General features: G+C 42.4%; 1 long non-coding RNA gene and 2 pseudogenes across 1 annotated transcript; 2 read left to right on the top strand and 1 right to left on the bottom strand.

Annotated features, from left to right (window-relative positions):
- Positions 1-12,972: 12,972 nt before the first annotated feature.
- On the bottom strand, positions 12,973-52,722 carry LOC149870143 (uncharacterized). Its single transcript, XR_016440425.1, has 4 exons — positions 52,607-52,722; positions 19,154-19,265; positions 14,926-15,080; positions 12,973-14,638 (listed from the first exon to the last, which is right to left on the bottom strand). It is a non-coding gene; the product is annotated as an uncharacterized LOC149870143 (long non-coding RNA).
- Positions 41,575-42,405, top strand: LOC149870144 (uncharacterized; annotated as a pseudogene).
- A 5,138-nt stretch (positions 52,723-57,860) lies between the features above and the next one.
- Positions 57,861-59,055, top strand: LOC149870142 (uncharacterized; annotated as a pseudogene).
- Positions 59,056-72,089: the final 13,034 nt, after the last annotated feature.

Here is a 72,089-nt window from a genome sequence, read left to right as displayed (position 1 = left end):
GATGACTAGATTTTTCTAAAACCCCATTGAAAGTAGTATATGTCAGGAAGTCTTTTTAGAAGACCCTGAAGTTTCTTTAGTGGGAAATCATTTCCTTGCTCAAGTTCCTTTGACAGTGTCGGATGAATGGCTGTGTTCTCTAGCTAAGTTCAGTAGTAGCAGCAGCACAGAGTTATGCTTCCCACTGCTGCTGGGCGGGCAAGGAGGATCTCATGTTTGCACCCATGCCGATGTGGTGCTCCCTCCCAAGCCAGGTCCCACCCAGTAGAGCTGGGCTGTCCAGGCTGCAGCCCTGCACTGCACACCTTGCTGTTGGCACAGAAATCAGTGGGGGACATTTGCCCCTCCACCTGCCAACACTTTGCCTGTGCACCCCCATCCCCCACGTATCCCCTGTGCACCCCTGCCCCACTCACATGTGACCTGTGACCCCTCCACCCCATAGACATATCTGAAGGAAGCTGCAGGAGCTGCTCTCCACCATATTGCCTGGCTGCCACCTGCCCCCTGCATTCTGCTCCCCCAAGCTCCAAGCAGCTCCTTGCAGGCTTGAATTCTGTCCACCTAAAAAGGGAAAGCCATGGTTTCCTGAATTTTTCTCCTTTAAAGGGGAAAATCCATGTTTTTCCATGGCAAAAAAAAGACCTGGATCCCTGTTGATCACATATCCCAAGCTTCCCATGTTTTTATCTGGGAAGAAGAGAATAATCCCAAAAGCAGGCATAGTAACAACAGATCAAGCTTTTAAATGAATAGAGGTCAATACCAAAGGAAATTCCAGATGCAAGTCATATGCACACTTTTAGTTCTGCTCAACAGATCAGTGCATCACTGTCTGGCTGGTCGCAAGCAGCTTCCTTTCTGTACTCATGCTTGTCTTCCATGTCTTTGTCTCTCCTACTCACAAATAAAACCTCACAGCCTCAGTTTTCTTCCCACAATCTCTCAGCTTATTTGCAACAACTCCACAGGTGGTCCCACAACCAATGGCCTGCAATGACATCCCTGTCCTAAAATCAGTTGGCATTCCCAAACAGCTTAAATTCTGCTAAACAGACACAGTGAGGGGGAGAGAGAAAAATAAAAATAATGTGTTTCATGTAATCTGATACCACAAACACTAAGATTTCTTAATTATAGTTATATAGTTATATCAGGGTAACACTACACTGCAAAGTTAAGGTTGTTTGGATACCTTAACTATGCATACTTTAACATGTTTGGATTTTTTTTCCAACTGATTTTATCAAAAATATCATGAGAAGCTTGGGGATGAAACCAATGTCCTTCTAACATATTTAACACTAAATACAGATTCATACTCTTGACTATACCTCCATTTTAACTAAGCTTTTTCTTCTGGGACTAGATATAGATTTGGAACACTTCTCTAGTGGTCATCTTAATCCTATGTTTGTATCATGTCCACTCATTCTGTGTGTTCTCTCCTGCATGCATACACACGTGCACATTTTGTATACTAATGATTCTATTTTAAATGGGAGCTGCCTCCAGAAAGTAAAGATAAAACAGGTGCAAAAACCAAGTATAGTAACAGAATGTTATTTGAATAGTTTCATAGTTTCATAGTAGCTAGAGTCGGAAGGGACCTAGGTAGATCATCTAGTCCGACCCCCTGCCTTGGCAGGAAAGAGCACCGGGGTCAGATGACCCCGGCAAGGTGCTCATCTAACTTCCTTTTAAAAATCCCCAGGCTAGGAGCCTGCACCACTTCCCCTGGAAGCTGGTTCCAGGCCCTAGCCGCCCTGACTGTGAAGTAGCGCCTCCTAATATCTAATCTAAACTTACCCTCCGCCAGCTTGTGACCGTTATTCCTGGTCACTCCTGGCAGTGCACGGGGGAACAGGGACTCCCCCAATACCTGCTGATCCCCCCTGACCAGTTTGTAGCAGGCCACAAGGTCCCCCCTTAACCTTCTCTTGTGGAGGCTAAATAGGTTCAGGTCCTGTAGCCTCTCCTCATAAGGCCTGCCCTGCTGACCCCGATCATACGAGTGGCCCTCCTCTGAACTCTTTCCATATCGTCCACGTCCCTCTTGAAGTGCGGCGCCCAGAACTGGACGCAGCACTCCAGCTGCGGCCTGACCAGTGCCGCATAGAGGGGGAGGATCACCTCCCTGGACCTGCTCGAGATGCATCTGTGGATGCATGACAGGGTACGGTTGGCCTTCTTGACTGCCTCCCCACACTGCCGGCCCATGTTCATCGTGGAGTCAATGACGACTCCAAGATCCTTTTCCGTCTCCGTGCTGGCAAGAGGGGAGTTCCCCAACCTGTAAGTGTGGTGCCGGTTCTTCCTCCCCATGTGCAACACCTTGCACTTATCAGTGTTAAACCCCATCCTATTCTCCTCCGCCCACCGTTGCAACCTGTCAAGGTCAGCTTGTAGCCTATTGCACCCTTCTAGTGCACCCACATCCCCCCACATCTTAGTGTCATCAGCAAACTTGAACAGGGTGCTTTCTACCCCGTCATCCAAGTCACTAATGAAGATGTTGAACAGTGCGGGCCCGAGGACCGAGCCCTGCGGAACCCCACTGCCCACGTCCTTCCAGGTCGAGAAGAACCCATCCACTACCACCCTCTGGGTGCAGCCCTCCAACCAGTTGGCGACCCATTTGACCGTGTGGGCATCGACACCACAGTCTCCCAGCTTTTTGATGAGGACAGGGTGAGAGACAGTGTCGAAAGCCTTCCGGAAGTCCAGAAAGACTACATCCACAGCAACCCCTGCGTCTAATGATTTGGTGACCTGATCGTAAAAGGCCACCAGGTTGGTCTGACAAGACCTGCCACTGATGAACCCATGTTGGTTGCCCCTGAGCATGCATTCCCCCGCAAGGCCCTCCTGGATGTGTGCCAGGATAATTTTTTCAAAGAGCTTACCCGGGATTGAGGTAAGACTAACTGGCCTGTAATTTCCCAGGTCCTCTTTTTTTCCCTTTTTGAAGATAGGGACCACATTGGCCCTCTTCCAGTCCTCCGGCACCTTGCCAGAGCACCACGAGTGCTCATAGAGCCGTGCCAGGGGTCCCGCAATGACCTCGGCCAGTTCCTGTAGAACCCTAGGGTGAAGATCGTCCGGACCAGCGGACTTGAACACGTCCAGCCTCTCCAGAAGTACCCTAACTAACTCCTCGCTAACCCCTGGCCCAGGCGTGTCTCTCCCGGGGCCCGAGGGGGGCCCAGCAGGGAGGTGGCTGAACTGGTCCCTACTTAGGAAGACAGAGGCAAAGAAATCGTTAAATATGTTAGCTTTATCATCTGGCGTGATGACTAAGTTGCCCATCGTGTCCTGCAGGGGCCCCACATTACCCGGGACCCTCTTTTTACCCCCTATGTATTTGAAGAAGGACTTCTTATTGTCCTTAATCCGGGAAGCTAGTCCTATCTCCATTAGTAGGGTAATAAAAACAGAAAGATAAATCCGAACAAGGCTTCAAAGCACAGCAATAGAAAAAAATGCTTGCAGTGCATTTGCTCATACAAGGTATAAAATCAACAGTAAGGGAATCCATGGTCTGAAGACATCTTGAAGTACTTGGGGAAAAAGGGTTTTGTGACTTTTGACAAAGTTTTATGACAAGGTTTTATGATAACTTTTTCCAGTTCACATATTTTTCCATACTGGCGTTGACTTCCTTTCCATTCTATTGTGAAGGGGACCCTCTGCCAACATTATCATGTTTTGCACCTATATATAACTCAAGGTCCTTTTATTTCTAGAAGTTTCACCAAATACAAGGGCTGCAGTGAAGTGATAGGACATCATTTAAACCTGAATAAAATGGACATTCTCATGAGTATAGAACCCACTTCCTGGATCACCTGACAAGAACAAGGAACCTAGTTATGTCTACCATCATTCTTTGCACTGTACAACACATTGCCTTCCTCCATGTCAAATGTAGTTCCTCAAGGGATGTATAAGAACTATCAACTTTCTGTTTGGAAGCAGCTGACAAAGTATTAAGTAAGCATTTGGAAACTGCTAGTTACAATATGAAATGTTCCCTCCCCAGAATGAACTGACAGAGGCATGTGTTCAATTTTAGCTGCTGAAATCATAGACATTGCTATGACTGAATAAGTGCCATTGGGAGTATGGTGTGATATATGGAACTTTGAAAATAACCAAATTATTGAGATTTGTCTCAATATTTGAACTGCCTGAGGAAACTACAGACAAATAAGTCTTAATGGGTATTTCATAAATATGAATAGGTTCTCTCTAAGTTGGTTGGGTTAATGTTATGAAAGTTGCTCCAGAGTAACAAGAAAATAAAATGACATCTATGTATTCACCTACTGTAGAAAGACTGAGGAATGGTTGTATGTTTCATTTATGAGAGCCAAGCCTGACTGTTAACAACCTAAACAACACAAGATACATCTGTGAAACACGCCAAAGTGACTGGGCAAATATTGCATTTTATTTACAAGAGAAACCTAAGAAGGCAGTTCATACTTAATGTGTTATCTGAAAGAGGTTAAGAGGGAAAATACAAGACATTCCTGTTTTTAGAAAAAAATAATGTGATACTCACATGCAGCTGGAAAACCTTTTCCCTGCAGAAAAGACCAGACAGTTTGTACATCATTTTTTACACGCAGTAGGTACCTTGCCCTTCATCATGAACTTGGTCATTATGAATTACTCTTTCATGCTTTTGTCAGTGGCTCAAAACAGGATCACATCAAAAGAAGCAGTAATAGCAGTCATATATTTCCAGCTCTTGCTTAAAAAATAATCTTGCTTCTATTAAAGCATCTCTACCTTTAAGCAACCTTCATCATACCATGTTTTATGCCACTTATTCACTACAAAAATGCCCTAGATTGTAAGAGCATTTTCCAGTTACTGGACAATAGCTTCTTATTGAGTAACTGCTTCTTGGGTTTCTTTTTTGTTGAGAATGGCAGATGATTTTCCTGAGACAGTACATTTGAATACAGCAACACATTTCTCTCAACTCACTTTTCCATTTATTTTTCTTTTTATTAATTATTTGTAATCTGAGGGCTACTTGTACAGTTAGTGGGAAGACTTCATAAAATTATAATGGAATTTTTAAAGAGAGGGAGGGTAGTCACTCTTCACATATGTCAATATTTCATAAGATTTATATGTTCCTGGGTATGACCATTAGCTGCATCTGGCCAGAGGGCTTATGGAAATTTAATGGGGCTTGTCATGGTGGGGTAGCACCTATAAAATACCTCTGTAGGTGGTTCAGTGGCTTTGCTTAGCTCAACCAGTCAATTTATGTCTCTCACACTATGTTTATTCCTGGGCACCCTTGCCACACAGGAATCATCATAAAGCAGTTTGTGCTAAGGGACATCACCCTGACAAAAAAACATTCCCTCACTGAGACATTAAGTAGTCAGCAACAGCTTTAATCTGTTTCTCTCTGGCAGAAGCTTCAACTATTGAGGCATTAAATCTCTGGACTTGGTCTGGCCTTCCAGTTCTGTCTCAATGATCTTAAGTGGGATGGCAGGTCTAGGGCAGTCTCTATTCCTCCATACTCTTGCCTAGGTGTACACACTAAAGGTCTTGGTGTGATCCATACTGGTCAAAATGATAAAGTGACTTGCATGCTGGAGTGTTCAGACTCTGACTCTTGGGTTTGATTTGGATTCAGACTTATGGAAAATGGCACTACTAACCTATGAATTCGTTAGACTCATTGACATTGCTTAATTATCAGACTCAGCTCAGAAATATAGGTTCTATCCAAGAGAATGATTATACCATATTCTGGCATGGGAAACCAATAGGTGAAAGGCAAGAGCAGGGAACAGGCTTTTCTATTTGAAAAATTTTATTATCTTTCTGTGAAAACCCATTGCTATATCTATTTGACTCAAGAACAGCTTCATCAGGTTGTTCAGGGTCTATGCACCTATCCTTCAAACTATCCTTGAGACAAAAATGTTTTCTACCAACAACTTGAAGAGACTGAGAAAACTCACAGAAATTAGACCATTAAAATACTTGGTGACCTCAATGCAAGAGTTGGATGTAGTTTTAAGAGCTGGCCTGGTATTCTGGGTAAACATGGAAATGGTAGAATGAATGAAAATGACCAGCGAGTGTTAGAACTTTGCACAAGTCAAATCTATGTGTTACTACCACCTTCTGTACTGGGAAAATCACAAGAAAGACATAGTGGAAACATCCAAGAGCAGGGCACTGGCACCAATTAAATTTAATACTGACCAGGCACAACCACCTGAAAGAAATTCTGCACACAGGGTCTTATCACAGTGCTGACTATGACACTGACCATACTTTAATCTGCTGTAAAGTCAGCGTCTATGTCAAAAAGACCCACCATAGCAAAACTACCAGTCATCCTCAGATAAGCATCAGCCAAACTAAAGATATAGAACTATGTAGATGATTCAAAGAAGATGTAAAAGCAAGTTTACCTTGCTTTTACAAGTTATGATGGATTTAGGCAGTGAGCCTACATTAGAAGATCTGTAGAAAGCCATTGAATTGATTCCTAGGAACAAGGCATCTGGCAACAACTGTTTGCTTGATGGAATCTACAAATGTGCCAATGATTAATTATTTTGGAAACTTCATGAAGTTATACTATTCTGTTAGAAAGAGGAAGCAGTACCACAAGATTTCAAAGATGCTCAGTTTATACAATTATAGAAAAACAAAGGGAATAGAGGTGACTGTGAAAACTAGAGATATATCTCCCTGTTGAACACCATCAGAAAAAGTGTCATTCCCATCATGCTCCCTAGGCTACAATCTCTAGGTAAAACAACTATCCTGAGAGTCAGTGCAGCTTTCACTCAAAATGCCCCATTATTGATATGACATTTTCAGTCAAACAACTACAAGATAAATGTGGAGAAAAATAAATACCAAAGTATATAGCTTTCATCTATCTGTCAACCGTCAATCAACAGACATGGCCCTTTCATTGTTCTGAAGAAACTGGGTTGTCCCCCCAAACTGTTGAATGGAATTCGCTCATTACATCATGGTATGAAGGCAACTGTAGTGTCTGAAAACAAAGAATCAAATGCCTTTGGTATCTACTTTTCATTCCTGCTTGTTAATACATTCAAGGACAGCAATGGTGGCATTTATCTTCAAACCAGGCTAGATAAGGGCTCATTCAACACTGCCAGATTTAGAGTAAATACCAAGGTGTAAGAACTGGTTCTGAGACATTTCCTGTTTGTTGATGACACAGCCTTGGTTGCCCACAATAAATCTTCCCAAATCTCTTGGACAGATTTTCTGAGTCATGCAAGAGCTTTGGGATGGCAATTGATCTCAAGAAAACTGATTATGTACCATGGGGAGAAAGAACCAATAACTGACATCATTCTGGAGGATAAATCTCTTGGTGACAATTTTTGCTACTTGGTTTATACAATCAGCAGGAATCTTGACCTTCAGACTGAGCTTCTTCTTTCATATGGCTGACTTGGACCAACAATTATAAATCCAGTTTAAGGTTAGTTAATCAGTCTAATGCTCTTGAGGAAAGGGAATGTATGTCTGCAATGTCACCATCAAATTTGTGTAGAAGGCAGAGTGTTGTTATGTGATCCATAGTTTGATCAGGGTTGTCACAGTCACATTCTGCAGAACTCCTGCTACCCCACCTGTGCATCAAATGACCACAGCAGCCATGTCCAGATAGGATCTGATTTAGAACCCTCCATGTTCTTCGCAGAAGGTCAAAACCAGGAGGCTTAATTGTTGGGTCAGAAATTAGATGTTTATTCCAAAAAGTGGCTAAGAATTTCAGGGTATTCCAAAAACATGCCTGGAATAGCAGTGAGATATCAGCTAGGGTGAAGATGCGAATCTACAAGATTTATGTGCTATAATCCTTGCTTTATGGTTCAGAAATATGGACTACATATGCTAGGCACACCAAAAGACTGAACAGCTTCTACATGAGATGTCTGCCTAAAATCCTGAAAATAAAGTGAGCAGAGGTACTGGACCATGCAGGACTGACACGCTTAGAAATACTATCAAGAAGAGGAGATTGTGATGGATTAGCTATATCAGGAGAATGGGAGACCATACCTGCAAGAATATTTTGAATAATTAGATTCGAGACGGTGCTAGAAAGTGAGGTTGCCTCTATGGTGGTACCACGGTGTGAAAATATTATATGAAGTCATTGAACATCAACATAGAAATCTGGAAAAAGCACGCAGAATCCCATGCAATCTGGAGGGAACATCTGGCACTGGGTGTAGCTCAACATGAAGCAACTTTGATCCAGAAGATGGAAGCAAAGCGAAAAAGAAGAAAGCAGCATGATGTAAATTTGGGCTCTAACTCAGAGAGCATATGGATCCGTGAAAATTGTAACAAGTTGTGTCACTCTCAAATCCGGCTTGTTAGCCACAAATGGATTCATCAGGTCTGATTAGACCTCTTACATATACACCATGATCCAGAGGATCGATGGTTGCCTACATATGTGGTTCTATATAATCTAGGATGCTTGCTCCTTTAGTTATAACAAAGGTGAATGCCCCAGGCATATCATTTCCAGTTTGTCCATTAAGCATTCTAATATTCTCTTCTGCAATAAATTTCAAGAAGCACCTAACTCCTTCATTTAGTGCCTTACCACCTAAAATTTCTGGGTGATTCCCTATATTTCATTTATGTCTTTATTATCATGGATCGTATAGCACCAATTAAAGCACTGAAATCACCTGTTATTATTATTTCTAAGTCTGGAAATTTATTTCAGATTATCTCCAGAGCATTATGTAGCAATTCTCATTTATAGACTGTATCCAGTCTTTATATAAACACTGACACATAAACATTAATAAGAATAATGTGAGCTCTACCATGAAATTTAATAAGTGCTGCTAAAAGACACACTCTAATTCCATTTTTAATTCCTCAGTCATACTCCTTAATGAGAGAAGAGTAACCAAGCCTCCCTGCAACTGCCCTTTAGTTTTATCTTTCCTGCCAATAATTTTTATAGAATGAAAAAATACAGGAATTGACACTAGGGCTGTGCTAAGCTTCAGTAGCTGATTCAATTTGGAGGAGATTTGGCCTGATTCAGGGACTGAATCTCCAAATCCAAATCAAATATCAATTGAAGCATCTGAAGCATCGCATGCATCCTACCCCCCATCCAGTATGGTGGGTGGGATGTGGGCACAGCTCGCCCCAGGTAGAAGGGAGCAAGTGGCAGCACGGCATAGCCCCCACTCCCAGTGCTGCCGTGCCCATACCCCATGCCCCCTACACCAACTGGCAAGCGGTGACAGGGCAGAGCCCCTGCTCCCAGCACCGATGAAGTGGGCACAGCAGCACTAGGAGTGGGGGCTATGCCTTGCTGCCACCTGGAGCGAGCTGCACCTGCCACCAGTTGCACAAGCAGCAGCAGAGAATAGCCCCCGCAGCTCCCCCCAACCAGGGCAGAGGCAGGCACAGCTGGAGGAGCCATGGGAGAAGCTCCCAGGTGGCACGTGGTGCCCTGCCAAGCCGCACTGCACCCACGCCATGGAACAGCTGCCATGTGGGTGCCAGGCAGGGGGGCAATCTCTGCTGCCCCCCACTGCCTCACATTGCATGGGGGGGCTGTGCCATAAGCACTCAAAGGCCCCAATCACCACTGCTGTAGCCGGTGAGTGCATGGCTTTTTTTTTCTTTTTAATTTCTGGGACTAGGCTGGAGCCAGGCAGTGGTGGAGCTGGGCAGGGAAGCCCAATCCAAATCACTGAATCTTTCTGAATCAGTGCCAAATCTTCCGAAGCCGATTTAGCCAAATTGATTCAGGACAGTGATCCAAATCTCCAAATCAAATCACTGTTTTCCTAATTGGCTGAATTTGAATCTGAATTGAATACTTCCCTATTTGCATGGGCCTAATTGACACTATCATACCATGCCACATCTCTTGTAAAATCACAATATTAAAACCATTAATAAACATTCTCCACAATGGGTAAAATAATGTATTTGTCAAACCAATAATCAGTCTCACCCAGAGATGAAGCAAGTAGTACTTTTTTAGGATCAAATCAATCCCTGGAGTCCATGGATACATAAGTAGGACAATCATGGGTAAGAACTGAAGCCCTTGGCTATCATATTCCTTGCTTAGGAGAGGCAGAGTCTCTTCTTTAATGTCCACTCCTGTAAGGGTACAATTGGCTGCCTCAATGCTTATCAGGTGCCTAACATATAAATTCATAAAACCTGCTCTTGTGGGAGGCAGGGGGTGGATATCTGGCTGATCCTTCAAAGACTTCAGAGCTTGGATACATGAATAATACTGTTTTCCAATAGTTGAAGAAAAATAAATTATTTGGCTGGGAATCATGCAATTCTCTACTTCATATTTAAAAAGTTCTCTCTTTTGAGGATAAAATTAAATAATAAAATATATTGCTGCCTTAATTTTTTTTCTATGTTTAGTAGAAATACTCTCTATATATAAAGGACTTGGTCAGTCTGCTTGTATGTCTGTCTGTCCATAATGCTTTCGGCCAAAGCATATGCACTGCAGAGAGGACAGGCAGTGATTGGCTGCGTGGGCCCAGGCTGCAAGGGCCCAAGTTTGAGCCACTGCTGGGGAAGTTTGTGGTGGTGGCAAACATGCCCCGGCTGCCCAAGCACCAGGACTTCCCCATGCCTCTCTGCCTGAGGGCAAACAGGAAGGGATCATGGTGGCAGCACCCCCACCACCACCTGTCCCTGACACCCCCAAGAACAGCTGTCAGGGAGGGGGAGGCAGTGGGCAGGGAGGAGGGAGGGGAGTGGGGCAGGAGGCGGCAAAGTGGGGATCACGGTGGTAGCAATTGTCAGAGCCAGCTAGCAGGGAAGGAGAGAGGGAGGAAGGGAAGCAGGAGGGGGGCCCTGACAACACCTGGCAGGGAGGGGGAGGCAGTGGGGAGGGAAGGAGGAGGAAGGCTGCACGGGCCTGGGAAGGCACGGGGCAGGTGGAGGCGAAGTGGGGGGTCATGGTGGCAGATGTTGTTAGGGCCCGGCAGCAGGGAAGGAAAGAGAGGGGAGGGAATGGGAGGGGAGAGGAGGGGGCAGTCCCATCCCCAACAACAGCTGGCAGGGAGGGGGAGGCAGTGAGGAAGGAGGGAGAGGAGGGGAGGGGAGGGGAGGCAGGGGGAAGCCCTGCTGTGAGGCGGAAGCAGGTGGGGAGAGGGAACCCCCACACTGGAGGCTGCAGGAGGAGGTGAGGGCAGCAGAGGGAGTCTTTACATCACTGGCCCCAAAGCACAGGCGGGGGGGTGAGGTGGGACCATGTCAACACTCCCTGAAACCTGTCATTCTTGATGGGCAATTAATTAGTTCCTAATAAACAGAGAAAGAAGGCTTTTTGTTGGTCAAAAAATTGCAATAAATTCCTTAGTGGTCTTTGAAATTGCTTTCTAATTTGCTTCTAATAAATTGCATGTTCTTCTCTGTATGATTTTAAATAACAGATTAATTTCTTGATTTCTATTAATTAATTTAGAAGTTGAATATTTCTTTTTTCATTTCCATTAATCTTAGCATCATTAGAGGGTATGTTGGAGATTTGATAATCTGAAGCATCCTTATTGCCTTCATTCTCCCACTGTAGGGCTGTTTCATGTATCCAGGTCTCGTCTCCTGAGAGGATAGAGCTAGGCAGTGAATTAGAACTCTCATTCAAATTAGAATCAAAAGTAAGGGATAGTTTTATATTTGAAAAATCTGTATTAAATTTTCCTTTCTTCCCACCAAATTTGTAGTTGGTAATGTGGTAAAAAATACATTTTCTTTTTCATTGATCTTTTATTCTGACATCTTGATTTGTCAAAATTGTATCATTGGACAATTAGCAAAGGTATTCCCGGAAAACGGGTGGAAAGAAAAGGTTCTTCTAAGCCGTTCTCAATAATTTCTGTGATTTTCAATTGGGTAGAAAGAGCTCTATTTACTGAAGGCAAGAATATAGCACAAGGGGTGCTTTCATTATGGATGAACTATTTACAGTGATCAGAGCTCTCAGTTATAAACCTATAAACTTTGATGATGAATCCTCCTTTTTTTTTTTTTTATCTACCAGACAACTCTGACAGAATTTACTATGACTGCCCCCTTTCTGCACCTCAGAATAGCCTGGTAGCTAGGGTACTCTTCTAAAAGATGAATCCACTAAGGTATAAGTTAAAAAAGATCAGCCATGGCACCACTTGCAGTAGCCACCACTAAATCTTAGATGAAGCCCAAACCCAGAGGTGTGTTTTGAAAACACCTACTGGAATAAAGGAAGCAGGCAGAGAAATGCCTAGTTTCTGGATGCCGACAGGCAGTAAGAATAAGCTAGTCACTGAGCAGCTCTGTCTTGTCAAGAGTGAGGATTTGTCAGAGGCAGACAAGATTCTTTTGATTAATGTGATATATTTTATTACACCAACTAAATAGTTGGAAAAATTGTTCTTTACAACAGGGTGGATTTAATTTAAATCAAATCAATTTAAATCACGATTTAAGTCACTAATCAGGAAGCCTCAATTCAATCATTGTTTTCTACAAAAAGTGCAGTCTTGTTGTTTGATATAATCTTAATATATATTAGTTAGAACTCACAGATAGATTTGGGTTTCATTTTAGAAGGCACACACTATACATTTTAAAGCAGTGATTTATTTTGATATTTTTTCCAATTAATTTTACAGCTACATTAGAAAACTGAATTATAATTTGGTTATTGTATTTACCAAAGCTAATTGAAGCAGATACTTGTGAAGTCATTGGGAGGTGAACTATCTCCAGTTCTCTACATTAATCATGCATATCTGGGGGATATTTTTGCCACGCTGCATTAGGACAAAAACAACTGTCACCAGAAACAACAAACATTTAAATTGTTTTATTTAACTACAACAACCACCTTATATATTTTGGATATTTTTCTTCAACAACAAATATGTCTACTTATTTTAACAAAACAAACATATGTGTTTTGGAATTTTTAACTATTTTAATTATAAGTGTGAAATGTGTTTTTAACAAAAATTAAATAGATTATTTCAGCCAGCTCAACATGAAAAACTTAAAATACTGGGTTATGCAGCAAAGTTTTCCTACTTTTTCAGGTCCCAAGTGATTTTTCAATTTAGAATGAATTAGTCCAAAGGAAGAAAATATTCTTTCTATACCTACAGAAGAAGCTACTGCTGTTAAAATCTGGATTATCACTTCAATAGTCTCTGATGGATCCAGGTGCTTCAGTAACTTCCACGATTTCACAGTTGTGACTTTCTTTAAAACCTCATCAGCAAACGTGTATTTTTTTAATGGCTCACCCTTAGCCCTGACATTTATTGAATGATTGCTGGATGCCCATGTCATAGCCAACTCTTCTTCAGCAGTTAAGGATTGACCCCGGTCCCGAGTATTCAGAATATTGGCAAGAAAATGAGCAGGAGATAGTGCTTGATCCGTTTACTTTTTAACACCTGCAATTTAACTCTGTCACTGCATATTTCTCTTTTCAAAGTCTCACTCAGTTCCTTCCAAATTTCAATAGCATCAGGAATAAAACAGTGATTTCCCTGCACTTTGCTCAAAGCTACAGAAATAGGCTTCAGGATAGTCAGCATACATTCTACATTTCTCTTTAGCCCAATGTTGAAAACTTTGGCTATGACAGTTCCACCTACTTTGTCATGATTTTGTTCACAAACTATCATCAAACTAGGCCAGTTCTCAATATACCGCTCAAAACAGTCCACTACTGAGTTTCATCATACGTCTTGTGTGAGAGTTAGTTTGGTTCCTCCTGCTATCTTCAGAGCAGCTGCTGCAAAGTAGCTGTTAAGAAAGTATTTTGCAATTTCAACAACATTAGGCTTTATTTCTGGAGCACTGAAGTCTTTGGCTAAGAAGTGAGTGCTGCAGCCACATGTTATTAGCTTGGGGCTTGCTGCACTTTCTTCTAGATTTCTTCTCACCTTTGATACATTTGCAGCATTGTCTGTGACAAAGCAGCAGTACTAGACATTTGAATTTTTTTCAGTTTGTTATAGATTTACTGCTACTTCTTGTAACTGTTCTGCTATGTGTGCATTTCCTGAGGTATCAATTGTTTCTTTAAAGTAGACAGTCCCTTCTTTTGTTGTCACACAAGCATATATTACTGGATCATTGTGGACATTGCCCAACCCACCGAGACTCAGGTTAACAAGTTTTCCCTCTAGACTTTTTGCATAGTGTTCAATTTCTTTCTCATACACTTTATCCAGCAATTTGCCAGCAATTTGCCTGCTACGTCTGCTCTCTTGGGTGGACTGGTCTGAATGACCGAACCATGTTAGTGAAGTGTGTGTTCTCAACCATATGGAACGGAGAGTTTGTTGCATAAACAAACTGAGCGTTTTTTCATCAATTACCTCTTGCTGTAGTCTGCTTGTCCTTATAACAAACTCTTCTGTGGTTGTTTCTAAATGATGGAGACTGTTTTTTCTTTTTGCTGTAAGTGATATACTAGGTGACATACATTTCACTGGAACACTGGTGTATATATCATCTGAACCTGAAGACAGTGATAATGATGTTGAAGATGGATAGTCAGAATCCTGTACGATGAGGATGGATCCTCCTGAACAGAAGAAGTCAATGCAGTCATTACAGTACTGCTCATTTAGTATTACTCATTGCACTCAGTACTACTTTAGAAGTGAAACTGTAAAAGGAAATCTGCCTATTTAAACCTTTATTTTATATCACAACTGCATTAAAATATAATAGTGCCATGAAGTAACAACTATATTTATGCTCAAACATTTTTATGAGAATTCAAGTAGTCCAGAAGTCCACTCAAAAGATATGGAAAGGGAAGACGGGCAGTCCGTAAGAAAGAAGTATGAAATAAGAATGGTTACTAACCTGGAGATCCTGCATGTTCAGACATGTTCCATTCATTATTTTCAAAGCAGGTTCCTCCTGGGAAGGAGCACTTCTCATGGTGTTGTTTCATTTGGGCAACCAGACCTGGTATTTCTTGGCTGCACGTGTGCATTTTGCACACATATCTGTATTACCTGCAGGTAGAGGAACTTAATTAAAATATTCCCACACAGTGTCTCTTTTATGGCCTGATAAGCCTGCTGCCATTATAGGTTTTCCCTTCTACCATACCATTCCCTCACTAGATCTCAAATCAATGGAGAGGCTATACTCAATAGAAAGGAAACTTATCCCTCAAGACTTCTGGAATATTCTGGTTAAAATGTTTCTCTTTCATTTCTACTGTCCTTCCCTCCCTTCTTGCATTTATCTCCAGACTCCTCTTTCTTGCCCAGATTCACTTCACCTCCAACAATCCTCTATTCATTTAGCTTCTTGAAACTTTGCACTTTTACAGAGAGGTAAGGGCTTGACTCTGTGTACACAAACTTGCAGAGACAATAAAGCTGATGGATCTGTTATCTCTCATCTCCATATACTGCTGTTAACAAAGATGTTATTTTGGAGACGCGAATCCAGTTTGAGAACTGAAACTAAGCATCATGGGGATGCTTAATGGGATCTTCTAGGCTGAGCACTGAGTCCCATTGGGTAGAGTGGTTCTCTTTCATCTTTACTAATCTGTAGAGGAGCCTCTGGGAACCTCATAAGATAGGATCCCTAATATAGTCTATGGCCTGTTGTGACTTATTTATAACACTTTTCTAAAAAGGGTACATGAATACATTGTCTCAGATAGTACACCGTTAGAAGTTATAATCCCTATTCCATGATGACATCTTTGAACTTTAATGCATCTTAAATTAAAACTCTTTATATATATTTGATTTTTTTTGTTAAAATAGTTTTTTTAATGATTTAAAAATCCATTTTTTAATTTTTAAAAATCATTGATTTTTATCCACCCTCCTTTGCAAGCTTTCAGGCACAAACACCCTTCTTCAGGCACAGGGAGAGTCTGCTATTATTTTGTATACTCCTGGATGAACTAAAAGCCAAAATGCAAAATGCAGGTCAGTGAGAATGCAAATATGTGGCAGTGAAGTCAGAGGCCATGGGATACAATAAGTGTGAGACAGGTAGGTGGTGGGGGAGCAGGGGTAGGAGGGGATGTTGACCTGGTGACAGAATGTAGCTGGTAAAATGTAGAGAGGTTACCTGGGGTTATTGGATAGCAGGCAGGTTATAATGTGTCATAAAGCCAATATCTATGTTTAGACCATGGTGTTGGTTGTAGCTGTGTTGGTGTAAGGACATGGGTAGACATGGTTCTTTGGGTAAATGTGATTCATTTTATTAGACTAACTAAATAGTTGGAAAAATTGTTTTTTGCAAGTTTTCAGGCACAAATACGCCTCTTCAGGCATAGGAAGATTCTCCAGGCATAGGGAGATCTCTTAGATCACCTACCCAAAGACTTTTTACATGCTTCCTAAAATGCACAAACAGGGGAGCGCAGGCAGACCTATAATATCCAACCATGGAACCCTAACTGAGGAAATACCAGGTTTCATCAAATCCATCCTAAAACCTCTTGTCACCCAAACAGTGAGTTTTGTCCAAGACACAACAGACTTTCTATGAAAACTTAAAAACATAGACCACCTTCCCAGCAATACCTTCCTAGCCACCATGGATGTTTCCAGCTTATATACCAACATCCCACACCAGGATGGCATCCAAGTCTGCCTTACATAGCTACAAGAGCAAGATTACAACTCAGAGTACAGACCCAAAGATATTACTGAATTTACACACTTCATCCTCACACACAACAACTTCACCTCCAAAAACCAACACTTCCTCCAGACCATGGGCACAGATATGAGCACCAACATGGTCCCACAATATTTCAAATCTTTTTATAGCCCACCTGGAAAAAGAATTCCTCAAGAAATGCACCATCAAACCCATGCTATACTTAAGATATATAGAAGACATCTTCCTCATTTGGACCCTGTCACCGACAGGCCTTCTTGTACCCCTTCAGGGAGCTCTGTTCTCCTGGTTCGTAACTCTTCCCCTTCCGGACCGGTTTGTCTCCATGGGTGATCTTCGCCCGCATCACCAATCCCCACTCTCGTCTGCCACGACTTGGTGTTTCCTTAGTGGGGTGGGGCTAGTGCACGGGTCCCTCGGTGGCCCGGGCTTGGCCTGCCAGTTGCACACGGGGCTTCGCCACCCCTAAACCCCGGCCTCCCACCACCTCTGGGCTCCGCTTCTCCGATCCGGCTCCGCTGCTTCCACCGGCTTCTCCCACAGCTTTCTTACTCAATCCCACAGACTGTAGGATGCCGCTATACCGCTACCTTGCGGTCGACCTCCTCACCGTAACCGACACCGGAGCCTAATCTGCACCCTCTATCAACCCCTCGCCCCAAGCCCTTCACCCGGTGCGGCTCTTCCCCTGTGTCATCACTAACTATATCACTATCCCTCCACCAGATCCTTGTTAGCCTGGGACAGGAGTGGAAGGGATTCCCCCTCAGTGGCCTTCCGGTTGTCCCACTCCTGTTCCTTGACCCGACGTCCCTGGGTCTTGGCGGTGATCCCACCCCGATCTCTCTTCAGCCCGGGGATTCTCGGTCTTCCGCTCCTCTTCGGCGAGTCCCGCACCCACCGTTGCCGAACTTACTTCGGAGTCCCCAAACTCTTCTTGGATCTTCCCGCTCCTTCGTTGCTCACCCGATCTGTCACTCCTCACATGATCGGATGTCGTCCCCATCGTCGGGCTCCTGATCAGGGTCACTTCTTCTCCCTGGGCTCCAGCTCGGTGGGTTCTGTCCCCGGGATCCTTTGCCGGCACTTTCCTGGCCCACCGCATGATCCCCGAGCCATCTGCTGCCTCCAAAGCAGCGGCCGCCACTTTTAAATCTCCCAGCCGGCGTCTGACGTTATTGTCAGCTGCCGGCCGCAGCTGTACATAGACGCGGCTGATGAGCCACGCAGGTTCTCCCTCCGCCGCGGCGTTCCTCTCCGCCCGCCCTTCTGGTGAGTTTTCCTGGCTTCTTCGGGTCCCGGGACAGACCCAAAATCTGCAATCTCTGATTGATTTCCATCACAAATTCCATAACCATCACCCCTCCATCAGACTATCTCTTGAATATGTCAGCACCAACATTTCCTTTTTAGACACTATGATCAATATGCAGAATGGTAAAATACCAACCACCAACAAGAAACCCACATGCCAACAGACATATCTGCAAACAACCAGCAATCACCCTAAATACACCAAGAAAACTGTAACATACAGCTAAGCACTCTGATACCACCGAATTTGCACTGAGAGAACACCCATGATAATCACCTCACAAATCTCAAAAGAGCTTTCACTCAATAAGGACACTCCTCCAGAGAGACAGATTGCACTTTTGAAAGAGCTACCTGGATACCATGTGAAGAATTGCTGCAGTACAAAAAGAAAATACCCACAATCACAGACCATTAGTTATGACATACCATCCTTCCCTGGAACCTATATGGATAATCCTCAAACAGTTGCAACCCATAGTAGAAGTTCCAATTCTTAAAGAGATCTTCCCAAAACTACCCATCCTAGCCTTTAAACAAGCACCGAACCTCATCAATCTCATCACCAGAAGCAAACTTCCTATGGCCCAAAACATATAGAATGGATCCAGACCCTGCTGGGACAAGAAATGTAAAACCCGCCAACGTATCTCCACCGCTCCCACCATAACTACATTCCACAACAGAACCATCACCATTCCTGAATCTTACACATGCATCTCCAGAAATGTAATACATCTTATCCAGTGCCCTGATGGAAAATATGTAGGAGAAACTGCACGCCAGAATGAATGCGCACTGACAATCCATCAAAGACAAAGATATCCAATGACCTGTGGATGCACATTTCTCACAAGAAAGCCACTCTCTCTCCAGTCTGTCAGTGCCCACAAGCTTGCAAAGAACAATTTTTCCAACTATTTAGTTGGTCTAATAAAAGATAATTCATTTACCCAAGGAACCTTGTCTGCCTATGTCCTTAGACCAACACAGCTACAATCAAAACCCCCAAAACATGAAGGATCTTTCAGATACATCTGGAAATAAAACATGGGGCATTTGGGGAATTTTAAGGCCAAAACCTGAGGTAACTACAGAATTTAGGCTCACCCACCTGCTAAAGTTATATGGCAGCTGAGAAGAGGCATACATATGGTCAATAAGGCTGATGAGAAAGATCTGAGGGTAAACCACAAACTCAGCATGAATTACTGTCCAATATGATGCTGTAACAAAGAAAGCAGATTCAGTTTTAGGCTTCATTAACAGTAATATACTATGTAACACCTGAGTGTGACACCATCATTCTACCCAGCACTGGTTAGGCCTCAGCTGGAGTAATATCCAGTTCTGGAAATCTGTTGCAAGAGAAACTGGAAAAGATCCAAAAGTGAGTGACAATGATGATAAAGGAGCTGTAACACTGGCTGTAATAAGAAATTTTTAGGCTGGAGAAAAGAAGATTAAGAGCAGACATAATAGCAGTTTTCAAATATTTGGAAAGATGCCATAGAGAAGAAGGAGAAAAACTAGAAAAATATGCCACTGTGAAACTTTTTGGAATGGACAGGATATAAATCTAATAATTAAATAAATAGCTGCATTTTTGCCACAGTAGGCAGGACACAAAGCAATGGGTAAAATGCACAACAGTTGATTTAGATTAAATCTCAGGAAAAAAATTACCTTTTAAAAAGGCAATAGAACAAAGCTAAGAATGGAAGTTATGGACTCTTCTTCATTAGAGGTTTTCAGATAGCATCTGGCTGGAATACTGTAGGGTATAAGAAGCCCTGCATCTGTGCAGGGTCTTGAAGCCCTTGCCAATCCAATGAATGCAATTTTGGACTTAGGCATCTAAATTCCACATACACCCAGAGCCATAAAGGGATTTACATTGCTTTAGAAAAACATACAATCCCTGAAAGACATTTAGGCCACGTATGCCTTCAAATACATTTTTGAGGAAGTATCCACTTGACTGAAGTTTGGACCAATTCACATGGCAAAAGAACTAACACAGACAGCATGGAGTAAGCTGATGTTTTGCTACACACCAGCTTTATTCAGGCCATACTAGACCTTTTTGATTACCCCTGACCTCAAGGCATACCACACGCCAATCAAATACTTTTCCATCCCTCTGCACTGAGTCAGGACATGGCTTTGATTGATGATGGGTGATGAGTGGTGACTGAATGAATTACTTTTGAGTGCTCATCTGGAGAAGATTGAGCTGAAAGACAAGTTATAAATCTATTTGTACTTAGATCAAGGCAATTTCAGTCACTTCAAGAAATAAGCTCATCCATCAGTTAAAAAGTCTGCTAGTTTTAACCTTCATTAAGCTAATATTCTGTTTAACTATAGATATTAATTGTTTCTTGATTAGAAACTTTGCTCCTGACAACAAATTTTAAGGATGCAGAAACATTACCTAATTACTGAGGAAAAATAAAATGGGACTACACCACATTCCAGACCTTGCATCCGCTTACACATAGGCTTACCTTGTAAGTAAAATTACATAACTGCACAGCTATTTAGGGGATTGTGACTAGATGATATAATGAAAAAGATTTAAAAAATTTTATTTGTACAGTATGTGTAGATAAGGTAAATTTATTTTCAAAGACTGGTGTCTCCAATGTATGGGCTTTTTTCCGGCACATGCACTTGATTACTAAAGATTCACCATTTAAGGTAAAGTTCTGGACCCATTAAAGTCACTGGGAGTTTTGCCATTGACTTAAGTGGGGTCAGGATAATAATCTTAGATGCAAAGTAAAAAGAAAACAACTAAATACTTAGAATTTACTGGACCGTACCCAGGACAGCTAAAGTAGAGATTAAAGCAAATGACAAATACTGGAAACACTGGAGGAGTAGAGTAGTGAATGTGAATATAATGTGTACAGCGTGTTTTTGAAACAACCATTTGTACATACATTTTGGGACAAAGAAATTCAATGAAACTATGTGATTTTGCATGGCAGGGTTAAACTGGATCCTAACATTTTGCTGAAAGACTGAAAATTGATGTGGCCATCACACTAGTAAGTTAGCGGGACAATTTTTTTTAAAGCTAGTTTAACAGATAAAAGATACTTTTCTTAAAAATGGAATGTATCTTAAACATTTAACATTATAAACTACAACATAAGCCTATAAATTAGAAAAAATTAAGAGTATATTTCAATATAAATGAACAAGATTAACTGAAGAAACCTGCAAGATTTCCTGGCAATATAATAAATTGTATTTATATAAGATTTACATAGTGTTTTTGTTGATAGATCATATGTACATAAAGATTGCACTTATTCTACTAAAAACAGAAAATATTTTTTTAAAAAACAACTGGGATACATGGAATACTAAGCAGCACTTCATTTCCAATTCAGCAAATATTGCCTAATAAAGTGTCTGCTTGGTTTTGCAACAACAAAATAAAATATGTGCTTTGACTGTTTCATAAATTGTTCAGAGAGACATTTAAACCAGAGTTTGTTTAATTTTCCCATGCCTCTCTCCCCTTTTCTGAAACCTGAATATGTAACTCAATTTGCAGCTGCAATCTGCATCACTTTGGTAGGAAGGATGTTGGATGAAACGACTGGTTCTGTGTCTGTGGATCACTAAAAGAACTGTTGTGGAGTGGGTGTGTAACATGTCCCCAAATGCATCTACACATGTTATTAGCACAGAGAAATAAACTCCAGTGGATATTGGAGCAGCAGCCCCAGCTGACAGGGAGCCCCGGGGATCAGCCTGCCATCCCAGGGCTGCTCCATTCCGGCTCAGTGTGTTGCTGAGGGACTGGCTGGGGCACAAGGGTACTCCAGTGCAGGGCAAGCCAGCAGGCACCTGCTGCACTGAAACACCCTCGTGCCCCAGCATCTACACGTGTTGCTGTGCACTAAAGAACTCCACTGTAGGATAGTACTTATATTTACAAGTGCTAACCTGTGGCAGAGTTAATTGGTTTCCTGAGGCCTAATAGGGCCACACATGTAGACACTGATACTTTACTGTGAAGCTAATTAGGAAGCTCTGCAATAGACAGTTTGTATAGCTGCACCCCCCTTTGAGAAGGGAATTAAACATAGGAACTGAATCCAGGACTAATTACTTCCAAAAACATGAAACCCCAACTGCCTGATCTAAAGGATTCACATCTGTTACCCAAACACTGGAGCAGGCTCAAATAAATGTGTAAGTATCTTAGGCTGACAAAACTGCACTTTTGCTCATGAGGCTTATCCTGTTCCACCAAACAAAAACAAAATCTAACAAAATCTCAGTTTTGCCACTATAACTGATTCTGCACTATGGGGTTTTGCTGGCGTATCTGTTAGCCACTGTTCACATCTCTTCTCACCTAGGTAGCTATCTAGACAGAGGTCTGCAGTATAGGCATGATGAAGTGAAAATTAAATATGGATAAGCAAAAGTGATTGGGATAAAATAAGAAACATTTGTAATCTTCATCCAAAACATGGACTCCAACATTTTCAAAGGTCAAAAGTTTGCACATTCCCTTCTCTGTCCAATCCCTAGTAATTATTTCAGTGATTTCAGAGATTTCCTTCATGATTTTATACATGCCTTTCATTCTACTTACTGCTGTTCTTAAAGCTCCATCTTCTGGATTCATGTAAATCTCAACTTCCATTTTTTTAAGTGATTTTCTAGTCTCACAATTTAAAGACAGAAAACATAAACCAAAAGGGCTACAAAACTGTAGTAAAAAACCCTTCAATCCACTATTTTTTAAACTCACTAGATTTTTAAGCTGATCTCATGATTTTGGGAGACTGACTCCTGGTTCCTGCACCACTGGGGTTAGCAATACTATTATTTTCCACATATATGCAGATCTTAAATGGAGTTTGGACTGCACTTCTACTGTGACTAAACCAATCTATTTCCATTTGTATAGACTTCTGTTTGAGCCTTGGCAAAAAATAAATTTGACTGTTTTTTACTCCTATGGCTCCTAAAGAGCCAACACATACAAAAAGAGAGATGGATTCCAATCATTTTGTGCATTACCAATAGAATTACTGATTTAGCTTCAATTAGCTATACCTGTTCAAACCTTCTGGTGAAGAGCTTATAAAAAATTACATTAGAACTCTTTATTTGGATAGAAAATGTCTTTTCAACCAAAACAAACCTTTTTTTGCGGAAAACTGACATGAAAATTGTAATATTTCCAATAAAATTTCTATTCCTAACAGAAAAAAAACACTTCAGTTGCTTTAAATGTTTTATGATAAAGAGAAAGGAAGGAGCACACTCCCTGCCCCTCCCCACCCCCCCCGCCCCGCTTCTGAGATTTTTCCCACTGGAAAGTTACTGGGAAAGAAAAGGGACAGAAAGGAAAGAAACAAAAAATTACAACAATTCAAATAGGAACTTACATTTATATATAGTTCATTTTCATTTTTTCCACAGTACTCTCTACCCCCTCTCCCCACCCAAGAAAATCAAACTAAGATAACCTTTTCCTCAAACCTTTTACTGAAATATGCTTAGGTTTATTTTGACCACATCCACATAAAAAGTAATAGTTGCTTTAGAGGTGTAACTAAGAATATCATTTTACTTCTGGAATTTCTGATGGAGCATAAGGACAGAGCCCAGCCCATCTTTCAAATGCTCAGCCGAGTGAATACCAGTACCATCTGCTTGTATTTTCTAGTAACCCCAACTGCTTTCTTTCTGCCCATTCTCTCCCTACATTAAAACTAAAGGAATGGGAACCTGTAGGAGCTGACATTTCCCCAAGCAGCGCTTGTAGTCTCTACAGAGCCCTCTGACCTCCTTAGATTCAGTTTCAGCTGCTGAGAAAGATTAACAACCATGTTTCCAGGCTACTTTTGCACACTCAAGCCAAACCTCCAAGTCTTCTGCAATTCATCCAGCACTTTTATGGCATCATTAGCCATTTCTATCTGAGAGTCTGGAAAGATGTTGCCACTAGAAGAAATATTATGTGGTATGTTTAAAGGGTAGTATCAATTCCTTGTAATAAATCTTTTCCAAAGAAAGGCACTATTTGCCCAGATTGTGCAGTCAGCTTTGTGTTAGCGGATTTCTTCAGAGATTTGCAGACAGCCTTCTTCAATGAAAGCTAAACAAATTCAGTAGTCCGAGGGAGATACTCTTTCCGATTAAGGATTAGCATACTTTGACATAAGGTTGTCAATTTCAATTGATACGAATCAAACTGAAACATCAAACCACTTGCCATCTGGTTTATACATATCTAATTTGGAAAGCAGCGATGAAACAGCTGAAGGACTGCTACCGTGGAAACAATACATGTACAGTAAATGTTACCCAGAGATTATTTAAAAATATAAACTCTTCCAGTGTACCATACCAATAACCATGAAGTCTGGTTTTCCTTTACTAGACAGAGCCAAGAGTAGAGCACAGGATTTAATTTGAAAATCAATACAATCCAGACAGTAAGGCTTGAAAAGGAAAAGTTTGGATTTTTTTTTCAGACCAATGAAATAAAGCATTGTAATTAATTAAACCAAAAAAATACAGTACTCCAAACACAGGTTTTGATTCATTAGAAAAATTAATCAGACGAAAAGCAATAAGAAAATCTGAGGAAGTATTAAAAAAAACCCCAGTGTCCAATAAGCATCAATACTTATACATGTGATCTTATATCAAAAGGAATTTATACATTGGAAATCATGGTAAATAGGTAGGAAGGCAGACAGTCAGACAAGGTGTTCTAGTGTTTCCTCACACCTGCAAAGCTGCATAGATAGATTTTAATATATTGCAACACATAACTCTGAGCCAAATCTTGTTATTATCACATTTTGCAATGCAAAAGAAGGCAGAGATCCACTGCCTACCCAGAATTCACACTCATTATTCAGTCCATGGAACAGAGTATCTCCCTGTCTACGACGTGTTAAGGGTTTGGTGGAGAATGTATGGAAAGAAGTCAGTAAAGAAGCATTTGGGTGCATTTCAGATACGCATTCAGAGTTTTGTGAGATTAACCAAGGCTCTGTTTTCAGTGACAGTGCCATTAACCACAACTGCTTTCCAGAAAAAGTAAAGGACCTCAGAGGTCAAGCAAATCAAAAGAAAATGAGGACCTTCTTATTGTTACAGGTCTCAAGTTTATGCAGTGATACATTGACATCGATTTTCTTGTGATGGACGGTACAGAGGACAGTGGGGACAAGAAATGTAGCTGAAAATAGTTAAGGCCAAAATAGAGTCATATGGGGTTATGTAGCAAAACCCATTTTTTTGTGTTTTTTTTTAACTATGCATTCCCTGCCCTTCCCCAACCATTTCTGATTTTTTCTCTCCCTCTCTATTCCCTATAGATAAGTATAAGTGAGCTAAGACATAGGATAAGCTTCAACATTTTATTTTGGTAGCAAGTTGTATTTATTTTGTTTTTTCTCCTTTTTTATATTGTATAATTATTATGTTTATATTGATTTTTACTGTTCTATATTATTGTTTTACTGATACTATATGATTTAGGCCTACATATGTAAGTTAGCATATGTCATGTCAAGTTTCCATCTTGTAATGTCAAGCCTGTCTTGTGTCCCCTGATGCTGTAACCTGTGACTCATACCTACCCCTTCTATGTAAATTGGTTCCTGGATGAATGGGATGAATGTGGGTGCTTGAGAGATAATGGCAGTAGGTATAAAAATAGCTCCTTCTGAATGACCGAACCATCAAAACCAATACCTGGACCAATGACCAATATGTGCAATTGTGTCACCCTCAGCATTCAAGAAACAAAAGATGAGGCAACCCACCATTGTGCCAAGGCTGCACATGCTCAGTAAGAACACCTGGAGCCCTCTGGAACAGGACTGGCATTGCCTGGACAGGCCTTTCCCATAGGAGATCAGAGGTAGTCTACCCCATAAAAAGCGATAGTGAAGACTGACTCCTTGGGACGCCCTCTCCATCTGCACCTGCACCATGCCACACCACCTATCCACCCAGAAGCCCTGCTGGCAATCCCCCTCTGGACAACACCTGCTGGACAAAGACCCCTTTCCAGCCTGGATAGGTAGCTATCACCCCCACCCTCCCTTCAACCAAGAACTTTGACTCTGTTTCTCTTCCCTACCTGGACTCCAACTTTTCCACTGAGTCTCTTTCTCCTGCTGCCATTGTGAGTGTGTGTGTGTGTATGTGTGTGTGAACATAAACCAATAACTTCATGGGGCTGTGTTGTGTATTGTCTGTTTAATAAAACTGTTATTTGGACCCCTGAGTTGGGTTTTGATTTACTACGATTCTGGCCCTGCTCCAATCTCTGCTCCTCACCCCTCTAACTTCTGCCTCATTTCTCCATCTCCTGCTTCTGGCTCACTGCCACCTCCAACACCTGTCCTGAGCTCCTCTCTGCCTGCAAACCCCCTGTTTCTTTGCCACTGTCTTATCCCCAATGCTTTTTCCCCTGATCCCTGCCACTGCTATTGCTTTGTCCCCACTGCCTTTTCCTCTGAGCTCCCAGGTTTTTGCCTCAGTTTCTTTCCTGGCTGTCTCCTCCTTGCTACTGGGCTTTTTCCCTTGCACCAGGGACCTTGAGTAACCCTGAGACCACTTGACCTTAAGTAACCCCAAACCTCAGTTCTTCAGCCCGGCTCCTCTCTAATCTACTGGTTCTAATCCTAATTCTGGCAACTTTCACTCCTTATACTTTCTCTCTCATCTTAACCTTCCCCCAGGTATCCCAAGTACCCCAAACACACACATACATACCATACCATCCAAGTTAGGAGCTCACCTGTGTATATGTGTAGGTGGGTGATATGTGTGTGAATTGGTAAGTATACATATATGTCATTGTGTGCGTAATATACAAATTAGTGATCTGCATAGGTGTACAGAGTGTGTGGGTATTGACAACTGGTTGTTGTCTAATGTTTGGCATTTAATTTGTATGTGCTTGAATTGGTGATAGGTATGCATGTGCCTAGGCTGGCTTGGATGTGTATGTACCTGAGTTGGTACTGTGTGTGTCTGTATGCACCTAATTGATTTGTGTGCTTTTATATGTGCAATTGTGTCACACCCTCCCATCTAACAGTGCAATATTGAGATCCTGAGAGTTGGCCTGACCCCACAGTGCAACACTTCAAGCATTCATTCCTGTTACTAAAATCTCCTCCAAACTAACCATGTACAGACATTCAGTTTCTCCTGGGACAGTCACTGTTTTCCCAGAAGAAACTATAAACGTACAGATGTTCAGGACTTCTCTCCCAGAGCAAAAATGGCCATACCAGGAGAAAAATAACCTGGGAACAACCAGAGTTAAATCACTCCCAGGAGAGTTTCTCCTGAGAGAGTGAATGTCTGTATATAGTTTCATAGTTTTATAGTTAGTAGGGTCAGAAGGGATCTGAGCAGATCATCAAGTCTGACCCCTACCACAAGCAGGAAAGAATGCTGGGGCCAGATGACCCTGGCAAGGTGTCTATCTAGCCTCCTCTTAAAGATCCCCAGGGTAGGAGTGAGGACCACTTTCCTTGGCAGTTGGTTCCAGATCCTAGCCGCCCTGACTGTGAAGTAGTGACTCCTGATATCCAGCCTGAATCTGCTGCCATTGTTCCTTGTGTACTCTCCTGAGAGAAGCCACAGCACAGTCCTTCAGCATCCCAGGGTACTTTGCTCCCTCCACCCAGCCCCTCACCTGCAGATCATGCATTGCTTGCTGTAATCTACTATTTCAACCAAGCAGGAAACAAAACACACAAAGCTGCACTGTCTCGCCCCATGGAGTGGGAGTAGGAGGCAAAAAGCAGAAGGAGGGATGGGGAAGTTAGAGACCTCAACTGAAGTAGCAACCTGAGAAGTAGACTTCACATGAATCCTATGCTGGCCATAAAAAAAACCCAGAAGTTTTACTGCCTTTGTATTAACAAATTCTATATGCTTACAGAAAAATAAAGCAGCACTATTTTGTTCAGTCAGTCACTGAACTGTCATCACACCATATATGTTTAGAAAATGTCACACTGACTTCAGAATCTGTGTAAGGTAAGTGATAAATCATAAACTCCACAGGCCAAAGTGACTACTCTGGTCAGTTATGATATATTCTATAGCTTTGCTGCACCTTTTAGAAAGATAACTAATTTTGTCCTGAAGACCTAAATATTGGTTGGTCCACCACATCCACCAATAAAGCATTTCTGTGCTCCCTCACAGCTGCAAGGCTGCACTGAACTCAAGGCTGAATTTGTCTAATATCAATCAGAGATATTAGGAAAATTGTCACTGAATTGTGTAATACTTTCATCAGCAAGCACAAAGGCCTCTATTGTAAGATATATCTGGAAAAGATAAGTACTTCTGTCCAGTACCTGAGTCATCTCTTAACCATCTCTTCAATAGCTTTATTAATCTCCTTACACTTGATTGCCTGATTGTCAGCCAAATATTTTTTGTAACTCTTCTTTGAACACAGCTAGTGGAAAAGTAGATGTAAAAAATAGACAAAATATCCTAATGACAGTCTTTCCAGCACTGTGTAAAGAAGTGATCTTTCATCTGATATTCCCTTTTTTATGCATCACATTAGCCTCTTCCTAACAACATTGCGCTGAGACCTCATGCTGAGTTAAGCTACTGTAAACGTACCCAATGATATTACAGTGCATACAATCATCTACAATACCAATACTGCTCTTTCTAATGTCTTTGTTTCAAGAATGTGAATGTTTTATATAAAACAGAACTAAAAGTCCAGGACCCAAAGACTTCTCAAGCCCCCTCTATACTTTAATCACATTTTAAGTGCTCACCTGGCCACATGTTCAATCAAGTAATGGCATGAGAAAAAGTGGAATAAGCTATAAAGTTATTCCACAGAAAAATTGATAATTACTTTGTAGCTGCTTCCTCTCATGCCATTAATTGGTGGGGGCTGCACAAGTGCAGGCAATGGGCCCTCAACCCACACACCCATCCTTTCTTTTTCACTGTCCATGTGGGCTACCGTCCTCCCCCACCTCCATTCCCCCCCTAACCCCCGGGCACCAATCATTCAGGCAGCTGTTGCACTGTGCTGGAAGCACCAACCTTAGTTGTACTGAGCCATAAACTCCCCAGCACTGCTGCACTGCTTTGCCCCCTGGAACTGGAGCAGGAAGCAAAAGCTGATGGAGGAATGGGGAGCTTTGAGACCCCAACTGCAACAGCCATCTGAGCAGTCAGGGGAGTGGCAGCTGGGGATTTCACATTAACCCCTTTCAGGCTACAGGCAGTCCTTGGGCCACCAGTTGGACAAATAAAGATAATGAGTCATGAACTGAGTGACTTTAGGTCTTCAACAATCACTCAGATTTCTGACAGAGAACAGATTACCATATTAGTCACAGAAAGCAGAAATGTTAGAAAAATTGAATAATCATAATAATGCAAGATTGGTTTCAGGGGAAAAAACATATAATGTTCCCATGGAGTTGGTAGGAAATAATTAATGGGCATATAGAGCATAAGTTTGTTTTCTGAGCTGCACAATTCACATTGCATATTCTGTGCTTATTCAACAAACAGAGCTCACACTGAAGCGAAAGGCAGTTTTACACATAGACCTGGGGTCTGTACTACTAAAGGCATTTGGCGTTAATACAGTGCTAGTATCAGTGGGATCTACATTGTCAGCCTTCATAAGCACAAGGTAAGTTCCAGAATGATTGTAGATTATGTAATAGTGAGAGAGGAAATCCACAGATTGGAAAAGATGGTTTTGTCCCTAGCACCGAGGTTCATATAGCCCACCACTTATTTATATACTTCAGCCCAGATCCTACTTCACATCAAAGATGTATTAATGATACATATGCAGTTGTTAGACATCCAAGTCAATACACTTGATTCTGTCCAATCTCACACAATAGCCAAAATTCTCTTAAGGTTCCTAGATATTTTACACACTTCTGTCTTAGCCTGAAAAGTTTGCTATAAGCCTAGACTTGATGCACTGTGCACAGTCAGAAGCACTACAGAATGACCATTTAGGGGTCTCATTCTATGTACCGTCTAGTGTGAATCTGTTATATCTGAGAATGTAACTTCTGCATGAGTCTGAAAATGCCTAGAACTTGTACAGACTTTGACTTTCCCAGGAGAACCTCTTGGGAGTGATTTAACCCTGGTTGTTCCCAGGTTATTTTTTCTCCTGCAGCAGCCATTTTTGCTCTAGCAGAAAAATTCTGAATGTCTGTCCACTTTTGGTTTCTCCTGGGAGAGCAGTGCCCCTCCCCAGAGAAACTGAATGTCTGTACATAGTTAGTTGACCTAAAAACTATATGCAGTAACTGATGCTTATATCACCCATTATGATACTGGTGGCTGTGCCCTTTTCCAATAGCGTAGGATTAAATGCATCTTCCACCTGCTTCCTGCTCCCAATTCTATTGATCCTTTTTGTGCACGGCTATTTAATTCAAAATATATAAAGCATCCCTGACATCAGGGACCAGAACCCAGGATTTCCCATCCAGCTGAATATTCTCCTCATTGGGTAACAGAATCATATTCCATTTTCCTGGATCTCTGGATTGTTTATACATTTAGACAGTAATTTGATCAAAGAAAGAACTAGCCGTGACAGCAGGGAGCAGACCTAAAGACTTCCTCCTCCCAGCTGAGTGCTCTAGCTAGGTGACAACAGAGTGACACATCCTTCTGCTTGTTTTCCTGTCAAGCCTATGACCTTCCCATTCCTTTGTCTTAAAAAGCAGGAGAAAGGGATTTAGAAATCCCTCTCTCAATGAGATGGGCCTAGAAACTAAGTCTTAACCCCTGGGCTGCAGGGCAAAATGTGGGGACCACCCATTCTCACCTTTATTTACATTGATGTCAGTGCTACTGTCTGTTAATTAAGCACTCTGGTACAAACCTCTTCAGAGTAAATGTGCCTCCCCACTTAGCACATTGTATCAAGCTACATCCTAACATGATGGAAGTTCATTAGGCTCATAACTCTGCCCACTAAGAGAAAGGGAAGGGTACATGGACATTTCCTTTAGCACAATAGGATCAGCCTCTTGAAGCACACTATGATGCTCCCTGAGAGACCAGGTGACTTAGGTGTCTTAGTAGTGTAATAGGATCATCTTTTCTGAGGGAAAGTATACGTTTGAGATGAGCAGCAGCTAAATTTTAGTCACCTTAAAGTCAACACATGATCGGGGCCTTCACCTATAGTAATAAACAGAATATATCATTTTCAAAGGCAGTAAAAGATGTATCTGTCCTAGCTAAGACCACACTTGAGCCAAAACAAGCCCCTCAATCTAAAATCTGAGAAAACTTGAATAAAATTGATAAGTTACAGCATATCCACGATGACCTGTTCTGATTGATCAGAAGGGGAAACAAGTTCCAGTCAAAGGTCTCCCACTGAGGATGCTGTTCCTAAACCCAAAAATAAAATCATGGCACCTCAGGCAAAAGCATGCCGGTACCTTCAAGAATCATGGTATTCCCAAGAAGGGAGATGATTAACCTTCTTGGCACAAAGCAGGCAATAACTATACACACTTCTCAAATTCTACTTCTGCTGTATGCAAGATAATACTAAAAATGTTGAAATGTTTGTGACATACATATAAGGTTTCTTTAATCATTTCAAGTCCCTTCTATTTGGGCTTCGGCAGTTGAAGAGGTAAAGCCCCTTTTCTGAAGTCCTTTAGGCTGTAGTTCTCACTTTTGTCACAAGATAGCAGTATGTTCTAAGGTATTACCTTGGGAAGTAATCTTTTCAGGAGAAGCTTTGCTTTTCCCCTGTTTAAAAACTGACGTGTTATTTCAAATAACTAAAGTGTACTTTCTGAAACCTGATGATTTCACACACAACTTGCATTTCTAGTTTTTCTTCTCTTGAGCTAGCATTACTATTTAAGAAACAAATTTTGGCCAGCAAAAGATCAGAAGTGGAGGATTTTTCTGATGTTAATACCTAAGGAAAAGGAAATGCAATAACAACAACTTTAAGATATACTACAGTTGGAGGTCCTTCCTTTTTCATATTTCAGTATTTTACCTGTCCTGACAACATGAAGTGGAATCACATGCACTAACCCAACAACAAATATTTACTCTTGTGCAATATGCATCAGGAACATCCTGCTGTGACTGAGAAATCCAACCAGCTAAACAACTTGCTATCACAATTTTAAGTCCTGATTCAGATAACCACCTTCCTTGTTAAAAATAGTATTAGGTAGATAAGTAACAAAGCTGAAGATGCACTGAAGTGCTTTCCTCAGTTGGGGGTCACAAGGAAAACGAACATCAAAAGAACCCATTTGAACACTGGTCATTTTCTTCTGCACAAATTGTTCTGACATATATTCATCACAGTGAGTGGGGATGTACACACAATTTTCACCTGGCATGTGAAAATGGCTATTACAGTACTGTACCAATAAAATGGCTATTACAGTACTGTACTATGTATATTCAAATGTATCCATTATTATTTTCAAACCCATGTTGAGCCAACGTAGCCACATTTTCATAGGCACTAAGCATTCATAGTCCCAAATAGCTTCAACATGATTTGCAGTTTTGCCACACAGGTGGAAATCAAGCCCTTAGAACTCTTTCACCAGGGCATTCGCAACCTGAGATACCCAAAATTAGTGAACTTTTTTGAAAGTGTGGGCCTTACTCTTTTTGGCTATTGAGTAAGTGATAGCCCTTGAATGGTTTCTATTATGGTCTTGATCATTAATGGACTGGCAAAGTACCTGAATGCCAAAGGTAAATCAAACAAACATTGTTTTTGTGCACATTTCCTAACAAAATGTGGCCTAACTAATCTACTAGTACACAGAACTGCCCATGAATAAACCTGAGTGTTGAAAAAATGAATGGCTAAACAGAGAGAGACATGTTCTGTTTCCTTGAGCCTAAGGATTGCAACTTATGACTTCTAATCCTTTGGCAAGGGTCTGAAACATCAAGCTATAGGTAGGGACCAACCTAAACTGTGATAGAAGTGTACTGCACAGCCACTTCTTTAACCTTGCTCTTTTTGATGTGTGCCTCCCTCCTCCCCTATCACTGCCAGAGGGGCAGATTGGCAGAGCTGCCCGGGCAGTCCCACCGCTCACTGTTGATTGGCTGGGAGACAAAAATGACAATTTTAAATATGCTGCATTTTTTGCCTCCCACTGCTGATTGGCCAAGGGACCCTGGTGGCCTCTCTGCTGATCATCCAGGAGGCAAAAACTCTGGCATAGTTAAACCATGTTTTTTGTCTCCCAGATCAGCAGTAGCATACATTGAGCAGTGGGACCGACTGGGTCCCTCTACCAGTCAGAACTGGTTGGGGATGAGTGTATAGTGAAAAGAGCAAGATTAAAGGAGCTATTGTGCTGCATACTTTCACTGCTATTCAGGTAGGTCCCTAGCAATAGGCATTACTCCTTCAGCACTCCCTGGTAAAGTTATTCTACTTTGAATGGACTATTTAAATGCGCCAGACTAGACTCAATAAAACATTCACAGGCATTAGGGAGGAGAACCTTGTGGGGAGGGAGGGTCTCTCTTCTTAGATATTTTGCAAAGTGAGAGACCATCAGGAAATTCAAACTGCTCTTCCATGTTCCACAGCCCTCCGCAGCATGATGGTTAGCGAGTCCTCCTGGGATGTAGGAAATGAAGGTGTTGAATGGGACTAAACTCAGCTCTCCCTGATCTGGACAAGTGCCCTAATTAGTAGGCTGTTGGATAAAATGGTAGTAACACCACCTACTTTTCAAATTCAGTCCTTCGCTGTATCTGCTTTTCATAAATGTGCTCATAGCACATGGGCTGTATACAACACAAAATCAAATTTCAACTTATTTCTGTGAGAAAAATATTCCCTACAAAGCACAGCATGGCCTTACCTAAAGAATGATCACAGAAAGTCGTATCAGTGACTCTCACCAGAAACTCATTGTACTTCTAGTCATCCTCAAGCCCTCTTTTGCCAAAATACACGGATGAATATTTTCTCTGTACTTAGCTGCCAAATACAAATTACTGGCCAGTGTAGAGTTCCATGGATATATGATGATAATGTGACTATTAATATTTAAATACCATCAGTGTATGAAGGATTAGTAGCATTCTCAGCAAACATACTAAATAGAATCAGTGACACTTATTAAAATTAGTAACCATGCACAAAAGTTATCTAGTTGGTTCAATAGGCTAAAGTTTGTGTTTATTTTTAAATTTTCTTTTGCAAGAAGTGGTTTGTTCTGGGCAGAATATTTCTAGTATATCTAACAGCATCTAGAGAAGAATTCCTGTCTTTTTATAATACAATCCCATAAAGGAATATTGATGTTAAAGAAAAAAACCTCTTAAATGAAAAACAAACTGCATAGCTATATAGGGTTTTTAAAATGAAAATTATGCAAGAACCAGAAATGTAAAGATGACTTACATTACTTCAAGAACTGAAGTCAGGCAGAAAGAAGCAAGGGGAAAGTTAGATTTTTACCTGTGATATTTGTGCATTGCTAAGGAAACCATATACACTAGTGAAGAGTACATGTCATCTTGATGTTGAAGTTTAGGATTATACAGCTGTATAAGCACATTTTGATTCTTACAAACTGCTTCCAAATATTGCTTTTTGGCTGTTTGTATTTAAATAAGTATAAAAACAATCTGTTTGGTCATTTCAATTTACAATAAATCAATCATTTTATATAAAATTAATGTTAAAATGTATTGTAAAAGACAGTTCTATGGACTTTTATGTTGATACTATCAAACTGAATATTTTTTTCTGAAGTTTCTTCCAATCTGAAACTTTAGTTGATATTATGTTTTACAGTTACAGAAAATGATAAAATATAAGAAAATAATCATTTTTTCCATTTGAGATGCAAGTTACTGCATAATTAGCTAAACCATAATTAGCTTCCATTTGCACTTGTGATTAGGGACAACTGGCTCAACTATTTCACCATGAACTTCCACATTAGCTTATAAAGCATATAAGTACCTGTGGGAGTGGATGTGTGCACAAACATTTGTTCCTTTGTGCTAGGTTTATTACACACATGGTAATAGATCCTGTTACTTGTTCCCATTTACTTTAGAGTTATATTGTTTAATTTTTTTAAATAAATGCTGCAGTTTTAAAGTTTAGATGAGCAAATGATTTTATCATAATCCACAAATATAAATGGGGTATTGATTTTTCACCAAACAATGCCTGCTACAATATCAAATAATGCTGGAAAGCACGATCAAGACAGAACTAAGCTTAAGCAAGTGTACTGTCATAATCAAGGCTAGGTACAGAAATTACACATAAATTGGAATTGGTGATTGGAATCTGGTTTAAATGTGTAACAGAACAAAAGTTCCTAGGCTGGTTTAAAAATGGTAGAACCCGGTCTAAGATAAACCTGAATAGATGTAGTATCAGATTTAAGCAGTTTAGGTTAGACCAGTCTGTTGAACTTCTACACCAGAACCTCTCCCCGCATAAGTTTGGTCACTGTCCTCTGATATCCCAGGCTCCTTCTCAGGCCCCTGCTAACCCCCACTTTCAGGGCAGGTGCGCTAGCCCCAGCTCGTGCTTGTCTTCTCCGGCTGAATGTCAGGCCAGCCCTGCTCCCTGGCTGTCTCAGAGCTGAGGCAGCAAATCTTCTGCTCCCCAGCCCTGCAGCCTGCCTACACCTGTCAGCTGAGCTGGGCTGGGCTGGGCTGGGGGGAGTGGAGGACCACCCTTGCCCTGCCCTCCCCCAGATCCAGCAAAAACAGCTGGGGAGGGAGTCATGGCAGGGAGTGTAAGGCAGTTGGGGAGAGGAGCAGAGGCCCCCACCATGTGAGCACCCTCCCACCCCGCACTGTGCTGGCTCAGGGTTGGAGCCATGCAGCAGGGGCTTCCATTCCCCCACACTGCCCTACTTGACCCTCCTGACAGCTGCAGGCATGAGCCATGGTCAGACCCCTGGCAACTCTTCACCATGCCAGGAACTGGGGGTGGGGAAGAGTTGGGGGAACAAAGCCCCCCCAGACCTGAGCCAGCAGGCTGAGTGGGGGGGGGCTGCATGCCCTCCCCCCCGCCCCAGCTGTTGCTGACAGCAGATAGCTAGTGAGGGAGGTGGGGCTGGGGAAAGGTGCCATGCTGGCCAGTCAGGGTGGTCAGCTGCTCAGCTGGGTTTGGCATTCTCTGGCAACCTCCTGGCCTCGGCTAGTGCTGGCCACCTCCATGCCTCCCTCCCATGTGAATTCTGTTAGCTCTCAAACTAATGTAGGGTGCATAGAAAAAGCTGTGAAAGTTAGTGTAAATCCAGCTCAGGCTTTTTTGAACCTCTGTGCCTAGCCCAACAGTTGAGTAATACTTTACAATGGTTAGGTCAGCTGTATCAAACTCCTATTAGCAACTGTTTGCTTCCAATATTCTCTGAAACAAAGAGGAAAATACTGGATATTACAGAACAGGAAAGTAGCAAACATTAAATCTAAAGCAGACTTCAGGAAAGTAGAAAATGATTAAATTTCATCCTAATCTGTTTTTTGCATGCTGACATACAATTGACAATAAAAATAATTACTAAATTGTAGTCTTTCTTAGTGACTAATCTTTCTAGGGCAGGACTGTCCTTTTGTTCTGTTTGTTCAGCACCTGACACAATGAGGTTCTAGTATGTACCTGGTGTTACTAGGTGATATCTTAAAACTAATAATAATGGATACATAGACAATGAAAACTTCAGTAAGGTTTTTTTTTCTTTTTGGCTGCAAGGTTATTTTCTAATTGTGTGTTGTCCTTTTTTCCAGATCACAGGACTATAAAAGTTGTTTCTAACCCATTCCAACATCTTCTTAAGCCCTTAAAGAAATAATTTTTACTCAAGAAAGCACTTCCCATGGAAACAAATGGCACTTAAATACATTCTTAAAATGTTGTACACAATTAAGTATTTTCCTAAACAAGTATGAATATAAGTATATATCTAAGGACTATCCCAAACTGGGGCCTAGTTTATATATTTGAATAAGGGGAATCTAAAGAAAATGGAAGAACGCTTTTATGAATGAGAAGGTGAAAAAGAACAGGCTATTTTAGAAACATAAAAAAAAATTATCATAGAACCAACTTCACAAAGCCTCCTGACTGGAGGATACAATATTTCACAAGCTTCCACCATTTTATTTTCCACATTGCATCTGTTCCCAGTCCCTTTGAGAAAATATCCCAGTCCATACACCAGATGGGAAGATTTAGGACTTAGTGCTAAAGTGCAGTAGTGTGACAAACTGACAATACATCAGTATTAGAAATTCTGCCTCTGTGTCCACAAGAAGAGAACAGGTACAAATTTCCAGGTATTCCCTTACCTGATTTTTATCAGCAGCTACAGTATATTTAAAAGGTTTCCATTATTCTCTGAGAGCTATCTACTGTCACTGATCCCTGTGCTAGGCTCCCATTCACTTCAATGAGGATCTGATGCAGAAAACAATGGCAAGGTATGGTTCTAGTTGCTCATATACCCATTTTGTTTTTTCCTGACAAAGACCAATTTTAAAGAGATCAGCTACTTTAGAATAATTTGTGACTTTGTCTGCCTTAATTATTCTATTTCTTTCTTCTCCCCTCTTAATATTTCTCTGTAAACTACTTCAGCTCACATTAACTCCTTCTCTTCTATAGCCCTTATCCTTCTCTGAAAGTCATGCCTGACATCACAGTCCTGTTTAGTTCTTATGACATTTTCCATTTTAGCTTCTGATCATCGAGCAGCCCTTCATAAAACAAAGGGTACTTTTGTTAATTCATTTCAGCTGAATCATAGAATCTGTTGCACTTTAATCATAGCTATTCACATGTATCAAACTTCTTCCACAGAGAGATTTTTACTATTTTTACCATACTAAGGGTCAGATCCAAAAGAGCATTCTGATCCTGAAAGTGTACCTTAGGCAGAATTATTCCATATTATACCTTATTCATTTAAAATTAAAATAATATTAGCTAAAATGCATAATAATTATTAAGAACAGGGTCTGGAACACAAGATTGCCCTCTCTCCTCCCCCTGGAGTTACAGAATCATGCTCTCACTTGCTTACCCTCACCCTATGAATCCTGCATTCCCAGCTGCACAATGGCCGAGCCTCAACATAAGCATAAAAAATCCAAAATAATCTATAACTTGATGATAAGAGTATTTTCTGGGGCATTGGGAGCTGTGAGTTGAAACTGCCATAGAATAAGAAGGACAAGAGACATATCTCCCACTCCCTAAGCATGTGCTCTAGGCAGTAGAGTATTATAACATGGTTAGCCCTCCTGTAACTGTATATTAAAAGAAAAAAAAAAGTAAGCGATCTGTTCATCCCTACCCAAAGGAATGGCTTATGTATCTAAACATAAGAAATCTTCAGGCTGTGAATTCCTCTTACATAAAGCCTCGTAAGTGTGAGAGACACGGGATTTCAGAAATGCTTATCTTTAGTATTTTGGTTGGGCAGCTTAGGCATTCCTCTGCTCAGCCTAACAGCTTGGGAATCCCAGTCTTAAGCACCTACATTTCCTATGCATTGAACAGGGAATTCCATTCCCAAATCCATATGCCTATAAAGTTTGGCAAGATATGGTGAAAAGCCTTATTACACAGTAATTTTGGGAGGCACCTGGAGCTCTAAACCCCTGGATTGTCTGCACATCAACACCTGAAATGTTTTGTATGCACTTACTAAGTGACTCAAAGTGATGCCCCTCCGGGGCAGGATTATCTCTACCCAGCTCATGTGACACTAAAGTGCAGCCTCTCTACTCACAAATAAATGCAAAATAATTCAACTGAGAATCTTTTCCCAAACTCAAGCCGTGCCAACACTTATATATGATTAACTTCTGTGGGTATTCCCCCTGACACCAACAGAACTACAGTCCAGGAAATAAAGTTAAACTTATACAAAGGTACCTGCAGGATCAGTACCCAAGTCTGAAAACTGTCATTCTAAGGATGTATTAAAATCACTTACAAAGTTTTTATCATCTTTGGAGCTTCTTTTGGTTACAGTTTACTTTCATATGCATGAAAGCTAATCAGATTTGAAAGTACCTGTGATAGGTAAGAGCAAGGGCCTGAATTCAGGTCTCCTACCATCCCAGGAGAGTAACCCCCTCACTTGAGTCATTGCCTTCTATAACTTTGTTCTCCTTCTGGCCCTCTATGATGAAAAATGCTAAGCAGGACGAGTTCTAGCCTGAAGTTCTAGCAGCGAACACTTTGGGAGGCTTAGGATAAGCATACTTTGCTGTAAATAGTTGCTGTAACTAGTTTCATAAGCAGGACATCTAGACACCCCTTTTACAGTCTGGGAGCAGCAGCAGCCTGCAGACAGTGCTCACTAATTCTTTCCCCATAACACTATTTCATTTAACTTGGTGAGTCCCTGCATTAATATTATAGTTTCATAAGAGCTTTGCTGTGAGTATGGCTAACTGCACTTGAGGAGAAAGTGAGGCTGTGAGAGATCTGTGGAGTAGAGAAAGGGTAGCCCCAGGGAGAAGACAGTAGAGTCCAAGAAAGGACAGAGAGAATTACAGTGGCATAATAAAGACTGCCTGTTTGAAACAGAGAAGTTTGCCGTGCTGTTTGAGTTACTGGCACTCTGACCCCCCCATCCCATGCCCCCCCACCACTTTGAAGAAGAAAACACACCCTTTCCCAGGAGCTGACCAAAAAAGCAAGGAGCTCTTTCAGGTGGGGGTGCTATAAATTACTGGGTGAGCCATGGAAAGAGAAGAGCGAGGGTCTCAAAGCTAGTGGGTTACCTTTTGTGAAGCCATGCCAAAGCTAGCTTCAGGGAGTCCTTTAGGAGATGTAGACCAAACACAACTTCTTCTTCTTAGACAGTCTCAAGGTTGAGCTTTTTCTTGAAAAGGTATGATCCGGGAGACCTTAGAACTGCCCTAGTGGCCTGACTTAAATATGAAAGTGGTGGGGATTAGCCTAGATCTGGTCATTGGCAAAGTGAGAAATGTGAGTTTGAAGCAACCAGCTAGAACAAAGGTCTCCCATTTCCTAGGTAGCTGTATTAGCCAAAGGGTGGATGGCATCCCTGGTCTATTCTCTGGAGGCAGCTAGCTACCTCCATTGACTACATTGGGATCATAGGAGCCTAACTGTCTCATCTGGAACAACTCTTCTGAAGGAGGTGCCACATGTTTAGGTGTTGCAATGTGTACATAGATTAAAAGACTAAACTTCCATTTTCAAGTCCCAACTGAACACCCTACCCACTAGACAAAGTCTTCACCTCAGGATCAACCATATATTTAACAACATCCAATGCAGTATTATCCGTTGCCTCTTGTTTCTGAACAATAAATGACAGGGCCTGATAAATGTGCATCTTGATCAGGTTTGATCAGCTTTGCCTTTCTAATTAAATTTTTCATAATCCTGATAATTAACTTGATGTAATACATGTGTATAATTTTATAAAACTACGGATGAAAGGGACTTGGGGGTCATGATTGACCACAAGATGAACACAATGTAGTTTATATAAAAATATATAACAGTCTATTACAACTCATGAAAAAGACCAGCTCTAAAAACCTCAGAGGTCAATTCAAATTGTATTCCTTTGGATTTACATTGATTACTTTTTTAAATATGCATGAAGTCATAGACACACACACACAATGGTTCCAAATTATACCATAATTAATGATGATTTTTCAAAAACTGTCTTTTAAGTATAGCTCCCCGATCCAAAACTTTTTGAATCAAAGGGAAATCAAATTTCTGTTGTCAGATTTTCCTGAATACTTATGTGCCTCAAGATATGTTGAACATGCACTAATCCCTCTGATGAGAAGTGCAAATGGGGGTCCATCAATCTATAATAGAATAGCCTTTAAGGACTCCAGGAGAATTATAAGGTTGTTTTTTAATTGTTCTGGGCCCTACACATAGGCTAGGGACAGAAATTACACATAAACCAGTATAAGTGATCAGAACAGAACAAAAGTTCAGTGCACATAAACTGCTTTCAAAATGGCCAAAGCTAAATCTGGATGGATGTAGTCCGTCCTGAGAGGCTCGGCAGTCCCCAAGACCCCCCTCAAGAAGGCGGACACCGAGATCTGGTGGCTGCTCAAGAAGTGGCTGCACCTGCCGCTGCGGGCCAGCAATGAGGTCCTGCACATACCCTACCGGCAGGGAGGCGCCAACGTGCCCCACATGGGAGACCTCTGCGACATCACGGTGGTCACCCACGCCTCCCGCCTCCTGACCTGCCCAGATGCCACGGTAAGTATCATCGCCCTCAGCGCCCTCGAGGAAACCACCCACAAGAGGATCGGGCGGCAGCCCGCCAGACAAGACTTGGCCACCTTCCTCAGCGGCTCGCTGGAGGGCGAGTTCAGCTGAGACAGCGGGGACTTTGCCTCACTGTGAAGCCAAGCCCGCAACGCCATGTGCCACCTCAGGAACCGCACGCCGACTGCATCACTGTGATGCCCCACACGAGGACCTTCCTGGAGAGGTTCCTGAAGGACACCATCTGCAACAACTACACCAGCGACCTGAGGGCCAAACCAGACCAGGGCAAGGTCTTTGACATCACCTCAAAGTGGGATGCTAGCAACCACTTCGTGCCCAGCAGGAGCTTCACGTGCTTTGTGGACTGGTGCTTCCTCCACCGTGTCCACCTCAACTGCCTGCCTCTGAATGGGGCCGTGCGCTTTGGCCACCGGGACAAGAGGTGCTGACAGTGCGGCTACGTGGTAGAGACCCTCCCCCACATGCTGTGCAGCTGCAAGCCGCACACCAGAGCTTGGCAGCTCCACCATAACGCTGTCCAGCACCACCTGGTGAGGGCCATCCCGGCCACGGCGGGGGAGAGCTCCATGAACTGCACCATCCTGGGAGGCGAGAGCCAGCTGCACCCTGACATAGTCATCACCGACCAAGAGGCCAAGAAGATCATGATCAAGGACATCACCATCCCCTTCGAGAACCGGCACCAAGCCTTCACTAATGCCCGGGCTCGCAAGCAGGAGAAGTATGCCCCACTGGCCAACACCCTGAGGGGCCACGGCTACGATGAGACGGTGGACGCGCTCATTGTGGGGACACTCAGAGCCTGGGACCCCAGCAACAAGAGCGTCCTCCGCACCTGCCGCGTCTCCCGCCGCTATGCCAAGATGATGCGCTGCCTCATGGTGTCCAACACCATCCCTTGGTCCCGCAACATCTATGTGAAGCACATCACGGGCCACTGCCAGTACACTGACCCCACCAGACGAGCCACCGCCAGACCGGACCCGGAGGGTACCACCGCCTGAACCGTCCTCCCACTTCGCTTTACTTCGAGAGGATTCTTCCACCACGGATAACCCCACTCCACCTGAAGAGGACACCTGCGACTGGACTTTATGGACTGAGACGCTTTCTCCGAGCCACTTCCCCCACCATTGCGGACCATTGTAACGGGTTTGTGTGTATCTATCTCCTTTCTCTCTCAGCGTCATGAACCCCCCCCCTTCCCCCTTCCCAGATTCCCCCACCCCCGGGCTTAGTTGGCTAACATTGTATTGCTTGTAACCTAGTCGCGTTCCCCTCCTCTCCCGCATCCCTCCATTGTTAGTCCCTCGCTCGGGTGCTTTGTATTTCCATATCAGCTTTGTAATCTTTTTTCTGGATTCCCAATCCAAAACATCTACTAATAAAAGTCAATCTGTTCAGACTTAACTGATTTAGGTTACATTGGTTTATTGAACTTCTGTTCCAGATCCCCTCCAGATTCAGATTAATTCGCAGTCCCCCAGCTTCGCAGGATGCTTTGCATATCCTTCACAAACCCGCCTTGCAGAGTTAGCGTGCTTGCCTTGGCCCAAGCTGTCTGTTCTAGCTGAGTAGGGAACTGTGCACTAGCACCCCCAGGCATCTGGCCTAGGCCACTGCTGGCATGTGGCCGCATTTCCGGAATCAAAATTGTCAAGAATGTCTGTTTACTTGTTTATCAGTTTGATCTGTGCAGCTTAGACTAACCTGCAAGATTGAATCAATTCAGCCTGTAACCTTTTTGATTGTCTGCACTTAGCCATGGAAAGGAAATTTCTGATAAATGGCCACAGCATGTAGCCAAAGAGAAGGTACATTATGGGGATAGGAAAATCTTGGATTTGAAGATTAGCAATGTTAAAATTTAAGCAGCCTGTGATTTTGTGTAAGCAGGGCTACAAAAGTTGTAGATAGTATATCTGTTCTTCTCCAGTCCTGAGCCATGCTGAGCACAAGCTGGTCAAAGCCCACAATAAAGGCCCAAAAGTTATTAAAGGTAAAACTATGTATTTTAAATATGTCAATCAACATTACACAAAAATAAACAGATATTCCATTTACTTATCAATAGAATTAGTAGTCCTATAAATTAAAAAAAAATCCAAACCTTTTAGTTTGCTAACAAGGTGTTAGATGCAATGGCTAAGTACAGACAATCAAAAAACCTGAGGCAGAATCAATTCAATCTAAGCATTTTAAGCATTTAAGCATCCCAGCATTTTATGCATATTTTGCACAGTTTCTAAACATGAAGGCATCCACATTCCAGCTTGCAAAGTACAAAAAAACAAAGAGACTGCTCTAAGCTTTGATCGTATTACTTCTACCCCAGGGTAAACATACTCTTTTCCAAGCTGAGCTGCTTTAACCTACAGAAAAAAAATATATATAAAACTTTAGTTTTTAAACAGTAGAGAACTTTCCTAACTCCCAGCTGGTTAGATTGATACGTGTAGGATGGCTGCCAAAAAGAGAACAGCTGAAAAGTCTATATTTAAACAACAGAGGTGTGCCAAGCTATCTGAAAATCATTTGAAACCTGGCGTACAGGCAGGCTGCACAAACATCAGATGCATGGCATGAAGGTAATAGCAGCCTTTCCCTTTTGGCTAACATAACCATACTCCTCTACATAAGAAAGATCAGGGATCTAAGGTCCCAAACCTGGGCACCACTGAGGTCCTCGTGTACCAGTTTAGGGGCTGTACAGAGGCTCCAGAGACAGTAACCCTTTCGATCAGGAACTCTTGTAGTATAGGTGATGGCTTTCTGCTGTTGACTTGTTTACAGTAAACAGAGGGGGTTTGGAAAGAACATGTTGGGCCACAGCACCCAAGACTTTGACAGCCTTAGCTTTTTGTAAATGTTCTTGCCATATCCCCTGCCTTGCAAGAATCCTCCCACGCTTCCCCTTCTGGAGGGCTTAGGGGTTTAGTGGTTAAAATGTATGCCATGAAAGGACTTTCCCCTTCTAGGTTTCCCCCTTCACAGAAGGATTTTTCTCCTACATAATTTTTCATGCAGTCAGAAGCTTTGTACTCTAGGACTGGAAATTTGGCCAAACAAGTCCATTTGTAGAATAGAAAAAAGAAAAGAAGAGAGGACTAAATTCAGTAGGTTCAGTTATTTGTTACAAATGATTAAATCTGCTTTAAGATTTGTTAATTCCTGTGAGTAGAGATGGTCTTTTATTTTCACAAAATTCATGAAAAAAATATTTAAAAAATTTCTCTAAAGTTTTCTTTATTCAATAACATAATTTGACAATGAACAAAAATATGACTCTCCTTCTATTTTAATTTTGCCTCATATTCCAGGGGGCAAAAGGGGCAGAAGAAACCAGGCACGTCTATACATGAATTTTAATATGATGCAATAAACTCCAGCACGGCTCATCCTGGAGCTTATTGTTCCTACGTGTACCATTTAGATGCGTGCCCAGGACTGCAACATAATGAGTTGGGATGGTGCAGCCCCAGCTGGCAGGAGGTCTGGGGGGTCACCCTACCAACCCAGGGCTGCTTCTGCCCAGCTCAGTGTGCTGCAGAGGGGCTGGTTACAACACAAGGGTACTGCACTGGCTGGCCGGCAGCCCCTGCACTGTAGTACCCTCATGCCTAGCTAGCTCCAGTCACTGTCTACGTGCATGTTGCGGCAGAGTAAATAACTGCGGTAGAACAGTACTTGTGTTGGGCAATACTGTCCTACAGTGGAGTGGATTAGTTTACTCCAGCATAATAGCACCACTTAGGTAGATGGGGACTTTTTACTGCAAAGCTAATTAGGCAACCCCTCAGTAAGCATCTTTCATATAAATACACCCACAGTTTTTGAAAACTGAGATCAGATGTGAGCATTTACCATTATTTTCTTTATTCCATTAGAGGAGCAGGGAGAGGGCAGAGGAAACAAGTGATGAAAGTAATGCTTTACCCTTTTTAAACTTCACCCCCTTGATTTTTCAGGAAAATGGGTATGGAGCAGGAAGGAAGATGGGTAAAAAAGTAGCCAGTAAAACAAAATATTTTTTTATGACGTTTAAGTAATTTTTTCATGTGTTCCCCTCCAAACATTATCCCAGAATTTTTAATGAAATTAAATTATATTTTTTAATAAAAATATCATGTGGTCTACTATGACTCTACAGCACATGGAAGCATAGGGCTTGCTCCCGTGTCACCCAAGTTAATAGGAGTTTTGTCCACTGACTTAAATAGTAGCAAGATAAAGACTGCAGTCAGAGTGAGAGATCTCCAGATCTAGAAAATGTTCCATTATCATTCTAAATTCCTTTTGTCACAACTGCAGAAGAAAAGTTTAATCCCTGAGAGTTATTCCAGCACAAAGTACAATAATTATCCTATATTATCAGAAGATCAGACTAGCTCAGTCTTTTAAAACAATGGGGAAAGGGCAATGTTATATATGCTGTTTCTATGAACCGACCAGGGAAGTGTCCTGCCTTTTTTTAAGAACATGCTTTCCTTAATGTGTGGCTTGTGCATTTATGTTATTTTTAAAAGAGCTCACTTAGGGGAATTGTATTGCATCAAACAACATTTACTGGGAATGCAATTTCACTGAAAAATGTAAAATATAATAAATGGGAGTCTTTTACTACTCTTTATTGCTCCTAACTGGAGATTCTTAGCAGAGCTCCATTAAACGAACAACGACAAAAAAGCCTCTTTCAATATCTTTGAAACATATATTAATATTGCTTTGTAAAACTAAAGCATGTTCTGGTCAATGCACTGCTGGATGCTCACAACTTAACATTACGTACACACACACACTATGGAGACCTTGTTGCCATTCCTCAGAGGGGTTTGGTGGGAGTTAGGTCCAGCCCATTCCCCTGCCTCTAAAGAAAAGGAAGGTCCTCTGTAACCCATGTTCTAAGCCATGTATTTCTTAGCTTTATATCCTGCCCTTCCCAAAAAGGCTCAAAATGGCTTACAATAAATTCAGAAACATATAAGCAATAAGCAAAACTACTATACAAAAAGACAGCCAACCATGGGGATAAATCCACAGGAGTCATGTTACAGTTGCATCCATACTGTGGCCAGCTTGGGACCCTTACTCCACCCCTACTTCCCAGCTGAAAGCAGCAGCTTTAGCTGCGCAGTGTGAGTAGAGGAAGGACCATAGCAAAATGCAACTGTTTGCAAGGAAAAATAAGATTTTGGTTAAAAAATATTTGGAGTGAATTTAATGCCATTAAAGGGGCTGGACAGACACCCCTGAATATTTCAATCCTCTCTCTACAAACAGTTACTGTGCAAGCCATGGCACTCCCTGCTGTTTTGAAAAAGCTCAACAAGTCTAATCTGGTTAGTGGAACTCCCTTTTGGGTATTGGGATATGGTTCAGCTTCCCTGTCCCTTCAGACCTTAGCATTTCTGCTGAGTCTGCTATCCGGAGCCATTTCAGCTGACGGTGTTTTTAGAAAGAGGCTTTCTCTCCACCAAGAACAGGGACAAGGGCAACTAAACTAGTCCAAACTTGACCAAAATAGCTGATCCAAGACACTGCTATCTGATTGCTGTTTAATGCTCAGCAAATTAAGCAGAGCTAATTTCATTTGTAAATGTATTATTAGGAATCAGGACTAAATAAGGCAAATGTAAGGACAGTAAAGTAACTCTATTTGAAGAAATAAATACCATGCCATATGTTTCATAGCTCAAAATCCACCTGCTGATTAAACATCTTTAGTGTGAAACCACTGAAAAGAGGCACAGTATTATTAATGATTAATAAAAATATTAATCATAATGATTAATAACCCATATTATTATTTTTAGTCAGGAAAGTGAGGCAGGAAGAAACTACTTTCAAGCAATCTAAGAAAATAATTCATCAATGTCATTTTAGAGTATGTCCTTTAGTCATGTGTTTTTCTGTGAATGTAGTGGCCAAAAAAGTGTTAAAAATAAACATTTCAAATGGGTGTAAAGTGAAAGTCAATTGGAAACACAAAGCATCCAATTTAGAAGCTTATCCTCTCTGGCTCAGAAAAATCTGACAAGGCTGTTGCTGATCTGTTATGATCACTCCAGGTGCATGGATATCAGCAGGATAGTCATTTTCTTAAAATGTCTTTGCACCCCAGGCAATTAAGTAAAAGGCAAAATAAGAGCTTTTCTTATGTTCCCCTAGAGAGAAAAATAATCAGTTCCTATTATGGACTGAGTGTGCCACTGGTAATACTTCAGCCTCCTAAAAGAAATCTAATACATGGAAAGATTCTTTGTAGAGGGGGGAACAAAACAAAACCCTGGATCAAAAGATACATTGTTCCAAATACTAAATGTATTAAACAAATTGGAGAAAAGCTTAAATGAAAGGATAAGTATTCCAGCCCTCTTAGTCTTTTCTTGAGAACACACTAACCAATATGAAATGAAGACTATTTATATTGCTCATAAATGGTACTGCTCACTAGGGCCGTGTGAAGCCTCGGGTGCTGATTCGATTAGGAGATTCGACCCGATTCAGTGGCCAAATCTCCAAATCTGAATCGAATCAGGAGACCAATTAAAAAGTCTGATTTGATTCAAAGCTCTCCCGATCGATTCGGAAAAGATTCCGAGAGCTTTGGCAATTTGAGCAGTCCCCAGTTGCTGCAGTAGGGAGCTGGACCTGGACTTCATGCTGGTAAGTAGCAGGCGGAGGAGGGAGAACTGGAGGAGGAGGGAGGTGACCATGGGGGGACCCCTGCCAGGCCCCATCTCCTGCCCACTCCCCCAGACCCCTTGAGCAGCCCCCAACCCCTGCCCACTGTCCCAGCCCCAGCCCCATGGGTGCCGTGCCCACCCTAGTGCCCGGCTCTTTAAAAAAAAGCCCCCACTCACTGGTTGCTGCAGTGGCCTTGGGAATTCTGCCGGGAAGGGCAGGGACCCCCCCCCCGCAGCATAGGGCAGTGGAGGGCAATGGAGATCACGCCCCAACCTCCATCTGGCAGCAGCCAGTGAGCAGGAGCTTTTTTTTAAAGAGCTGAGAGCTGGGGCTAGGCAGGGCAGCCTTTGAGAGCAGGCAGGGGATGTGGCCAATTTGGAGATTCAACTGATTCGGCTGTGGCTGAATCTCTGAATCAGATTGAGCCAAATTGATTTGGGACAGTGATTTGAATCACCAGATCGAATCACTGTCCCCTGAATTGGCTGAATCCAAAGTGAACACTTGCCACTTCCCACAGACCTACTGCTCACCCAAACAGCTTGAAGAAAAGCATCTGAATCTTCCCTCTGTACCTCTACAGTGATATAAAGCCAGGACATAACTGTGTAGCTAGCCATACTCCAGTCCATAAAACTGTACCTTTGTATAATGAGGGGCACAACCAATCCGTGGATAGTTGGACAGTTGTGTAGCATCTTCTCTGCGATCAAACCCTTGCCCTTGCCCCAGAACCTGAGTAGATGGTATCAGAATTGCAACAAGTGCATTTCCTACCTGATTCCATATTGAATAGTGAAATAAAGAGGACTTGAGTTACTTTGACCCAGCAAAAATGCCTTCACTCTGAATTGCTCTTATGGTGACAGATCTAACACTTTGTATGCATCTGCTGTGTCTCAAAACAACTTAAATCAATGAACCCCAAAAACTGATCTACAAATAATTCATCCCTTTCTCATAGAGACAAAGGGTGAACTGGATGACACTTGTTGAGGGGCTAGTAAATCTGAAGCGGTTCTCTATGCTTAACAACAGCGCAGCTATTAGTCCCACACCATATTAGCACAGCTATTAGGCCCATATAAGAACAACGCAGCTATTAGACCCTTGCTATATCACTGTAGAACTTAAATCTGGTACTACTCAAACAAGGGCTAGGGTTCACACTACAAGTTTACTGTAAAACTAGATAACTGAATATTCAAGGAGGTCTTCATGTACCTACCATAGTATCTATAAAAGTAATTGTTGTAACCCATGTTGACCACTTCTTAAAAAGGGGAAGAAATAGATTCTGTATGATGTACTCATTCAAAAAGGGACAGTATCCCTTTAGTATCCCTCAGTCATTCAAGTTTTAAGTATCCCTTAGTCATTCAAAAAGGGACACTACTGAGAAAAGAAATGGTGTTTTGAAACAGATCTCTCTGTTTAGGTGATCCTCCTTAAGGGTGAAACTGGCTCAAAGTATAAGGTCTCATGAGGCTTCAAAATTAGCTAAGCTGCTAACACAGGCCTAAAGTGGGGATGAAGTGGTACATGGGACCTTGCACTGGCCCATTTCACTGACAGAAAATTCATACCCAATCCCATGGGAGATAATGGACCCCCTAGATTATTTAATTTAGATCTGGATTTTCTACCCATATTTCCAAACTCTATGCGTTAGAAATGAATTACTCTCTCCATTACTGAAAGCTTTGCGATGTATCTTATCTCCATAACCTGTATGGCAAGCCACAATCACATGTTTTTCTACTTATAAAATACTGTTTCACATTTGGATGTATGAACTTCTACAGACTGCAATAACTAATAAACCCTTGTGTCAATTATTTCTAGTTCCAGTTTTTAAAATAGTGCCTAGGTCATACGTTAATATTCTTTAAACAGCTGTTAAAACTGGTATGTCCTAGATGACAATATATATGATTTAGCACATTACCAAAAAACTCTTTCTTTTGTCAATTATTAACTTACCTGTACCATGGCGTATGTTATCATTTGGCACAGATCTGTTTTTCCTGTTAATATTTCACTTCCTTTGAGGGTTATTCATTCTAGTTTTGTTCTACAACAAATTGAATTGAAATGCAAAGCTCTATGTTAAATCATACAATTATAATGTGAATGGATTGCAGTTTGCCCAAACAAATGCACACGTAGTCACTTTCAGTGCAATCTATAATGGTAGTCTTACTTTCAGAAAACAGACTAAATCCAAGCAGACTTATTCCTAATTGTTACATTTTCTCTCTGAATGTGACATATTTCACAGACAAACATTTTACCTTGAATTTTAAAGTTAGAGAACTCCTTCATTTACACAGTCCATCCCAGTAAACAAAACAGTAAGCACTGATCAATCTTTCTAAAATATTTTGGGGATAATTTTTTTTCTTATGAGTTATCATTTATCTTATTTGAGGCATTTTTTGAGAGTTTCTTAAATAAGAGAGTTCATTTTGTCCATTAAGACATTGCTGTAGTAGCCAACAAAAAATGCTCTGAAATTTACTAAGCCTTAGGAAACTAGCTAATGAAAAATATTCATAATTTGATGAATCGGTTTTCCTTCTGTATTTCTTAGGCACGTTGGAACTGTTTGAAAAGCTCCATATTCAAGGTCAGGCTTAGATAAAGTATTAAACTTCCCCAAGAGCATTCTGTAATGTGTTCTTAGTTGTTTCATGAAACTATCAACCTTATATCTTTTTTCCTTCATCCTGTGTATTATCGTGTTTACTTATACATCTATTAGCATCAGAGTGTCCTTGTAGTATTACCTATGGAATGACCCTTCTGAAATCAAACAAACACAACAGAAATAACTACATATTTTACATAGTAAAATAAAAATACTTTGGGCCAAATCCTTAATGACTAACAACATGTGACACATAGCTACACGGCATGTATTTAACAAAGGAAAATTGTATGATGTCTGTGAGAGAACACAGAATAAGGTGGAGGACTATGGAATGTGTTTTATATTCCCACAAGTTACACCACAAGTCTCAGAATACACAATATATGCAAAAAAAAATGGCTCTACAGGTGTTTAACAAGGATATAGCCACGGGAAGCAGGGTATTGCCATGGGAAGTGGAGATAGCACTGTCTGCTACAATATTTAGTCCAGAAGGGTTATCAGACAAATGGTTGGCAAAGTTTTGCAGTGTAAAGCTAATTATTATTGTTGAGATTTCCACTAACTAATTTCATACATAAAATAGCAAGCAACTTCCCTCGGATATGTCATAGGCAGAATGGGTGGTACCAAAAGGCAAAGCATTAGAAAATGCTATCTGAATACTACCCAAAAGCAATCTGTACATGGGGGGGGGTTTCATTGTTGGTTTGGTTTGATGTGTTGGGGGTTTTCATATATGACATGTATAATATAGGCCTTTGGCTTGAAGAAGTTACCACCTAATTATACAATTGACAGATGGCATGGTCAGAGTAATACCATTTTTTTCCCTGACAGGGGCCTAAAATTGTCATGTAGACCACCAAGATGGAACAGTAAATCAGAATTAACAAGTTTCAATACATGTTAAAGAAAGAGCATCACCTCCTGAAAGGAGAAAAAATATCACAGAACATGGAATATTAATACAGAATCTCTGCTTGTTTTCCTGCCCACTGTACAAACACCTGAATCTTGGAGTCCAGGGCTTTCTGACCACACAGAAGCCATCACAACTCTTTTTTTCTTCAAAACAAAGAAAGAAAGATAGACAGAGGGAAATAAAGAAAGAATACCTGGCACATTAAAAAGGATATCTGGGCTAATTAAGTTAATTAATACATTCCATGTTACAAATGTACAACAGCTCTAACTTTAACAGTGGTGGTGGCCTTCTTTGCATGCTGCAACCTCATCTAAAGGGTCAAAGAGAATTCAAAATTGTTCTGAAGTAGCCTCAAGTACAACTTATGTTTCCTGTATTTCCTATATAAATCTGATGTAGTATAAGTTGTGGCGGGCCAGTAGGGGGCGCTCCTGCGTTGAGCCACCCACCTCCCTGCGCCCGACCACCTTCCAGGCTCCGAATGCCTCCCTAGGGGTGCCTTATGCTTGGCCGACCCCTCTCCCGGAGCACACTTGCTAGTCTGGAGGTAACATCGCAGCCACCACCCCGAGAAGGGACTGTCTCGGCCCTGTGTCCTCAAGGAAACACAGGTCTAATGGTCCGACGGGTACTCAACCCAGTACAGGCACTTGGGGCACTTCCCCAAGTCAAGGGGGCAAAAAAGTAAGGTCTCCCTTAGTCCGCAGACCTAAGGGGTCTCTTAGGCATAATTTAGACCCACCCCTCAATAAGTATCCCACACCAGTCAAAAAGGAGAACTTTATTGATTACAAGGGGTAGGGTAAACTAGGGTACAGGGTTGAGCAATATCTTAGAAATCCTAAAGAGCAAACAGCGTGGCTGAGGTAGCCTTTTGATCATGCATCTGTGTTACTGCCAGCTAAATATGTAATCAGATCTCGAGTAGCTTACTCACAAGCATCTTCCAGAGTTCTCCAGTTTCCCCTCTGGAGTCTTGGGGTGAGAGAGAGAGAGCTAGGTCCAGATGGTAAGGCTTCTCTGTCTCCCCTGCTTTGCTGCTGCTTCACCTCATGGCAGAAGAGAGAGAGCCTCACTCCCCCCCACAACCTATATAGCCTCTGTGACCTCATTCACCTGGTCCAGTGGAGGTCAGCCCCAGTTGGCTGTCAGCCAACCAATTTGAAATGCATCATGTGTTACCAGGCAGATTCCAGCTCCCCAGGTAGAAACCCCTCACCCAGGTGGCTGATGCCAGTTACATAGGCAGAGGGAGCAGGTTTCCCCCCTCCCTCAGGAATGCAGCCAGCTCAGGTTACCTAAAGAGACAGGCTGAGGTGTGAATCCTCTGTGCTGGCCCATCTAATCACACAGTCACAGGGCAGAGATTTTGGGGAGAAACCGAGGTGGCTTTCTGCCACATAAGTGCTGTTCAACAAAAGGGAATTTTCTTCTCCAAAACCTGGATATAAAAATATGGATGCCATCCCACTACAGTTTATCCAAAGAGTGGAAAAATATGCATGAGCAAGAACAGAAAAGAGCACTAATGAATTTCAGTAATTCTCTGACCCGAGTAACCTAGATGAAGGAAGCAAAGCTACAATTTTCAAAGTCTACATATGATGGGGAATTACAAGAAAGGAAGCACTTTCCTCACATAGGTGGGTTTCTTGTGTGCTACAGAAAGGAGACCCTTATTTTGTCTTCTTATTTCAAAACTACCAAAAGATTCTGAGAAGGTGCACCTACATGAGTCACTTTACTGCGCAGTGGAGCAGTTTACTGTATAGTAAGCGTGAGCTTCTACACATGCACACACTTACTGTGCAGTAAACTGCCCCAATCATGAGTACATTTGCTACCTGCAAATGCAAGTAGCAAATTTACTTCTGATTATTACTGTGCGGTAGCACTTGGATAGATGCCTGACTGGGAGCAAATATGCTCCCGGTCAGCCAGGCAGCAGTGGGTGGGAGATTGCTCCCAGCCCCTGGGGTGGGAGATTGCTCTCTGCCCCTGGGAGCTGCCTGCTACTGAGGCAGACTCTGCAACTGGAGCCCAGGTGAGAACTATGTCCCCTTGCCCTGGCAGCAGGGAGCTCCTAGCTGCTGTTCTGAGATCATGATTGGAAAGCAGAGCCTGGGAAATCCTTATCTCCCAGCCCAAGGTCTGCAGTGATCATGGAGCCAGGTGGGGAATAGGATCTCTAGCCTGTTCCCCACCCAGTTCTGTGATCATGTTGCTGGGCAAGGAACAGGCTCTCCAGCCCCTGCCCCACGATCATGGAACTGGGGCTGGGAGCCATCCCGGTCAGGGGCAGGTCCCAGTCCCATGTTTTGATTGGGTGATCAAGATGTGGGGCTTGAAAATAGTCCCCTGCCCTGATCTGCCAGTGGTGCAGCCAGCAGTGAGCTCCCAGCCAGACAGCTTCATGCCATGCCACACAGTTCCTGGCTGCAATGCCGGGGACCCACACAGTGTAGCGTGGCACAGAGCTGGCCTGGCCTGGGTGGGCACCTCCCAGCAGCGTACAGTTCCCAGCTGCAATCAGGACCGCAGAATGCAGCAGGACCATGGCACAGCATGGAGCCAACTGGGCAACCCCATGCAGTTCCCAGAAGCATCACACTAAACAGACCCAGCTTGGCCCATCCTCTCCAGACACCATGCAGTTCCCAGCTGCAACGTCAGGGTCCATGTAGCATGGCACAGAACCAGCCAGACTGGTCCTGTGGCACATGGTTCCCAGCTATAATGCCATGACCTACACAGAGCCAGCCTAGCCCAATGGCGCGCTAGTGCCAGGAGCCATATGGAATCCCATGCCATCAGGCTAGGCCAGCTCACAGGGTTCCTGACACTCTAGCTGGGAGCCACACATGGAGGCACAGAGCCAGAGTCCCACAAGCCTACATTCTAGCCAGGAACTGCACGGTGCCCACCCCCACATCCCACATCCACACACACACACAACTCCCCACAAAGCCCATACCCACAGCAATCCAAAAAACCCCATACCCACCCCCACACCTCTCCACATGGCCCCCCACATACACCCCACAATGTACAAAAGAAAGACTTCATTTTGAGCTATTATGCAATCACCTCTATATACACAATGAAACACACACAAATCAGGTCAAAAATATTTTTTGAAATAAAAGATGTTATAGTAGATGTGTGATTTTTAGAATACAATTTAGTTTTTTTTGAAGATGGTAACCCCTCCACCCCAAGGAGTATTTCTGGGGCAATGGGAGAGACTTCCAGTGGCAAAGGTCAGGGGTTAGGGCAAGGACTTCCAGTCCCAAGATGGTGACCAGGGAGTGGGGCACCTGTTGTGGGGCAGGGCTACCCTTGACAGCTCACCAAAAGCCATTAAGCGGCCCTCCAGCCAAAATAATTGCTCGCCCCTCCACTCCCCAGCCCTGATGCCACATGCCTCCTCACTCCCTGAGGCAATGTGGGGGAGTAGAGCAGTTCCCCAGAGCCAGTGAACCCCACCCCAGGCCCCAGCCCCTAGCCCCTAGCCCCTAGGCTCCTGGCCTCCAGGCTCTAGCTCCCAGGCCCCCAATGGAGCCTGCCTTAGGCCTCAGCCCCTAGCCCCATGCCCCCACCGGAATCTGCCCTAGCCCCCAGGCCCCTGACAGAGCCCACCCCAGGCCCCAGGCCCTTGCCCTAGCCCCCAGGCCCTGCTGCCTGCCCTGGGTGAGGTGTGAAGAACTTACCTTTGGTAAGTTTCCCATGCCACACCAAAAGGGGGAGGTGGGACCAAAACGGTACACTCACGGACCACTACTCCTTAGAGGGAATGTTGCTTGCCACGACCTAATCATATTTTATGTTACAAATATAGCAGGAGGGTGTAAAACAAAAGAAGACAACATGTAAAAGGAGAATGTGGGTTATGGCAGTAGGAATTCACAACATGGTACGTCAGCAGAAACTCAGTGGATGCATCTACACATGCACTTTACTGTTTACCTATATTAGTTCACATTAATTAATTCCTCTGTAGGATGGTACTGTCTGGAAGAAGTAATATCCTGTGGTGGAGTAATAACACACAAGTAGAAGATGCTAGCTGGGGCACCAAAGTGCTATAATGCAGGGGCTGCCTGCCAACTAACCCTGCCCTGTAGCACCCTTGTGCCCCAGCCAGCCCCTCCTCCATCCAACACTGCCACCCAGAGCCCAGGGCTGATGCACAGACCCCCTGGCAGCCTGAGGTTGCTTCACCCTGGCTCAAAGTGCTGTGGTCCCAGGCACATGTGCAGATGCTGAGCCTGGGATCTGCTGACTCAAGCACAAACCGAGCTGAAGTTTATTCTTCTGTGCAAATTACACTTGTAGATGCATCCAGTGGAAGCCAACACAGTCCCAGCAGTGAGACATTAAAATCAGATCCATTGGGGGATTTTTTATTTTGGTTCTCCTTTCATACCACCTGTCTCACATTTATGTACCTGAGAGAAAAAAAAAACAGGCTCCCTGTCTGGCCTTTATTATTAATTTTATTTAGTTGTGTTTGGGTGTAAAATAGCATTATTGGATACATTTTCCCATACTCGATGCATCTATCCTTCAGAGATATTATACAGATATATTTACCTACGATTTAGTAAGCACGGATTTTATAAATTCTCTTTATGGAGATTAAATATGGGTAAGCAATATTTAAAATGCTGAGGACTGAATACAAAGGGGCATTGCCTCAAGTAAGTCCAACTTCAGCAGATAATTAAGCCTGTGCCTAACTTTGAGCGTATGAACATTCCCATTAAAGTCCCAGAAAGCAATAATACTATGATCATTACTATCAAATGGATTATTCACATTTAAATTTCAGCACCTACTTACGCACTTTATGGAATCAGGGCCCTTATACAGAAGTAAAAATATGCAAAGAAAGAGTCTTGTTGCAAAGATCAGACAATAAACACAATACCTTCTGGCAAGAATGAGTTACAGACTTAACCTCTTCTACTGTGTTAACTAGGAACACCATTATCAGTTTTGACTTTTCCCATCTGTTCTGTTCCAAGTCTGCCTAAAAGCCTGAAATTCTGACGGCAATCAGAAGTCTGGTTTTGCCAACTACTTCTGCTGCTGCTTTTTGAAAACCCAAGTTCCATATGTTTTTATTGTGCCTCTTAGAATGTTGAAATTCCAGAATGAAGAAATGAGGAAGGAAAGATTACTAATTTCAGACTTCATCTATCTTAAAAGTGTGGGATACATGCCATGATTGGGCCAGAAGGACTGCAACCTAGAGGGAGCCTAACTTGGTAGCACAGTGAGATGGCAATCTTCCAAGGAAAGAGGAATCCCAGGGCTTTGGGCCTTGCTTTCACTGTTGTTTATACATTTTGCTCAATAATTAACTATTTGTAGGGACCTACTGAAATTGCAATTTTGCACTTTTTTGTGGAATGCACAAAATCAAGTGTCTTCCACAAAAAACATCAGTCTCTGCAATTTTGGTGAGATCTCCCTGGAAAAAAAAAACTTACCCACAAGCAAAGAGTGGGAAGTCCTGCAGCGTTGGAGCATTTGAGGAGAGGGGGATAATGAGAGGCTGAGCCTGTGACTTAGGCTGAGTACATACAGCAGTCAGGAGCCAATCAGGGAAGTGAAAGGGCTGCAGCACCATCTTGGAGACAACCAAATGCATTCTACTGCACCATGCTACAGCCAGAGGAGTATGAACAGTGAGAAGAAATCCTCCAAGAATGCAAAATACGTTTCAGTGTGGATCGCATAAGACAGTATCCTACAGGGAACTTGCATACAAATGGAGTCAAATTGTTCTGCAACGTGACTCTGGATGTGTTGAGGAAAAACAGTATAGCTCAACACTTGCAATCCAAGGTGCACAAAGTGAAAGGCTACTGCAGAGGTTGAAGATCAGAACAAGAAACAAGGAACCACATCCTTGCTCTTTAAAAGGACCGTTTGGCAAAGGCGAGTGGTGACATTTTCCCACAAAGAGGCTTTCATGGTGGTAACATCCCACTGGAGAAAATTGATCACCCTAAGTTAAGGAACTACCTAAACAAAAACATATGCTGGATGTTTCCCATGTGCAACAAACTTCACCAACACTATTTCCATCTAGTGATTGCTTTGTATGTACAGTCCACAGAGTTTGCATTGTCAGTGTATGAATCCCATTGCAGCTGATGAAGCTACTGACCCTCAAAATAATTATGCACATTTTATTTGTACCTGGGAGCTGGACAGACCAGGATCTGCCTGTTTTTCAAACACAGCTGGTCCACCTCACATCTGTCAATTTTTCTACCATGGCTCAGGCTGTAGTGAAGACTGTTGTCAACTATAGCTTAGCATTTAACAAGATCTCAGCATTTCTGTCCAACAATGCCATGTATATGTGCAAGTCTCTCTCTGATGTGCTCCATGGAATGATGCCCAAAGCAGCTCATCTCACCTGCAATTCACACATTCTGTCTTTAGTCAGTGACATCTGGTGCACACAGTTCCCTGATGTGGATAGCCTGGTTTCCTCCTTCAAGAAAGCCTTCAAGCACTGTCCAGGCTGTAAGCTCCAGTACAGGGAGTCCCTCAGTCAAAGTGCGGATCCTTATGTAACTGTGTCACTGCCACCAGAGCCTGTGCTCACAAGGTGGAATTTGTGGTCCAACATGATCTGTTACCATGCCAGGAATATGCAGTACTACTGGCAATTTGTGTTCAAGGAGCAAGAAATCACACCCAACACATAGTGCATGCTTAAGTTACACAGTCTCTTGGAACAGGGAGATATTCAAGGTCAAGTTGTAGAGGAAGTTTGTAGAGGAAAATGCCACCCAGTTCACAGAGCTCCTAACATGGTTTGAAATCCAGCAGGCTTTGATCCACCATGCACATGACAAGCCAATGGATTTGATGAGTTGAATTGAAAACATGGCATCACAAGAACTGTCAAGCTATCATGCAAACCAGTGTTGAAGGGACCTGTTCCAGGCCATAGCCGTGAAGCTGAACCAGTACTACAAGTACAAGCTGTCACTACATCTGCAGTTCAAACAACCAGCTGCCTCCTTGCTTAGTACTGTTCATATTTTTTACCCCAATCAGGTGCCTTTGCTAAGTTTTGACCCTCAGGTACTGAAATCAATCCCTGGATGGCAGAAGGAGCAAAATAAGGAATGTGCTGCTTACACAAATTTTGTCAAGGAATGCCAGCTGCCTCTGATTGTGACTCTGTTTTGGGAGTCTGTTTCTGATTGCTTTCCACTTCTCTGTGCCCTGACAAATTCCAACCAACTTGATGGGTGCTGGCACATGATGTCTGTGTATGAACAAGCAGTCACCCCATAGAGACAGAGGATGTCAACAGCAACTTCCAGTGGATGCTGCATGCTAGCATTTAACAGCTAGCATGAATTGCCTGTCTCAGTGTTAGCAATGAGTGTTATTATCCTTTTTACAACAATAATAATAAATTAAGGTGATGGTATAGTGTGTATAGCTTTAATTTCATAAGACATTTCAGTTTAGAGTTTAACTGAATGCTTAAATTACTTTATAATGCATCATTTAATGGCTTCTGTGGGCTTATCAGGGTTATTATGCCATGATTTTAGCCTTGGCCAATGAGCAGTGAGGGGCACTGCTCCCCTGGGGCCACTTAGCCAATCAGTGGGGTAAGGGGTCCCACCATGAATAGACTGTTTAAATGGCAGCCAGAGCCACAATCTGGATGCAGATTTTGGACTTTTCAGCCATGATGTAGGTAGACCCCTAACTTTTTATGAAAAATTCATTAGCTGTCCCAGGGACCAACATCATCAAGTAGGGACAGAGGATGCTCTCAGCCCTGCCTTAGAGGATGCCCCCAGCCCTCCACTGGTAGTTAGAGTACTGTCCAAAAAGAGAGGCAATGTAACTTTAAGCACCATGGTAGAGTTGCTGTGTCTAATATGGCAACAGTAACTTCCTTTTCAGAAAAAAAAACTTCCTGGCAGAAGCTGGCAACTGTAAGTAACTTGATAAACTCAAACCATCCATATCAATATTTTCTAACCTGACCTGTTGAGAAATAAGATAATACGTTGTCCTCCCTTCCAGCACAGTAACATAGATTTACATGAAAGTGTGGCTGCCAAATGATCCATCTTCAGTTGTCTACCAGTCCCCCTCTATGGGTGTCTCCAGGCAAGCATGCACATACGGTATGTGGCATCACATACCTGTCTGCGATGCCACAAACCGCACATGCAAGTGTTCCCTGTGCTGTTAATTTGGGGGGTTGACAATGGAGAGATTCCAATGTCAAAAAACCCTGTGCTACAAAAGAGGGGCAGCACACATGGCAACAGCGTGAGCCAACCAAAACTGGAGCCTGGCCAGCCAGAGCCATGCTCAGGCCATCAGCCAGACTCCCTGCTGCCAGATTGCTGCTGCTCAATACCTGGGAGGCCCCCAGAACCCCAGGTAAGGCTGCTGGGTTCAGCCCAGGTGTTGACCCCAGCCTCCCCTACCCTACCCAGGGCAACTTGCCACATACCAGAGTGTGTGTACATGAGCATTCCCTGGGGACAAGTAGCAGTGGCACAACTATGTGCCACCATTACTTGTTCTCAGGGAAATGCACATGCACACTTTTCTGGACATGCTCTATTGGTCCATCTCAGAAAATTACTGCAATGACTTGCAATGGAGCAAGGGTTAAGCCTATTTTTCCATTACATAGCTGTATTTAAAATGCTATTCACAGTCAGAAATGGTCAGTTAAAACACCAGTCTGTTTGCCCAAGAATTGCAATTTCAGTTAATATCATTTGTGAGGGCAAATGCTTCAAGATGCTTTTGTTCTTTCCATTTTTACATGTTGATCAGCAACCATTGACTATTTTTGGCATTCACTGAGCTACTGCTATAGTGAGATGACTTTCAGTATAAGACAGCATTTTTATGAAATTGACAAGACTTTGTAATTAAAATTAGGCCAAAAAAAAGCAAATAATATGTATATAAAGTTAATTTCAAAATCAATGTACTATAATGTGTGAACAAAGATGCAGTATCTACACCGCTAATAAGAACTAGACTGATCTCATGCATTTTAGAGTAACTCAGTAACAGCCAATGGAGTTACACTGGTAAAACAGCTCCAAGCACAAGACTATTAAAAATACCCTATATTATTTTTTACATTCCTGGCCAGAATCAAAAGATAGATATCAAGGAGCAAGAATACAAACTGTGCTTCTTATAGTTTAAGAATAACTTGTCAGTGGCTCTTTAAAAACAAGCATTAATCATTAATTTCTGGATTCTACAGCTTACTGAGAATTTGTGTTACACATACTAATAATCCAGCACCAGGACAAGAAAATAAATATTATTTTATTTCTATTACAATAGCTTCCAGGAGCTTCAACCAAGCTTGGAAACCCACTGTGCTTGGTACTCTTGAAGCAGCTAGGAAGACAGATAAAATGTTAAATAATCTTTATATTGATGCTCATTCAGTTTACAGATGGACTGCTGAAGGGAAACAAATGACTCCCCTCGTTGCTATTCATTTAGTTTCCCAAGGGCCCTATGGAATACTAACTGAAGTCAATGGAAAGACTAATTGACTTCAGTGGGCTTTGGACCAGGAACGAAGTCAGCATAAAGCAATATAAAAATATACTACTGAGTGAACTGAAAACAGGCAACAACAGTATCTCTGTTTATTCTAGTGGAAGTCACATTGATAATGATAGTGGGACCCCACACCAGTTAGTTGTGGCAGCGAGGACACACAATTTGGGTTGAACATAGATTCCTTTGTTCCTTTGTGTTTAGTTGTGTTGATTAAATATAAAAATTAAACTGTTTGAGTGGCTAGTTACCAAACTTGATAGAATTGTTTCCCCATCCCTATAACTAAATGTCTAAAAACAAAAATAAGTGCTCTAACAAGATTTTCCTCCTAGCTGCTATATAGTCCATTAAATTAGATCCTACTAACATTAGCGAATTACTTCCATTGTTGTAATATTGTCTAAGTTAGACACTGTTCATTTTGTGATTTGCTAGAACAGTGATTATGTTCGGATTTACAGCCATCTGATTTCATGCAGAGCATGTTATTCAAATATATATAGTCACTGGTTTGTAACATGGTCTATATGAAACCTTTATTCTTAGTTACATTGATGCTTTAATTGTATATTTCTACAGTGCAGATTGGGATTGTCAGTCTGTGAAAATGATTATTGCATATTAATGTTAATTGCATATTAATATTCTTCTGGTATAATGGAAGCATGAACTGTGTTCTCCCTCTTGATTTCACTGTATTTAATTATTGTTAACGCACTCTTTATTATGAGCTGGTGTGCTGTTTAGTTGGAAATTTTCCTCTGCTGCACTCCTGCAATGAAGACTAATGCTCTAGCATGATGAATCAGAATTGCATGGGCCATATTCTGCTTTCACTTACTGATGTAAATCAAGGTAATTCAATTAGCTATAATGAAATTAGTCTGGATCTAAAGGAATGTTTTGAACACAAAAGCAAGTAATCATTTATACTATGGTCACCACTGTTGCTATGTGCAAGTTCATACGTTAACATGTTAAGCAGTGACCCTGATCAGACCGTCCACTGCAGAAAAACTTGACAACTGTATCCTGCTTACTAAGAGGGTGGTTCTGGGTGTTACCCTCATCCTTCTAGTATCACCTTTATCTGGATTAAGCTTGACACATATGTACCACTCTCAAAGAGGTACTGTGACAACTAGGTGACAGCACTGACTGAAGGTTCTCTTAAAAGGATAAAAAGAGCTGGTCATAAAAAGCATCACTTGCCCATCATGACTGCATGCCATTTACCTAAGGGAGATTATTTCCAGCAATTTAGTGCTGTATTGTCTGCTCTTGCCACATCTCCAGTTCATCTTGTGTGACCAATTCTATCAAACTGCTACTAACTCCAATAGCCTGAGCCATCTCCATGTCACATTCCAGGTCTGAAGCCCAACCAGAAAGAACCAGACATCGGCAGAGATCAGTCATTGGGAACGGACATAATTCTCACAGAGATTTCTCCCAGATAAAACATACTGAAATAAAAAGTAGTAGTAGGTAAGACAGTTGGGAAAAGTGCTAATTTCTTGAGAACTATAACATTCTTCCAGGTGGTCAGTAGATTACCTTAACTGAAGGAGGCACTGTTGATCAATGTGAGTAACAGACTATTATCCTCTTTACTGACTTCCTCTAGCCATGAGTGACAGATACCTGTTTCTCTATGTAAATTCAAGGATTTCGACAGGACTCAATTTTTCCATCATATTCAAATGCTTTTGCAGGGCACCCAGCTAATAGCCTTTTTAGTAAGGCTCATAAAAAGTGCCCAATGTTAAGATTTCTATTTTCTCACAGTAGGATGTTGCTCTGTTAGTTTAACAAAAGAAACATTACATCAGCCAGACTAAGGATTTCATTTATTATTTCATTCAAAACCAAATAAAGTCTCATACATACGCACACACTCACACATACAGCAAGTTTATCATCACAAACAAGAGCTTAAATAGCCCACATATATCTTTTCCAAAGTAGTAATAATGGTTTAACAATGTGGTAAATAACAAATTAAGGTTTTCATTCCGCTGGTCTCTTCTTTGTCTTTAAGATGGCATGAAACATAATTTAAGTTGTTCACAATAACATATCTTAATTGATAGACCTCTTCCTTGTGTTTTGTTCCACAGAATTAACGTTTGTATTTAATATCATGCTGTCATTATCTTGTTTCCTCCACAGTGAAAGGAGTTGTCTGCTTTTTGCAGGTGCAGAAGGCCAGCTGAATACACAATTCTCCTCCTTGGTCCTCCCCACAATACACACATACTGATCTCTGGTTAATATGCATAATTACATGGTGGCATGTATTAGATTTTATTATATTACATGACAGTATATTTTAACAAAATTAGGAATTTGCATCTCAATTAACTAAGACTCTTAGAGGTATTTTATTTATAATATGCAGGAAAGAACCTTATTTTTTCATGAAACTAAATATTTATTTTCAATATAGGTCAACTTTTCATGTAAAATATAGAAACATAATTTAATAAGTGAAAAAAAAAACATGTTTCTCCTTCTATTTTTCTGCGCATAACCAGCTGGGTATCTGGTAACCTAGAAACTAGACTGATCAGATGCTAGCTATCTGGAGGCTTGGAGGGCAAGTCTGCAACTTGGCAGGCATTTTCTATACAGCACACAGCTAAAAGCAGGTGCACCACAACTAACACTCCTAAGTGGACAAACCCAAAAGAATACATACAGCGGTTTTCTTTGACAATACGATCAAAAAGCTGCAAGGCACAAGACTATTTGCATCTATATTCTCAAGCCAAGTGTTCTGGACAGCCCATTATTTTCAAATATTAAGAAGCTCTGCCCACAGGATTTAGGGTAGGTTACAAGCAGGATGAACCAGTGGCACAGGGCTGGAGACCTACTTCTGTCAGCTACTGATTCACTCAGTTTCTCTGTCTGTATATAAAATGAGCTAATGCTGTTTTCTATAATCAGAGGCTCATCTCAAGAAATTCTGAGTTAAGGATACACATACAAGGATTGCTAATGTTTGATACCATAGAAATGCCTCTTTCCCATCTTCCCTGCCCAATTTTATTCCTTAAATTTAAAATTCAAAATATACCTTAAGATGCAAATACAAAAAATACCAACCCCCCCCACCTCTGAACAGATTGTATTAACTACCCAAAAACTTCAAATGATGCAGAGTGAAGACTGTTCATTAATGACCGCTCCTCTTCCAGACCACTGAGTTCAGCAACACTCAAATCTCTCAAAAACAGGAAATGAAAAGTAGAAGTTACACACTATAATGCAGCTTTAACTCTGCCTCAGGATCTGGTAATAGCCATTGACTCAATAATGGCAGTGTCAAAAATAAGAGTAGTCCTGAGTTTTGTTCCATAGGCTTAAATCCTAGGACTTATATGTATTAACTCCAGCTTGAGTAGACTCAAGGGGCATATTACCATGAGAAGGAATGTGTGTTTCCCTAGGAACAAGCAGCAGCAGATCTTGTGCTGCTGCTATTTGTCCCCAGGGAACACCCATGCCACACGTGTTCTGGTGTGGGGTAGCGGAGACTGAGGCCAGCAACTATGCTGGCTCCAGAAGCCTTACCTAGGGTCCTGGGGGCCTCTGGGAGCTGCAGCTACAGTACTCCTCCAGCAGACAGCCTGGCTGGCACCTGAAACACAACTTGGGCTGGCCAGGTTCTGGTTTTGGGCAGCACGCGCTGCTGCCATGTGCCAACTCTGCTTTTTTTAAGACATAGGGTTTTTTGACCCTGGAAATGCCTGCATGTGCAGCATGTGGCACCACAGACTGGTCATACCACACATCCATGCTTAACTGACACACCCAAAGAGCTGCTACTGGGTTATGAATAATGGTGCATATGTACATTGAAGGACTGAGTATGTTTCCTTTCAGCACCAAATTCTTCAGATTACATAGGGGTGTTGTATACAAGTCTGCTGACAATCACCAGGATGAGACTGACATACGTGAATTATCTAGGGGTTAGTGAGAGGTATATGATGACCCCAATTCATACAGCGGTTTGACCATCAGGAAGGGCTTGACAGATTGAGAAGATGGGCAAAGGATGCAGGAGGGACTAATACATAATCAGTAGGAGAACTAGAAATGAAGATTTATGGAAGTGGGAGAATTGTCCTGTGACACCACAGCTGAATATCAGTTTTTAAATCAGAAATGTCAGTCTCAGGACAAAGCTTTGGGAAAGAGCCCCAGCAGAGGATAAGACTTGTGCTCAATAGACACATTCTGAAAGGCATCAAGAATAGGCCTGAAGCTTAGAACATACAAGTCCTTTATGGATCTGGCCACCATAAAACACCACCTTGACCACTCAGTTAAACTTGATTGGTTAAACATGATTGGGGATCAGCCTACAAATTAGAATTTCCTAGGCCTCTGAATGTTGGAAGCTGCAAGGGAAGAGGGGTAGGGGATAGATCCATCTGGATGGGCTCTGCACATATACCCCTATCCTTAGTACCCACTCAGCCACTGTGAGATACAGGATATTGAGCTAAATGGCCCTTGTTGTCTGATTTCATAGTTTCATAGTTTCTAGGGTCGGAAGGGACCTGAGCAGATCATCTAGTCCGACCCCCTGCCATGACAGGAAAGAGTACTGGGGTCAAATGACCCCAGCAAGATGTTCATCTAACCTCCTCTTAAAGACCCCCAGGGTAGGGGCCAGCACCACTTCTCTTGGAAGTTGGTTCCAGAACCTAGCTGCCCTGACCATGAAGTAGCGCCTCCTGATATCTAGCCTAAACCTGCCCTCTGTCAGCTTGCGACCGTTATTCCTGGTCACTCCTGGCAGTGCTCGGGGGAACAGGGACTTCCCCAGTGCCTGCTGATCCCCCCGACTAGTTTGTAACAGGCCACTAGATCCTCCCTCAGCCTTCTCTTGTGGAGGCTGAACAGGTTCAGGTCATAAGGCCTGCCCTGCTGCCCCCTGATCATATGAGTGGCCCTCCTCTGGACCCTCTCCATGCTGTCCACATCTCTCCTGAAGTGCGGCGCCCAGAACTGGATGCAGTACTCCAGCTGCGGCCTGACAAGTGCCGCACAGAGAGGGAGGATCACCTCCTTGGACCTGCTCAAGATGCATCTGTGGATGCGTGACAAGGTACAGTTGGCCTTCCTGCCTGCTTCCCCACACTGCCGACCCATGTTCATCTTGGAGTCAATGATAACTCCAAGATCCTTTTCTGCCTCTGTACTGACAAGAAGGGAGTTCCCCAGCCTGTAGGTATGGTGCCGGTTGTTCCTCCCCAGGTGCATCACTTTGCACTTGTCAGTGTTGAATCCCATCCTGTTCTCATCCGCCCACCCTTGTAACCTGTCTAGGTTACCTTCAGTAAGGTACTTGTTATATTTTTAGTTTGGGTAAAAACAAACTGTCCACAAGCCCTCCCAGGGGGGAAAAGAAACAAGTGCTAATCTTTCTGCCCATGCTCATTCGCCATAGCTATAGGAAACTTTGTTTTCCCAAGGGGGCTGCGAATGCCAGAAATTTGTTAAGTGGATAGCAAAGGGCCAAAAAGAAGGCTTAAAGCTGTAGGTTATACCCTAGAAGTACATTGAAAATGTTATAAGAAACAAGTGATTTTGTAAAAAGATCATTCTATTTCAGAAACCTGTGGCTAACTCTGCCCCAAACTCCAAGAAGCACAGCTTCAGGATAATCCAACATTGTGGATTGTAGAGCACTTGAAAAAGCTGCTTTTTAAACATTCAGCAAAACTTAACATTTATTATAGTGAAGGTGCCACCCTACTATAATTACAAACAGTTCGGTCTCATTAGTCATCATGGAACCCAATGTTTTACTCTTAACTGCACACTCATCGGGTCAACTCTGACCTTCTTCGTTGTCATACTCAAGCCATATAAATGGCATATATTTCACAAATTCATCACTAGAAAGACAACTTATTTTCATTAACAGCTTGATTCAAAGTCAGTTGAAATGGATGAAGAAACTCCCACTGACTTGAGATTGAATCCGGCCCTACAATTTCACACATTACCAGTTATGGCTCGGTTATTAAATCCCAAACTAGCCCATGTGTATAAATCCTATAAGCCCAAATAATGAAATTATAATGCCAACATGAAAAAAATACAATGACAGCTGTTACCACAGGGTTTCAACATTAGAGATTCCTATTTATTTAATTAATTAAATAAAATACATGCATTAAGTCCCTAATGTTCCACAAGTGGCTCCTAATTTTGACTGTCTGGATCTGGATCCAGATCAGCTCGCTGAATAAAACATTTCAAAATTTCAACAACATTGAGAAAAAAAATTGTTATTTTCCACTGAGCTCATAAAACAGTGATTTTTTTTTTTAAATTTAACATTTCAACACAAAATGTAGACCTGGATTTAAAAATTCCAGCAAAAAACTTTTCTGCATTGTTTTCAAAATGTTCAATACCTTAATTTTCTTGAAAAACAAGATAAACAGGAAGTAATGTCAAGCTGTAGTTCCCACACATTTTTTTTTTTACTGTCCATGGCCTCAGCTAAACAGCTGAGTAGGTGCAGAATCTCAGCCCCACTTGCTGTCAGACCCCAGAGCCTGTTAACTGCATTACATGTTGAGGTAGAATGGCTTGCTGCCCATTCTACAGAGGTTTGGCAAAGGAAACTTCAAGAGTGGAGAGAAGAGGAATAGCACCTGAAATAGTGATATGGCTAGTGCTGGGTTGTGGGGCAAGAATTTCAGGGAGGTGGGCAACTGAGTGGTGTAACCCCACAGAAAGAGCATCACCTTCTGGAGCAGCCAGAGAATCTCAAAGTCATTAGTGTAACTAGGGGGGTGGGTAAAGCATGAGTCCCAGGTGCTGATTTAGATGGTGTGCCAGAATGATGGCCCATGGGGAGTACGTGTTGGGTACTGGGACACTGCACCACACCAGCAGTACTTGGATCTTTGAGACCTCAGGGCAAATAAGACTGAAACCTCTCTTCTCCGGTTCTCCAGCAGGGTTTAATGCAAGGTGCCAACCTTCCTACACTCCCCTCATCTGGAGAGGCATCGGGTTTTGCAGAGTCATTAATAGATAGGATGTGGAATTTCCTTCAGTTGGGGTAACAACAGAGCCTTTTTCCTGTTCACCATGACAGTATCTGAGCTTTTCCCTCCCTAATCCTCAAATTAATACTCAAACTACTAGACTTAAGAGCAGACAAAGTAATCTTTGGTTAGATTTGATATCTTTTATTAGATCAACTAAACAGTGGGAAAATTTGTTCTTTGCAAGCTTCTGGGCACAAGCACCCTGCTTCAGGGAAAGTATGCCTGAAGAAGGGTGTTTGTGCCCAAAAGCTTTCAAAGAATAATTTTGCCAACTATGCAGTTGGCCTAATAAAAGACATCACATATAACCAAAGAACTTTGTCTGCATATGTCCTTAGACTTAAGCGGGCGGGGTCTTTAAATGACTTTGATGGCTTACCTTAAACTGTAGCACAACAAATAGTAGCAAAGTGAAGGAGCAAAAAGAAGTAGTAACAAAAAAACATACACAAAAGGTAAAAACAAACATGTAAATAAGGCCACAGCATAATGCATAGTCAAATATGAAAAATGAATAATTGCACCATTTATATAAACATCTCCATGTTTCTGGTTATTCAGCTTTAAGCTAGTCTTTTTTGTAGTATGCATTTCAGCACTACACAATCTGCACAAGAACAAGGACGACTGATGACACTTCAGGTCCTCATGAAAACAATATAATGCTGGGAATGTGGTAACATCATAGACAGTGATTACATCTACATGATTAGATCCACAGTAAAGTCTCTGTGTCTACATGTACAGCCCTATTAGGCTGCATGAAACAAATTAACTCCACCACAGGTTAGCGCTTGTAAATACAAGTATTATACAGCAGCAGTGTTCCTTAGTGCACAGCAACACATGTATCTGATGGGGCTGGCTGGGACAAAGCTGCCTGCCAGCTAGCCCCAACCTGGAGCACCCTCATGCCCCAGCCAGCCCCTCTGCATTACGCTGAGCTGGGTCAGAGCAGCAGAAACCCCTAAGACCCCCTGCCAGCTGAAGCTGCTCTGACCTAGCTCATCATGCTGCAGTCCTGGGCACACATAAAACTGTGGCATGCAGGAACAGTAAACTCAGAGGCAAACTGTGCTGGAATTTACTGCAACACTTTAATATTAATGTATGACACACCCCATTTCTTCTGCCCCTTTTGCCCTCCTGGAACATAAGTCAAAATTAAAATAAAAGGAGAGCCATATTTTTATTTATTTTCAAATTACTTTATTGGATAAAGAAAATTTTAGACAAATGTAGAGTTTATTGCTCTGTGCTAATAGCACAGTGTAGTTGCATTCTACGTGCCCAAAAAAAATCTTCTTATAAAGTAAGTATGTAAAGAGTAAGGAAGGAAAGCTAGAAGGCCACTTTTATTAAAGAAGCAGAGCCAGTGTTATATGGGTAATCTAACTGCATTTCCAGCTGTTAAATTGTATGGGGTTTCCTTTAAATTAAGATTTTATTTTCAGTATGTTGGATTTCCAGTCATTTTCACAGCATTTTACCTATAAGCAGCTGATATAAAACTTCCTCCTTACTATTCTCCAAAATTTTTATCTGTGATATTTAGGTAAGTGCAATACCAAAATATATGCATCAGCCTATCAAAATGAAGTATAGGCTGTAGTCTGATATGTTCATAATGTTAATTTAATGAAATTAACATTGGTGCATCTGGGCACGGTATTTCTTACTAACAAGATATCAAGAAACTATACCACAATTGTCATCATTTAAACAACTGACTGTCTCTAAACAGAAATAATTATGCTCACTCGATGGAAAATAAAGTTATGAAACCTCCCAAATATTTTAATATTATGTAATTCCCAGCTGCACTCAATCAGATGTCAAGAGTTTCATTGCAACCGCAATGAGTCCAGTGAAAGATGCTTTCTGATACTTCTTTAGTGATCTAGTTCAGAGGAGTACTAAGGCTAGGGACAGGCAATCAAAAACCCAGAGCCTAAATTGATTCAACTTTTGCCGGTTAGTCTAACCTGCCTAGGCTGAACCGGTTTGTAACAAGGCAAACATTCTCTCTGGACTGAGGTAATGCAGGCACATAACGCTCAGGCCAGCAGCCTGGGAGTGCTAGAGCGTGCCCTTGGCTGCAGGGAAGCTGTGCTGTCGGGGGGGGCATGGCCAGTCCAGGCTGAACTGGCCAGAGAGGGGTTTAATTCCCCCCTCTCTACCCCACCAGTAGTTGGGCTCACAGCAGGAGGCAACTTATTCAGCCACTGCCCCAAGCACAGAAAGGCAGCGGTCAGGTCAAGCAGACCCTGCTGCGGTGCCAGCAGCTGAATAAGCCCCCTCCTGCTGGGAGCGGGCTTGCCCCAAGAACAGAATGGCTGCTGGCACCATAGCGGGGGTCTGCCTGGCTTGGCTGCAGCCACTGCTCCGGCTGTGCTTGAAGCCAGCGACTAAATAATACCTCTCCTGCTGGGAGGGAGCTTGCCCTGAGCACAGAGCGGCAGCTGCCAGACCAGGCAGACCCTGCAGCAGTGCAAGTGGCCTCTCTGTATTCAGGGCAAGCCCCCTCCTGGCATGAGGGGGTTTATTCAGCCTCTAGCTTCTAGCACCATGGTCTGCCCAGCTCAGTCATAGCCAAAGCTCAGGGGGAATAGTGGGGGGAGCATCCACCAACTGGGAGCCCAGAGTGCAAGTTAACCTCTCCAAGATTGCAAGTGCTCGTGGCCAGCAGCTGAATAAGCCCCCTCTTGCTAGAAGGGGCCTTGCTCTGAGTACAGACTGAGCAGCGGGGGCCAGGCCCCACCCCCACCCAGCAGCTGGAGCTCCAAGTGGTGAGTGACTTTGATGGGCTGCTTCCCAGAGCATGAGCCCCTTCCTGGTGGGGGGCTGTGCTGTGGGGTCACCAGAGCTGCTGTGGAGTATGGTGGTACTGCAGGGACCTTGCAGGGTTCTGGTCCACTCTGGAGCTCAGTGCTGCCGCATGCAGCCCTCTACAGGTCCACCAGCCTGGCAGCACAGCCCCTCGCCAGGAAGAGGCTCACACCCCCCCCACATTATGACAAGGGCTGGTGTACCCAACAAGGGATCTGCCCCCTCCCACTGCAGTGGTGTGGAGGGAACATGGTCAGGCAGGGCCCCTGGGCGGGGGGCAGGGTCAGGGGTTATTCCTCCTCCCTCTGGCCTCTGACAGACAGGACAGCATGGGGCCCATTCTGGGGCAGGGAGCAAGTGCTGCAGTGAGGACAGGCAGATCTGGCCGCCAGTGGGGGTGGAGGGGAGACTAACTCTCCTCCCCACCCCACTCTGCCTCAGGGGCCATGGTGCCCTGCTGCTGCAGGAGCAAGAGCGGAGTGCCTAGCAGACCCAGCTCAGGTTCCTGCTGGTGGCATAGGGAGTGGAGAATTAAACCTCTCTCTGGCCAGGCCCCCACCCCTGCCCGTTCCTGCTCAAGCAGAAAGACAGGGTCAGCCTGGCTCGGCTGAAGCAGAAAGCCCCTCCCTGCCCAGAAAGCATGCCAGGATGCTGGTAGTCTCTGGATTAACTCAAACCAGGAAGGGGTCTGAGACAGATATTGCATAAACTGGTTTGGCACAAATCAGTTAAGTTTGATACTACATTCAACCAAGTTTATCTCAAACTGGTTTCAGCCATTTTGAAACTTGTTTATGTGCACTGAATGTCTGTTGTGTTACAGGTTTAAACCAGTTTCTGGTCACTTAAACCAGTTTATGTGTAATATCTGTGCCTAGTGTAAAAGAATAGATAAAATTA

The sequence above is a fragment of the Crocodylus siamensis genome, chromosome 2, assembly GCF_052110815.1.
Source record: "Crocodylus siamensis isolate JL-2025a chromosome 2, ASM5211081v1, whole genome shotgun sequence".
Taxonomy (NCBI): Eukaryota; Metazoa; Chordata; order Crocodylia; family Crocodylidae; genus Crocodylus; species Crocodylus siamensis.
Note: the sequence above shows the minus strand (reverse complement) of the source record. Positions and strands in the feature narration are given on the sequence as shown.